At 43.4% G+C, this 72089-nt stretch overlaps 1 long non-coding RNA gene across 8 annotated transcripts; it reads left to right on the top strand.

Moving 5' to 3' along the window:
• The first annotated feature begins 36888 nt into the window (after positions 1-36888).
• On the top strand, positions 36889-64289 carry LOC149124825 (uncharacterized). Of its 8 annotated transcripts, XR_016211569.1 has the most exons (5): positions 36894-37971; positions 42710-42825; positions 62415-62577; positions 63348-63417; positions 64123-64284. It is a non-coding gene; the product is annotated as an uncharacterized LOC149124825 (long non-coding RNA). The 8 variants fall into 8 exon arrangements; XR_016211564.1 differs by having other exon boundaries at positions 36890-37971; positions 62415-63417; XR_016211567.1 differs by having other exon boundaries at positions 36896-37971; positions 63348-64287.
• The last annotated feature ends 7800 nt before the right edge of the window (positions 64290-72089 follow it).

The raw sequence follows: 72089 nt of genomic DNA, 5'->3' as shown, positions 1-72089 counted from the left end.
AAATATCCTGGTATGTACATCACCCATTTAAAAAAACTTGCAGTTTTTCTCACACCCACAATGCTGATTCTGCGCTCACTGTTTCTGCAAAAGGCCACATTCCTGGACATGCTCAGCTGTCCCTGTCCAGGCTGTTACACAGCTCCCCTCCTGCCTGGGACCCTCCTGCACATTTCCACAAATGTGCGTTCTACCTGCCCCTACCTCTTCAGATCAAATTCCACTTCCCCACAGCGCCTCTTCTTGACCTCTGATCTAAACCAGGCCCTGAGTGCGGGTTTGCTTTCCTCACAATTATTATCTGCTGCATTTTGTTCGTTTGTGTGTCTGTCTTTGCCCATGAAATTTTTGTGGCTTACCTCTATCTGCCGGGCTTAGAAAAATGGCTGGTTGTAGTAATTTTTTCTATCAGTACCCATTGAATGGGTATACATGAAAAACGGGTGGATAGAAACAGCATATAAACAAGCAAGTTGATACAAAAGTCTACATTTCATGGCCATGGTAAAAAAAAAATCTGAATTGAAAGCAATATCAGAAATTTTGGTGTCATCACATACCCTGTTACTTGACAAAATCCCACCCAGAGGATGAGCAGGCTGCTTTGAAAACCATCATAGGGTTTCCATAAAATGACCAGCCTGGTTGGGGTTGGTGGTTTTCCCTCCCATTTGGCCCTACGTGTTGGAGAGATCTCTTCTCCTCTGGGGCTTTGTTTTCCTCCCTCGTGGTTGTCTGCTGTGCTTGCTACCCTCTTATTACCATTCATTTGTTCCGCTGTGCCCTCCTTGAGCTTTTAGGATGGCTTGGGGACTGTGTGGAACATGCTCTTGTTGTAAAATTTCCTAATGCAAATGCTGTGTGCACCCAGGGCCAGAAGGACTTGGTAAAAATGATTGCCTTCATCCAAAGACAGAGCTGCCACAGTCAAAATAAAGGGCTCATTCAGAGTAAGGAAATAAACTTTCCTGGCACCTGTGGCGTTTTGAATTCTTACAGTCTGCGACAGTGAAAACCATGAGCTGAAGACGAATTCAGTGAGCTAAGCAGTCTCCCTCCCTCTCGCTCCTGTTTTCAGAGGCCTTGGGGGAAAGTCTAAAAGCCATGCTATCTGCAGATAACTCTGATGGTTATGAAGGTTCAGGCTCCAGCCACTACCCACTGTGTGTGCCGTATCTCTTGCCTGCTGGGTTGACCTGCCCTTTTTTTCTGGGACCAAACATCTCGCTCTCCTTCAAGAACAAGACCTACCTCCTGCGTGAAGTGACCGGTGACCTCGTTTAAACGCTCGGAAACCAGTGGCCCTTCCTTCTGCTGTGTCTGCAGTAGGAGCGTAGCTGGTTGTATGTAAGTTTCCGTCACAGTGTGAACATCAGATACAAAACAAGGCTTTGAATTATAATCTGCAAATGATAACACTCAGCCTCTGCCCCTGAGTCATCTGTTCTTCCTCCAGGCTCATTCAGGCAGAAAAAAGAAAGGTTTTCTTGTTTTTTTCCTTGTTACCAAGTGCTTGGAGTGTTGCATTTGCTAAAGAATAAACCTTTATTTCTTCCAGTTCACATTTTAACTGGTGACATGTTTTCTTGACTGATTTTTCTCTCTCTTTATTTTGGACCCCCTGTCATGTTGTTGTCTTCTGTTTCTTGGGCAACTCCATTTGTCCAGCCTTTTTCTCTTTCTTTCTTTTCTTTTCTTTTTTTTTTTTTTTTTTTTTTTTTTTTGGACAGGCAGAGTTAGACAGTGAGAGAAAGAGAGAAAGGTCTTCCTTTTCCATTGGTTCACCTTCCAAATGGCCGCCACGGCTGGCTCGCTGTGGCCGGCGTGCTGCGCCGATCCATCCAAAGCCAGGAGCCAGGTGCTTCCTCCTGGTCTCCCATGCGGGTGCAGTGCCAAGGACTTGGGCCATCCTCTACTGCCTTCCTGGGCCACAGCAGAGAGTTGGACTAGAAGAGGAGCAACTGGGACAGAATCTGGCGCCCCGACTGGGACTAGAACCTGGGGTGCCAGCGCCGCAGGTGGAGGATTAGTCAAGTGAGCTGCGACGCCAGCCAAGCCTTTTTCTCTTCTATATCTGGTTAAAAAAACCATCTCCTTCCTAGGAATTTTCTTCTAAATTTCAAGATTAGAAAGAAAATCCAAAATCACCTTTGGGGCAAATACCATGCAGTTAGTGAATTCTCCCTAAATTATGTTGGCCAAATAAATGCCCAGCCTAGGCTTGAACTCCTGTAGAGACTGGGAACTCACGATCATTTGAAAAAACCAATTTAGAGCTGCCCCTTAGAAAATTTTTCTTTGGATAGGCTGAAATCCTGCTCTTCACCACCATTGTCCCCAGTGCACAACTAGCGAGTTCTTACGATGAGGCTCTTGAAGACAGCAACCCTATCATGTCACCCGAGCCTCCTGTTCTTCATCGGAACAAGCATTCCTCCTGTGATGCAGTTCTGGGTCCTGTCTCCCTGTGTTCCAGATCCTTCTAAAGTGGAGAAGCCGCTGCAGACAGCGTTTCAGATCAAGCTGACTGGGTTCCAGGAGGACAGTAGCAATACCCATTGCATTCTAGTCATCTTATTCTGCCAGAGGTCTAGCTGCCAGTCAAGTCAGATTAAATATATAACGTGTGTGTGTGTTATCTATTGTCTGCAATCTTCTTCACTTGTATTATTGCCACTTTGCTAAATCATAGTTATTATATTTCATGTTTTTACAACTGGTGACTTAATTCTTAATATTTATACACAGTTATCGTCCTACATATTAAAATTCTTTTGGCTTTATGTCACCTACAAGTTTTCTTTTTTTAATTTATTTTTATTTCTTTGAGAAACAGATCAGCCTACTTCCCAAATGCTCATGACAGCCAGAGCTTGGCTGAGACTGCAGCTGGGAGCCAAAAACTCAATCCAGGTCTCCCACATAGGCAGCAAGAAGCCAGGCACCTGAGCTAGTACTGCTGCCTCCCTGGGTCTGCATTAGCAGGAAGCTGGAGTCGGGATCCGTAGGCTTGTATCCAGTTTAGGCACAGACAGGGGACGTGGTATCCCAGCTGGCACCCAGCTTCTACCCCAAACACCCAGCCCACCAAAGTTTTCTATCTTTCTTTTTTTTTTTTAAAAAGATTTATTTATTTGAACATCAGAGTTACACAGAGAGAGAGGAGGCAGAGAGAGAGAGAGAGAGAGAGAGATCTTCCATCCTCTGGTTCACTCTCTAATTGGCCACAACGATTGGAGCTGTGCCAATCCGAAGCCAGGAACCAGGAGCTTCTTCTAGGTCTCCCACGTGGGTGCAGGGGCCCAAGCACTTGGGCCACCTTCTACTGCTTTCCCAGGACACAGCAGAGAGCTGGATCAGAATGGAGCAGCCGGGTCTTGAACAAGCGCCCATATGGGATGCTGACGCTTCAGGCCAGGGCCTTAACCCACTGTGCCACAGCGCCGGCTCCCAGTTTTCTTTCTTTTCTTCCTAGCTTTATGAAGGTATCATTGTCAAATAAAAATCATATGTTTTTAACATGCATATAACTTAGTGCTTCCCTATTCAAGGGAATGAGCAGATTTTCTCTGCCTTCTTTTAAATACATGGTGAAAACATTTCCTGGAACAAAGTTAACTGTTCCATACTAATAGCTAAATAAATGGAATTTAATTCATTTAAGTGTTTAGGAGACACTTTTGGGGACTTTGGGAAGGATCATATGAAATAAGTACCTTGAACTGTGCCTGACATCTGGTGGGTGTTCAGTAAAGTCATTGAGCTGCATCCATGTTTTGTACCTACCAGAAGTTCTTAAGTTGAATTCTCCTTTGCAGATTTATTCTTAGAAAAGGTAATCCTGGGGTGGGTGTTTGGTCCAGTAGCTATGACGCAGGTTGGAGTACCCACGTGCGCTACGGTGGTGCTCGACTTTCAGTCCTGGTTCTTGTTCTGAGTTCCAGCTTTCTGTTGATGCACACTTGGGGAGCAGCCGCTGATGGTTCAGGTGACTGGGTCCTTGCCATCCAAGCTGGAGACCTGGACTGTGTTCTTTGTCCCTGACTTCCGTCTAGCCCAGCTCCTGCTATTGTGAACATGTGGAGTGAACCAGAAAATGGGAGCTCACTCTCCATCTCTGCTTCTCAAATAAAAAAAAATTGCTTTATTTCTAATCTGAGTCTCTATTTGGTTCACCTTTTTTTTTTAACTTTTATTTAATGAATATAAATTTCCAAAGTACGACTTATGGATTACAATGGCTTCCCCCCAATACCGTCCCTCCCACCCACAACCCTCCCCTTTCCCACTCCCTCTCCCCTTCCATTCACATCAAGATTCATTTTCGATTATCTTAATATCCAGAAGATCAGCTTAGTATACATTAAGTAAGGATTTCAACAGTTTGCTCCCACACAGAAACATAAAGTGAAAAATAATAGATGATTTTCTTTAAATGATGATGAAATCAGATCAGACCTATTGTCATGTTTAATCCCAGTGAGAGTCAAGTTGGGAATTGATAATTTCTTCTTTTTTTTACAGAAGATCAGTTTAGTATGCATTAAGTAAAGATTTCAACAGTTCGCACCTCCATAGAAACACAAAGTGAAATATATTGTTTGAGTACTCGTTATAGCATTAAATCTCAATGCACAGCACATTAAGGACAGAGATCCTACATGAGGAGTAAGTGCCCAGTGACTCCTGTTGTTGACTTTACCAATTGACACTCCTGTCTATGGCGTCAGCAATCTCCCTATGCTCCAGTCATGAGTTTCCAAGGCTATGGAAGCCCTCTGAGTTCTCCGACTCTTATCTTGTTTAGACAAGGTCATAGTCAAAGTGGAGGTTCTCTCCTCCCTTCAGAGAAAGGTACCTCCTTCTTTGATGACCTGTTCTTTCCACTGGGATCTCACTCACAGAGATCTTTTGCCAGAGTGTCTTGGCTTTCCATGCCTGAAATACTCTCATGGGCTTTTCAGCCAGATCTGAATGCCTTTAGGGCTGATTCTGAGGCCAGAGTGCTATTTAGGACATCTGCCATTCTATGAGTCTGCTGAGTATCTCACTTCCCATGTTGGATCACTCTCCCCTTTATTTATTCTATCAGTTAGTGTTAGCAGATACTAGACTTGTTTATGTGCTCCCTTTGACTCTTAGTCCTTTCATTATGATCAATTGTGAACTGAAATTGATCACTTGGAATAGTGAGATGGCATTGGTACATGCCACCTTGATGGGATTGAATTGGAATCCCCCGGTATGTTTCTAACTCTACCATTTGGGGCAAGTCAGCTTGAGCATGTCCCAAATTATACATCTCTTCCCTCTCTTATTCCCACTCTTATGTTTAACAGGGATCACATTTCAGTTAATTTTCAACACTTAAGAATAACTGTGTGATAATTACAGAATTAAACCAGTCATATTAAGTAGAACAGACAAAAAAAATACTAAGAGGGATAATATATTAAGTTGTTCATTAACAGTCAGGGCTATTGGTTCACCTTTAAAAAGTCTCATGTTTTAGTTACATAATTACTTTAAAAGAGTCTATTCTGATCCCTACTGGTATACTTACTGGTTTTACACTTATTTAACATCACTTCTGGGATTTCTAAAAGGTAATTTAAAACTAATATTTATTAATTTCCTGTAATTATAAAGATATAGGATTTGTTGGAGAATTTTGGAAAATAAAAAACAGGAAAAAATTAAATCATGGACAATAAAGTTGTGGGTTTTCTTTTTTTGATATTCTGTTACGGACTGAACAGGATTTGGCTCCTCAACTCATGCAGGTTTTTTAACCTCTAAGTCTTTTGTTAATAGTTGGTGGAGGGGCTGGTGCTATGGAATAGTGGGTAAAGCCACTGCCTGCAGTGCCAGCATTCCATATAGGCACAGGTTCGAGTCCCAGCTGATCCACTTCTGATCCAGCTAGGTGCTATGGCCTGAGAAAGCAGTAAAAGATGGCCCAAGTCCTTTGATCCCTCTTCCCATGTGGGAGACCTGGAAGAAGCTCCCGGCTCCTGGCTTTGGATTGGCTCAACTCTAGCCGTTGCAGCCAACTGGGGAGTGAACCAGTGGATGGACAACCTTGCTCTCTCTCTGCCTCTGTCTCTCTGTAACTCTGCCTTTCAAATAAATAAATAAATAAATCTTTAAAAAAATAGTTAATGGATTAATGCCAATGGTTAGTGGGTTAGAGTTTGGCCTCTGGTAGATGGGCTTGGTGGGAGGTCCTCAGGTCACTAGGGTCTTGGCGTCTCATGAGGTGCTTGCCATGAGAAGGTTGGTTATGTAAGCCGAGCTTGCTCCCTGCCTGACTCAGCTTTCTGGCTCACTGTGTGAGTGTTGCTCCACACCTGCTCTGCCACTGCCAGACTCCGCCAGATATCAGACTAATGGGGCCAGCTGATCTGCAACTAGGAACCTCCAAACCGTAAGCCAGAATGAAGTGTTTTTCTTCCCAAGAAGTTCCTATCACATATTTTAGTTACAGTAATGAAAAACTGATTAATACATATTCCCATATGATTGTAAACAATCAAAGGCAGTGGGCATTTATACAATTGAAAGAAACATTACCAAATTTGTAGTTTTCTAAGATGTAGAAGGCTTCATGTTTTCCTTCTTTCCTCATAAGATTAGATACACTCTAACTCAAGTTCATGGTATGAAAATTAACCTTCATTTACTTCTTCACTCCTTTTGTCTCCAGCTAAATATCCATCCCCTAAGCAAAACAATCAGTTCTTTTGTCACTGAATTATAATAGATTTCTAAAACCTCTCAAAGTCAGAATCATTTGAACTCTATTTTTGCCCAAGGACACTGTGAATGCAGGTAGCTTTAGATTTTCCCCTTTGCATGCTCTTCAAAGTGTTTCATTCTTTCAAGCTGGCTAGAGTCACATAAACCCGTCCACAAGGATGGCCCTGATGCCCTTCAACCTGATAGGCTGTGGATGAGCTGTGTGCTAATGTTAGCAAAGGTTTTAATCTTGTTTCATGTCAGTATTGTGGGCTTTGGTTAGGTGTGGTTGAGTATTTCAGTCATTTTGATTAAATCTGACGTTTGTGCAATCCTCTTGGTGGAACTGGGTATTTGTTAAAATAGAATAAGACTGCATTTCTAGTATTTTGACCTAAGGTTAATGTCTCTTTATTTCCAGTCTTTGGGGATCCCTAAAACTTTGCAGAGACTATCCTGTTTTTGCTCAAGCTTATTATCCTTTTGGTATTTCTAGTTACCTCCTAGTTATAGCTTTTCACCACAAAATTTCTACATAAAGTCGTAAACAGTTTCTTATTTCATGATCACTAGGTCTCATGGGGTGTGCTCTGTGTCAGTGCTGGGGGTGTAGTGTGGAGTGGGGTGGCTTTCTGGCAAGTTCTTTTCCCTGCCTGTTGACACTGGTTGAGTTGGCCAGGGCTCCAAAGTGGGAGTCAAAAAAAAAAAAAAAAAAGCACAAAATACCTTGTTGAATTGAGTCTTAAATTCAGGGTGCAGGTTACCTGTTGCATTCTAGGCATAACAGTGAGGGTGGGTCTCTGGGATTCTAGACAGCAGAACATTATTGACCCAACTTTATGCAGCTACTGGCTTATAAGCAACTGGGATTTGACCACGGCTTCTTTTGTTGCGTGATTAAATGCTGTGATTTATAGATGGCTACATTGCCAAGGGCAGAAGTTGTGTCTACCTTTGTAACATTACAAGATAAGCCCTTCTAAAGTTCAAAAGTACTTTATAATTTTTTATGGCATTGATTATGGCTTTGAGATAGAGTTAAGATGATTATGTGGAGAATAGAAATCAATTCAAGAGAACTTCTGTTTCTTACCCAAAACTCTTGAAGTGAAATTGTTGCTTTATTTGCATGGGTGGGAAAACTTTTTTCTGCTAGCGGCCACTTGGATATTTGTAACATCATTCATGGGCCTCGCAAAATTATCAGCTTAGGAATTAGCCTGCTATATGCTTATTGAACTTCAGGTCTTGCCTGTGGCTGCCTTGGCAGGCTCTGAACCTGGGATGAAGCAAATGAAGGAGAGAGAAAACAAGATAATAGCAGGCCTCCTAACAGGACGTGGTAGGCATGGTCACTTTCACTCTGAGTGCAGTGGGGGTCTGGTGAGATGATTTTGTGGGCTTTTTGTGGCTCACAAGCTGGGTGTTCCCCACCTCTGCTTTATAGTAACAGTAGTTACAAAAATATTTCTCTAACAAAGTTCTACTTTGTCATGAAGCTCAATCACCAGTAAATTCTGTAGTTTTTTTTAAAATGAGAGTTGACACTGAAATACTATATTTGAAACTATAGTAAGCCACAAAACAAGTTGGAAAATAACCAAAGAACTTAACTTTTTGGCTTAGGACGGCAATAGAAAATGTATCATAGATGGTGCAATTACGTTTTGGGAAACGCCTAGTAATATTTCTAGACTGCAGAGAATTTAGGAACTGTCACAACGACTTCACGTTCCTTTGGATTTCCATGCAGTGTTTCCAAACCTCACGTGTTTCAAACTGAATACCTGCTCCCTCTCACCCCGTAGGCCTCCCCTTCTCGTATGAACTGCCCCATGCTTCCACTTGCTCATCTCTGAGGTCATCTTGCTTGGCTCCCCTTTTTCTTTTACAATCCTTATCCTTTTCCATCAAGAAATCTTGTTAACTTTATGTTTGACATATTCATAATTGCACCACTTCCATGGCAAACACCTTGGTTTGAGGCACCATTGTCTTTCCACAAAGTTTAAGGAAACAGCCTGATCTCTTAGCTTCTCACTTTACTCCTCTCAAAGTCTACTCTTATGACAGCATTTTTAAAGTGTAAGTTATACCCCATCACTGACCGGACCCCCACAGCACTCAGAGCGAAAGTGAGCATGCCTACCGTGTCCTGTTAGAAGGCCTGCTATTATCTTGTTTTTTCTCTCCTTCATTTGCTTCATTTTGGCTTCAGAGCCTGCCAACTTTCGCTTTTTCATCCCAGGTACACTTCTTCCTTAGGGCCTTATATCAGCGGTTTTCTTTGTGTGGAACGTTCTTCCCCAGATAGCTGAATGTCTTTCCCTACTTCCTCCTTCAGGTCTTTGCTCAGATGTGTTACATTTGCAGTGTGGTCTACTCTTACCACCCTGTGTAAAGCTGACCTTCTTCCCCAGTGTCTGTCTTTTTTTTTTTCTTTCTTTTTTTTTTTTATGACAGGCAGAGTGGACAGTGAGAGACAGAGAGAAAGGTCTTCCTTTTGCCCTTGGTTCACCCTCCAATGGCCGCTGCGGCCGGCGCACCGCGCTGATCTGAAGGCAGGAGCCAGGTGCTTCTCCTGGTCTCCCATGGGGTGCAGGGCCCAAGCACTTGGGCCATCCTCCACTGCACTCCCTGGCCACAGCAGAGAGCTGGCCTGGAAGAGGGGCAACCGGGACAGAATCTGGCACCCCGACCGGGACTAGAACCCGGTGTGCCGGCACCGCAAGGTGGAGGATTAGCCTAGTGAGCCGCGGCGCCGGCCTTCCTCAGTTTCTTAATTCTGCTTTGTTATGTTTCTACTCAGCATCACCTTCTAATCATTTGCATCTACTATTTAGCGTAATAGTTAAATGTTAAGTTTACAGAGGTAAAGATTTTGACTTGTATTGTTTGCTGAACCTAGAACAGTACCTGGCATAGTACCTGGCCTATAGGAGGTGTTCAGTTAATATTTATAAATATTATCAAACAAATGAATTAAGGCGAGCTGATGGATTGGATATGGATTTGGTTTTTGGAATAATTCCTCACAAGTGGGTTTGTCTGTGATCAAGAGACTGTGAAAACAATTTGATAGTTGGTTACCTGGAAAGAGTTTACCTGTTAGAGTCATATTTGACTCTAGGCCTTTCCACTTACTGATACAGTTTCTGCATTCTGGCATAGGATTAATATCTACCCTATAGAGTTGTTGTGAAGATTAAGTGAGTTAACATATATGATAAGCCTGTTTTAGTAACTGAAACACTGTAGGATATCATAAAATGGTAGCTATTTTTAGTAATCTGCTCTTCCACTGAAGATTTTGATGAGCTCTCCCAAGATGAATGCGTTCTATCAAACATTTAAGGAAGAAATGTAATATGAATTTTACATAAAGTCTTTTAGAAAATAACTCCCAGTCATTTTATAAGATATGCCTTAATTATATTACTAAAATCTAATAGATATTAAAAAAAAAAAGAAAATTTTAACTAGTTTTCCTAATGAACATAAAACAAAAACTCTAACAATATAACAGCAAATATAATCCAGTGACATTTATAATAGGGTAGTATCATGAGAAAGTAGGGTCTGTCTCAGATTATACCAAGATTAGTTTAACGTTAGACACTCAACCAGTGTAATATCCTATATTAATGGAGTGGAAGAGAAAAGTCATATAATGTTTCAATAGATACAGAAAAAGAACCTGACAAAATACAAAGTCATCTGGGGAAGCTCTGCAAGGCATTGGCATAGGCAAAGTCTTCTTGGAAAAGACAGCAGAAGCACAGACAATCAAAGCCAAAATAGGCATCGGGATTACATCAAACTGAGAAGTTTCTGCACTACAAAGGAAACACTCAGCAAGGTGAAGCATGGGAGAAAATATTTGCAAACTATGCCACTGATAAAGGATTAATATCCATGATATATAAAGAGCTCAAGAAACTCAACAATCCAGTTAGAAATGGGCAAAGGAAATGAACAGGCATTTTTCAAAGAATGAAATACAAATGGCCAAAAGGCATGAAAAAATGCTTAGAATCATAACTGTTGGGAAATTGCAGATAAAAACCACAATGAGGTTTCATTAATTCTAGTTAGAATGACTATCATCCAAAAAATCAAAAAATAACAAATGCTGGCGAGGATGTAGGGAAAAGGTACTCTCATACACTGTGGGTAGGAATGTAAAGTAGTACAACCATTTTGGAAGACAGTATGGATATTCCTTAGAAGTCTGAAAATGGATCTACATATGACCCAGCCATCTCACTCCTAGGAATTTATCCAAATAAATGAAATCAGCATATGAGAGTTATCTGTACCCCTGTGTCTGTTGCAGCTCAATGTGCAACAGCTAAGAAATGTAATCATCCAGATGTCTACCAACTGATGACTGGATAAAGAAAATATGCTATATATACACTATGGAATACTATTCAGCCATAAAAAAGAATGAAATCATTTCTTTTGCAACAAAATGGATGCAAATGGAAACCATTTTGATTAGTGAAATAAGCCAGTCCCAAAAAGACAAATATCATATGTTTTCTCTGATAGATAATAGCTAATATAGACTATAAGAAATTGTATAGAAATGAAACAGACATCTTGTTATTTAATTGTTGTTTTTAGCCCTTCTTTACACTCCTGTGGAACTGAGATTTTCTACTTTTTACTTGTTGAATATGATAGTTAGTAGTTCATTAAGCCTGTGATTATAGAGTGGACTGAAATTATGTTTTTGCAAAAATTACAGAAAATAAGAGCGTAAGGAAGGAGGGTGATTGAAGGAAAGGAAGGAATTATGGTTGTCTTCTTAGAATTATAACTATGAAATACATGAATTCTGTTTTCTTTATATTAATACATATTTAAAAAAGAAAAAAATAAACCCTCAATCTCATAAAGATCGTCTAAGAAAATCCTAAGCAAATGTCATACTTAGAGGTGAAATATTGAATGTTTTGTCCCTATGCAGTAAAATCTACTTCAACTGCTTTTATCCATCCTTATACATGCTAGACAGATGATAGACAGTCAAGTAATAGCAGAAATAAAAATGAGAAGCCTTAAGCTTGCGGCAGGTGTTTGGTGCAGCAGTTGCCACTTGGTATGCCTGCATTATCAGAAGTCCAGGCGCCACCTCAGACTCCAGCTTCCTGCTATGCACACCCTGGGAGGTGGCGGTGGTGGCTCAAGTACTGGGGTCCTTGCGACCCACATGGGAGACCCAGAAGGAGTTCCAGGCCCCAGGTATCAGCCTGGCTCCACCCTGTGTGTTGCAGTTGTTTGTGGAGTGAACAGTGAAAGATTGCTGGTTGTCTTTTTCTATCTCTCTGCTTTTCAATCAAGATGAAAATAAATTTTAAAAGTGTATTTGTTTAAATTGAATGAAAAAGTTTGAAGATCAAAAAGAAGAAAAAACTATATTTTTGGGTGGCATTATTGGGTAGATGATCCTAGGTATTCTACAAGGCAAGTACTAGAATTTCACAATATCTCAGCATCCAAGGTTAGTATCTGAACGTCAGTTGTGTTTCTACATTATTACCTTAAAATTATGTTAAATGTCATTTCAGATAAAGTTTAAAAACTTAGGAATTAGCTAACTAAACACATATAAAATCATTGTATTTAACTACAGAAACTACAAAACATCTGAGAGAAATAAACTAAGATGTAAATAAGCTGAGAGATATGCCGTGTTTATGCATAGGAAGATGCAATATCATTAACTCTATTCCTAAATTAACCGACAAATTCCAGGCAGTAATAGTAGTAAACTTACCACACTCTTTTGTAGAAATTAACAAGCTGATCCTAAACTTTCTATGGAAATCCAAGGGAGATAGCATACCCAAACACATTTGAGGAAAAAACAGTTGGAGAAATCATGACTTCAAGACTTACTGAAAAGCGATAGTAACTAAAGTCCTGTGATATTTTCACAAGCAGACACAGATAGACTAATGGAACTAAACACAGGGCCTCAAATCAATACCTACACCTTTATGGTCATTTAACCTCCTACCAGAACTCCAAAACAATCCTGTGCGGGAAAGGAAAACGTGTTTTCAAAGAATATGGTGGTGAAACAGCTATGTATTTTCTTCTATATGAACCTCCACTTCTGCTTCACCCAATGCGCAAAAAAATGGATCCAACATGGTCTTAGAACTGAATGTAAGAGCAAAACCAAGACTTAGAGAAAAAAAAAAAAAAAGAAGAGGATTTTTTTTTTTGGGCAAACTGGGGATTAAGAGACTGTTTTAAGTAGGACACAAAAATTAATAACCTTTCAAAAATTGGTAATTAGACTTATCAAAATTGAAAAGAAGTGCTCTTCAAAATGCACCATTAGGGGCCTGTGTTTTGGCCCAACAGGTTAAGCTGCTGCCTGCAATCCCAAGATCCCGTTTTGAGTGCTGTCAAGTCTTGGCTCTTCCGATCCTGATCCAGATTCTTGCTGTTGCAGCTGGGAAGGCAGCAGAAGATGGCCTAGATACTTGAGCTTCTGCCACCCACATGGGAGAACTGGATGTGCTCCTGGCTCCTGACTTCAGCCTGGGCCCAGACCCATCTGTTGTTCACATTTGAGGAGTGAACCAGTGAATGGAAGATTTCTCCCTCTCCCTCTTCTTCCCTCCTCCTTTCTCCATCCCTCTCTCCCTCAACTGTTGCTCTTCCTTTCGAGTAAATAAGTTAATAAATCATTTTAAAAATACACCATTAATAAAATGAATGGGCGAATCTCAGACTGGGAGAGAATATTTGTAAGATATATCTTTGACAAGGACTCATAGTCACAGTATATACTTACAAAAGCTCCTACAACTCAGTAATAAAAATATAAACAATCCAACTTTTAACAAAATGGGCTGAATATTTGAATAGCAAATCACTAAAGAAGATGCATAAATGACCAATAACCCCTTATAGCATTAGTCATCAGTCAGGCTAATGTTAAAAAAAAAAAACAAAAAACCATAAGGGGAGAGTATTAGTTAAGTTAAATCTCCCAAATCATCAAGGCTTTGGAGTAGAGGGAGTTAGCATGCAATTTTACTGAGGGTATTAAGTGATAGATTTACTTTGGGTAATGTTCTGGCAGCGTCTTACATAGCTAAGTGTATAACTGCAGTATGACCTAGCAAGTCTACTCCTAAGTGTTTACACGAGAGATGAAATACGTATGTATAGACAAAGACTTGTGTAAGAATATTCATAGCAGGCTTATTGGTAATAGTCAGGCACTTGATAGAGTCAGGTGTGCATCCACAAGAGAGCGAATACACAAACTGTGGTACATTTGAATAATAGAATACTACTCAACAATCAAAAGACATGACTTCCTCTTAATTGCAACAGCACGAATGGATCCAGCATTCTGCATGTATGCCTGCTTTACAAAGAAGCAGAGCATTGGCTGGGGGAGCAGGCATGGCCTGGGCTAGAGAATGAAGAAGCTTTCTGGATCTGGAATGATAGTGGTGTTTACCTCTGTGGGGATTTGGATCACAGAGATGTGTGTGTTTATCAAGCCCATCAGACAGTGGAATAAAGGTTTGTGTATTTCACTGGATATGAATTTTGTTTCAAGGAAAGAGTTAAGCTAATATGAACTCTGGTTAGTGATAATACTTTACTAAATGTTTAGGGATACAAATTACTGTGGTCTACACCTTTAAAATACATCATAGGAATAAACAAGATGAATCGGTGAGTGGATAGATGAGTGGATATTAGGCAGAAGAAGAAAAAGCCAATATAACAATATGCTTATTGTAGTATCTACCCGGTAGGTATTTTGGCATTCATGGTATTATTATTCCAATTTTTCTCTATGATTGGACAATTTTCATAATAAAGTGTTGGAAGCAAAAAACCTCGCAACTGAAGTTCTACATAAAACGACTTGGTTAAACTTCCAGATATAGAAACAGGACTTGTACTTGTGTGCCTGTGTGTGTTTGTATAAATGTATTGTAAGTATTGCATTGCAAAGTTGCAAAGAGTTTTTTTAAATTATGGATGATACAGTTGCTGCTTTCTGTCCTGAAAGAGGGGAGCTCTGTGAAGCTGGCTGGATTTTCTGTCCTTGTCACCCGTCGTAAGAGGCAACTCAGAAATGTCAGTGTGATTCGCTTTGGATTTTTGTTACCTCAAATTCCTGGGTTGAATATTCAGAAAAAATAATTATGCTGGCCACTGATTATCCTAATCTTGTTACAGACGGGCTTTTGAAATAATCAGGAGAAAATGTTATGTATCTAATTTTAGGCCTAACTTTTAAACAAATAAATCGTTAACTATGTCCCTCAGAAATATTTTCTTAGAAATGATTTCTTGCCATCACCAAAATGTGGCGCCATATATGAGAAAATAGAACTGAGTTCTCTCATTTAGCTTCATTTTCTTTGTTCTGCCTATGAATTAAATGAAGATATGCCTCACTTGGGAAGGAGAAATAAGGCAAATCACACATAGCAAAGGAGAAAAAACACCCTCTGAGGGGGAGTTATTCTACACAGTAGACATGTTTTCCTCTCCGTATTTAGACACAGCTGTTTACAGTTAAAAATATTTTTACAGTTAAAAATACATCCAGGAAAGAGTAACAGTGGAATTTCATATCTTTGGCAGTGAAATAGTATATTGCTAGTACATATAAGCTAATAAAAAAGAAGAATTTTATTTTGAGGCAAATAAAATATGGGGATTTTGTAAAAACTTACCAGAAGCATTCCTGTCTCTTGAGAGTGCCTAGGAAGCAACCAGTCGGCTCCATCCAAACAGAGTCTTCAGTGTCCTGCCATCAGCCCTGGACGGGCTGCGTCTGTTAATAAACATATTCACTGAACTCTACCCGGCTCTGCGAACCTAGGCACTTCCTGATGCCACTTCATTAATCAAAGCTTACTAATCTCCTAGCTGAAGTTCTAATCAGGGTCTGTTCAGGGGAATCTACCTCTCAAGGAAAAATGAGAAAATCATTCGCCTGTGAGGAATCAAGAAGGAAACAGGAAACTGAGTGGGTGAAGTTCAATTATTTGCTTTTTCTGTCACACACCTATCTGTAAATACTCCTTATATATACAGCTCCCAGTAAGCAAAGACTACCTTGGCTCATGCACACATACTGTTCAACAGGTGGTTTATAGGAGTGACGTGTCTGAACTCAGGTCAATTTCTGTAACATTCTTTACCTTCTTTTATGAGAGCAGCCAGGCTGGACAGATGAGAGTTCAGTAAACAATTAACTTTCCAACCACAGTTTATCTTGGGATTTGATAAGTAGACGCCAACTTTTGCTTTGGTTTTTATTGTTGTCCTCTAAGTGGACTTTCTTTTTTTTTTTTTTAAAGATATTTTGAAATTTATTTGAGGGCAGAGCTACAGAGAGGCAGAGGCCGAGGGAGGCCCTTCATCCACTGGTTCACTCCCCAGATGGCTGCAATGGCTGGAGCTGTGCCAATCCAAAGCCAGGAGCCAGGAGCTTCCTCTGGGACTCCCGCATGAATGCAGGGGCCCAAGGACTTGAGCCACCTTCTACTGCTTTCCCCGGGCCATATTAGAGAGCTGGATTGGAAGTGCAGCAGCCAGGACTCGAACTGGTGCACATATGGGATGCCGGCGCTGCAGTCCACGGCTTTACCCGCTACGCCCAGTGCGGAACCCTAAGTGGACCCTTTGCAACTTAACTCTACAATGAGGAGCTTGCATTTGCTTACTTTCTTCTTTTTATTTTAATTATTTATTGAGCCAGTCATTTAAATTTTATTTTTACTTCTTTAAGAGGCAGAGACAAAGAGGGAGAGCCCCGTCTATGGGTTCTCTCCTCCAACGCCTGCAACTTCCAGGCCTGGGTCAGGCTGAAGCTGGGAGCTGCTAACTCAGTCCAGGTCTCCCATGTGTATGGGAGACTCAGCTACTTCAACAATCGAAGAGCACTTAAAAATGCATCTTAGGGTCTGCCTTGTCAGGAAGTCGGAATTGAGAGCCAGAGCTGGGAATCAAACCCGAGGCAGCCTGATACAGGACACAGTGTCTTCACTGTCAGGTCAAACGCCTTCCTCTTTCTTCTGATTCATTTTTTAAGATTGAAAGTGTTAATTAATTAATTATGGATTTAGAGCAACATTCTGGAAAGACTTTAGCAATATGTAAATGTTTCCAAACCAAGGTCTTTGAGTGGAGGTTGTCATAAAAATTGCAAAATTCCTGTGTGCACCGTGTATTCTCTATACTTTGAACATGTGTTTTCCAGTCATCTAAATATATGATGCTGTAGTGGTTAATTAGTTCTTATGGTTAGTGCTTGGGGCAACATGCTCTGGTGACATATTTTGGCAAATCATGTTTTTTTTTTTTGACAGGCAGAGTGGACAGTGAGAGAGAGAGACAGAGAGAAAGGTCTTCCTTTGCCGTTGGTTCACCCTCCAATGGCTGCCACGGCCGGCGCTCTGCGGCCGGTGCACCACACTGATCCGATGGCAGGAGCCAGGTGCTTCTCCTGGTCTCCCATGGGGTGCAGGGCCCAAGGACTTGGGCCATCCTCCACTGCACTCCCGGGCCACAGCAGAGAGCTGGCCTGGAAGAGGGGCAACCGGGACAGAATCCGGCGTCCTGACCGGGACTAGAACCTGGGGTGCCGGCGCTGCTAGGTGGAGGATTAGCCTAGTGAGCTGCGGCGCCGGCTGGCAAATCATGTTTAAAATTCCTTCTCTCTGTTCCTAGCTGCATCAGTTCAAGTAATGATGGTCCAAGTCTCCATATCCAATGCCGAATACTTCTTTGCATTTTAGTTCTCTTAAAAAAGATTTATTTATTTATTTGAAAGGCAGAGTGACACAGAATGGGGGGGAGTAGATGGAGGTGGAGAGAGAGAGTGGAAGAGAGAGAGGGAGAGAGAGAGGAAGAAAGAGAGAAAAGAGAAAAGAAAATCTTCTGTCCTCTGGTTCACTCACCCAAATGACTGTAATGACTGGATTTGGGCTAGACTGAAGCCAGGAACTGAAGCCAGGACCCTGGAGCTTGATCTTCATCAGAGTCTCCCACACGGGTGGCAGGGGCCTAGTTACTTGGGCCATCCTCCTCTGCCTTCTGAGGTGCAATAGCCGGGAGCTGGATTGGAAGTGGTACACCCGGGACTCCAAGCTGCACTGATACGGGATGCTGGCATCTAAGGCTGTGGCTTAACCCACTGCACCACAGTGCTCACCCCTGCATTTTATATCTATTTGTCCAGTAATTTCCTTTTAAGTTTTACGTAGATATCTTGTTGGCTTCTTACATGCACTGTGTTTAAAGCACACCATTTTCTCTCAAATTCAATCTTTCTGTCCAATTCAATATAATAGATACAAGTCACACATGTCTATTGCATCTTGAATTATGGTGAGTCAAAAGTGAGTATGAGAGGGGGTGTTTAACAGAGTGCTTAGCACACCACCTGAGATGCCTGAATCCGTATCAAAGTGCCTGAGTTTGAGTCGCAGCTCTGTGCCTGACTCCAGCTTCCTGCTAATGGATACCCTGGGAGGCAGCGATGATGACTTAAGTACTGGGTCACTGCCACCTGCTATGGGACTCTCAGATTTATTCCTGGACCCTGGCTTTGGCTTGGCCCTGCTCCAGCTTTTGCAGAAATTTGGAGAGTAAACAGGTAGATGGAAGATTTCTGTCTGTATGTCCATATCTCTCTGGCATAAAAAATTATTTTAACAAAATGAGTATTAAACATACAATAGATTTGTGCATTAAGATAATAATATTTTAAATGTATTGAATTAAATATATTAAAATTAATTTTACTGAGGGAGCTGTTTGTCACAGCAGCTTAGTTGCCATTTGGGATGCCTGTATGTCTTTTCCAAGTGCCTGGTTCAAATCCCACCTCTGCTTCAGATCCTGCTTTGTGACAGTGCACATCCGGGGAGGTAGCAGATGATGGCTCAGCTATGCGGATCCCTGCCCTCCACATGAGGACCCAGATCAATTTCTGTGCTCCTGGCTTTGGGCTAGCCCTGGCTGTGGGGGTATTGAGGAGTAAATCAGCAGATGAAAGATCTCTCTCTGTCTTCTCTGTTTCCTTGCCTTTCACATAAAATGAAAATAAATTTTAAAATAATTTGATCTGTTTCTGTTTGCTTTTTAAATGTGACTGCCAGAACACCTATAATTAAGTGTATACCTCTCATAGTTTTATTAACTCTGCTTTAGACTTCCTTGCATATCTCATCCAGGATCAAAACTTGGTACCCTTTGGGATTCTTTTCAGTTGCTTCAAACCCAGTACTTCACTTATGATTTCTCTCAGGTTAAACTTACCCTTTCATTACATGACCAGTACTTAGCACTGCAATTGCTAAGTTGGATATTTTGTCTCCTGATTGTCATTCTTGCCCTTAATATATCTTTTTTCTTTTTCTTTTTCTTTTTAGACTGTAACAGCCAGAGCTGATCGAGTCCAAAGCCAGGAGGCAGGAGTTGCAGGCGGAGGATTAGCCTAGTGAGCCGCGGCGCCGGCCTAGGTGACAAATTCTTAACAATTTCTATTTATTATGAAAAGTCTTTATTTCACCTTCATTCATAAATGACAGCTTTGCAGGGAACAATAATCTGGGTTGATAAATTTTTTCTCTTGAGACTTTGACAATATCTTGACATTGTCTTCTAGCTTCTAGGGTTTCTGATGAGAAGTCAGCTGTGAATCTAATTGGAGATCCTCTGGCATTTCTCTCGTGTGCATTTTAGAACCTCTTTTTATGCTTTACTCTGAAGAGTTTGATTACTATGTGTCATGGTGATGACCCTTAATGGTCATATCTGTTAGTAGTTCTATGTTCTTCCTATACTTGAACCTTCCTTTCTTTGTCCAAGTTAGGGAGGTTTTCTGGTATTATTTCATTAAGTAGGCCTTCTATTCCCTTCTTTTTTTCCACTCCTTTAGGCACTCCTAAGACCCATAAGTTGGCTTGTTTTATAGTATCCCATATATCTCCAACACTGTTTTTAAGTTTTCTAATTTCTTCTTATTTTTGGTCTGACTGTAAAATTTCCAGAGATTTTTCTTCTAGCTTGGATATTCTTTCTTTGGCATCACCAAATGTGTTGTTAGGCATTGCACTACATTTTTTATTTGATCTATTGAATTCTTCATTTCTAGTACTTCATTTTGATTTATCTTTAAAATCTCAATTTCATGGTAAAATTTTTCATTGATATCATATATAGCTCTCTTTGTCTAATGGATTTTTTTCTGACTACTTTCAAGTAATCTTTTGATTGGTTTTTTGAATTCCATTTCTGACATTTCCTCAATCTCTTCATCTTCACATTATAATATCAAAATGTTTTGCACTCCTTTAAATAAGTCATAGTGTCTTCCTTATTCTTATTTCTTGAATTTCTACATTCATTTCTAGGCATTTGTAGAATGCTGCTTTTTTTTTTTCTTCTGATGGCTTTTATCTTTGAGCTATGCTTCTGTGGCTTAGTGGAATGTCTGCGCTTTCAGTGAATACCAAAAGCTGTGTGGTAGGTGTGGCCAGGGAGTTCTGGTCCATGCTCCAGGATAAGGCGCATTTCTGGGGAAACACCCATGTTGGGTGTGGCAGCTTTCCTCTGGTTAACCGAATGGAAAAGAATGATCATCTCTGTTGGTACAACTACGCCTTCTCTTCCTAGCTGAGGAGTGGCCAGGTGTTAGCCCAGTGTGTTCAGCACTCATCTGCACTGCTGTATGAACCACCCATGTAATCTGCACAGCCCTTCCTGTGAGCACTGTTCCTTATGCTCTAGGCAGCCAGGGAACTCTGAGAGTGCAGCAGCACCCTGTGATTGCCCAGAGCCCAGCCACACCCTGCCTCCTCTCACACAGTCACAGTGTTTTCCCAGTCTCAGCACCCAGGGCTCTCAGGGACAAGGAGTGCAAGTGGGGCCACTCCACTCCCCCAGCCCGTCCTGACCGCAGGTGGCCTAAGCGTGTGTTCCAGCCCTCTGGATTGAGTCCTGTCCTCCCAATGAGGTTGGATGCCAGTGGGGTATGTGGGTTTTTCTCTCTGGTAAGGTCTCTGGATCACAGGCATCCACAATACCCATCAGCTGCAGCCTGCTCACTTCACAGTTGTGTTGTGCACTTGGGAGAGTCCTGTGGGCGGCACTTCCCTTCCATAGGGATGGTGCCTCCTCCCCTCTCATTGTTGGGTGGCTGCAGCTGGCACAGTGGAGACCGTCTCCGTCAGTTGTTCTTGCACTGCTGTGGGTGTTCCCACCAACTTGGTGGAGGGAGACTCCAAAAATTACTGGGTGCACTCACACAAGGTGAGCAGGCCACTATGTGCCTAAGTCCAAAAATGGTGCCAGCCCTCCCACCGCTCCCTGCAGGCCACTGTTGTAGGAGGGAGGAGGGGAAAGAGAGACTCACAATCCCCGCCCCCCACCCCCAAGTGAACAGTCACCCCACTGTCTTGAGGGATCCTGGCTGGACTGAAAAAGGTGCAGTTCACTAAGCTCTTCCTCTCGCTGTATTAGCATTCACTAAGCTCTTCCTCTAGGTGTATCAGCATCGGTGCAGGCCCGTGGAGTCGGATCTCACCTGGTGTGCCCGGGTGACCGCCTTCTTCCCCAGATATGAGCTGCTGGGACTTCTGTTGTCTTGCTGCTTCTTGCTGCGTGTCTGTGGCTTCCACACAGGTCCGGGCCCTTTATGCTTCTTTCTCAGGACCCCACTGCAGTTTCCCCCGCAGCTTTACCCTGAGAGCGTACTTCCTCCACTTAGTTTTATATTAATTTTGCCCAGCCTAAATCACACTGCCCTGTCACTCTTCTGCCATCTTCGAACCTCTCAAGCCAGCTATTAACCTTCTTATGGACATCATCGTCCACTTTGACTTGATTTAATTATACATCCTGGGCCCATTGTGGCCCAGTGAATTAAGCCACTGCTTATAACACCATCATTCCATAGTGGAGCACCATTTTGAGTCCTGGGTGCCTCTCTTCTGATCCAGCATCCTGCTACTGTGCTTGGGAAGGCAGCTAAGGATGGTCCAAATATCTGGTTCCAGGCTCCTGGCTTGGACCTGGCCAGACCTGTCTGTGGCAGTAATTTGGAGAATGACCCAGCGAATACAAGATTCTCTCTCTCTTCCTCTTTCTCTTCCCCTCCACCATCTCTCCTGCTCTGCCTTTCAGATAAATAAATAAACAGATCTTTTGAAAAAATTACACATGGTTTTGAGGACACACTATCAAGGACTTGTTGGCATCCAGTTACACTGCTTTGTTAAGTATCCCAGGTTACCTCTAGAAAATCGGGTTGGTCCAACACTAGTTATTATTCATGACGCACTGTGGTTTTAGCTATCACAGCTTTGTATTCTTGGGGTTTTTACCTGTTCCTTTTTTTTGTTTTTGACAGGCAGAGTGGACAGTGAGAGAACAGAGAGACAGAGAGAAAGGTCTTTCTTCCGTTGGTTCACTCCACAAATGGTCACTACAGCCAGTGCTGCGCTGATCCGAAGCCAGGAGCCAGGTGCTTCTCCTGGTCTCCCATGGAGTGCAGGGCCCAAGCACTTGGGCCATCCTCCACTGCCTTCCCAGGTCACAGCAGAGAGCTGGCCTGGAAGAGGAGCAACCGGGACAGAATCTGGTGCCCCGACCGGGACTAGAACCCGGTGTGCCGGCGCCACAGGCAGAGGATTAGCCAAGTGAGCCGCGGTGCCGGCCCACCTGTTCCTTTGAATAGGGAGCCCTCTCTTGGGATGAGGTATCTCAATTAGGGAATCTGGGATTCTCAGGCCTCTTTAACCTGTGATGAAGATGTAGGATAGGCAGCAATTTCTTTTTTGCAGAGTAGAGACCTTTCTATAGTTTTTTTTTTTTAAGATTTTATTTACTTATTTGAAAGATAGAGTTGCAGATAAAGAGAAGGAGAGGCAGAGAGAAAGATAAGATCGTTCATCTGCTGGCTCACTCCCCAAATGGCCACAACTGCCAGAGCTGGGCCAATCCAAGGCCAGGAGCCAGGAGCTTCTTCTGGGTCTCCTATGAAGGTGGAGGGGCCCAAGCACTTGGGCCATCTTCTACTGCTTTCTCAGGCCATAGCAGAGAGCTGGATGGGAAGAGGAGCAGCTGGGATACGATGGGATGCTGGTGTCACAGGCGGAAGCTTAGCCTACATGCCACAGTGCTGGTTCCCTATAGTTTGTTTGTTGAAAATGGTGTTTACTTTAAGACCATTCCCGAGACCTGGACTCTAAAGAGATAATTTGGTTCTGTTTCCATCTGAGTTTTATTTTCAGGAAAATCCCATGCTAAGATCAGGTGCTAATAAGACCTACAAAGCAGGGAAGAGGGTCTGGGGTTGTGGTGTAGCAGGTAAAGCTGCCTGCTCCCAGCTGCTCTGCTTCCAATCCAGCTCCCCTCTAATGGCCTGGGAAAAGTGGTAGAGACGGCTCAAGTGTTTGGGCCCCTGCCACTCCTGGCTCCTGGCTTTGGCCATTGTGGCCATCTGGGGAGTGAAGCAGCAGGTGTAAGATCTCTCTCTTTCTTTCTCTTTCTGTAATTCTGACTTTCAAATTAAATAAATAAAACTTAAAAAAAAAAGGTATGGAAGAGCATATGACATCAGGATCTGAAAGAAGCATGAGCAAATTTTACTTCATATGAATTTGTTTTAATTTACATGTTATGTTAAAAAGGTTCAACATTCGAAAGCCTCAAAGAGTACTCCTTCCTATTTTTCAGCCATCTGTTTATTCTCACTAAAGACAACGAGTGTCACTGGACGTGGAGTGTGTGTGTTTGTGTGTGTACTTCCAGACATATGCTGTGCATATATAAGCAAATCTGTAAGATGATCTGCCGTATTTTTGGCACAAATAGATTTTCACAATGTATTTCTATATTTTGAATTTCTATTTAAAGTATTTTAGAATTATTCTAAGACACCAATGCTTAGTCATAGTTATGAAGGCTTGTCCTTTTGAATTCCATATTAAAAATATTTTTTCATATCTTGTTATTGCTTGCTTTTAATACTAACATATTACTAAATTCATGTTATATATATTTAAAAATATCAAACAATATTTTAAAAATTAAGTCAACACTAGCCACTAGATGGTGCTGTCATCACAAAGAAATGAAACATTTAAAAAATAATTTGCACCCTAGAGAAAAACAACTACAATAAGACTGTAAGGTATAAAGCAGAATGTAAAACCTTAGCTTCTAAGTCGTATTCCCCCAAGGTTACAGAACATCAGCTGAGAGCTCTTTTTTCTTTGGCTCAGTAACTGCTGGAAACAGAGACCCTCCGAGCTGCACTGGGCAGTCCCCATTCACAGAGGAGGTGCGTAAGTGGTGAAGACAGACGGTAGGTGCATGTCGTGTGCCCCTTTCAGCATGGCTCCTCGCTGTGGCACTGGGCTCGAGGTCTTTATGGTTCAGACTTCCCAGGAAGTCGCCTCTGGTCTTTACTGTCACTGGGGAGAAGCAGTTTCCTGTGTTGGAGGAAGAGTTTCTGGGAGTCAAAATGTTGTCTTTTTAGTGACTTTCAACAGATTCTTCAGATTGCAGCTTCAATGACTGCAGAATGTGCTTGTCTTATCCTGAAGTCCTTACAGGGATGCTAAGTTCTTACAGGTGCATCTTGACTTTATATCTTTCTTAAAATTTTTTAAAAAGGATTTGTTTATTTATTTGAAAGAGTTTCAGAGAGTGAGAGAGTGAGAGACAGAGAACTTCCACTTCCTGGTTCACTCCCCAGATGACCGCAAAGGCCAGGGCTGGGCTGGCAGGGGTCCAAACACCAGAATCATCCTCTGTTGCCTTTCCCAAGCGACTAGCGGGGAGCTGGATTGGAAGTGGAGCAGCCAGGACAGGAACGGGCGCCCACATGGGATGCTGGCATCACAGGTGATGGCTTTACCTGCTGCACCACAGTGCTGGCCCCGTGACTTTCTCTCTAATGCCTGTCGTTATCCCTCCAGGGCAGCTCACAACGCACCACAGCACAGTCCTGGCTCAGGACATTTGGACTTACACCCTCTTCCATCAGACATCCAAACAGTTAGCTCCCTCCATTCCTTCAGTCATCGCTTAGTTGGGACTTTCTCACTAACACCTTTCCAGATCACCATATTTTAAAAGGGACCCCCACACCCATATTTCTCTCCATTCTTTGATTTTTTTCCCCATAGCCTTTATTCCCAAATAATGTGTGATAATCACACATATATATACATATATACATATGTATATATTAGAATATAAACTTCCTATAAGAAGATAGTCACCATGAGAACAGGCATTTTTACCTTATTTCACACTGTTTCTCCAGTGAATGGTACTTGGCAAATAGAATGATTTGAGTACTCTACATTTCCACTTCTAGTCATGTTATGCCAAACACTTTAGTAACATAATGAATGTTTTCACTTTGCTGTAACTTTTTTTTTTTTTTGACAGGCAGAGTGGACAGTGAGAGAGAGAGAGACAGAGAGAAAGGTCTTCCTTTTGCTGTTGGTTCACCCTCCAATGGCCACTGCGGCCGGCGTGCTGTGGCTGGCGCACCACGCTGATCCGATGGCAGGAGCCAGGTGCTTCTCCTGGTCTCCCATGGGGTGCAGGGCCCAAGCACTTGGGCCATCCTCCACTGTACTCCCTGGCTACAGCAGAGAGCTGGCCTGGAAGAGGGGCAACTGGGACAGAATCTGGCGCCCCGACCGGGACTAGGACCCGGTGTGCCAGCGCCGCAAGGTGGAGGATTAGCCTAGTGAGCTGTGGTGCTGGCTACTTTGCTGTAACTTTGTAACTATACTTGCTAGTGGCTACAACATGTGCCATTAAACTGCCATGGCTTGATTTGCTCATACATTCCCCTAATGCTGAGTATTCTAATGACCAGTTGTTTGTTCCTATTCCTTTACTGTTATATTCACTACCATCGATTCATGAATAAGTCTTTTGTATTCAATTCTAAATTGTTTGCCCCGAGACAGAGTTCCAGAGTTGATGTTATTGAGTCAAAGGTTATTTATCATTTTTAGGATTTGTCAAAGAGAAGTTTTGCCAGGCGCTTGTTAAAAATGGTAAGATAGATATTATTCAAGTTGTTGTAATAAGGAAGGAGAATTTAATATAAATCTGACCTGGACTCTGAATGTAGCAAATGTAGCTGGGGACCGTGGCAGGGTGAGGGAACAAGTGAGTGGACAGTTCCTGCAGAGTTTGATGAGATGTCAAAGGGGGGGCGGGAAGAGAACCTGATTAGATATCGAGGGGAGGGTGATGAGGAATTTCGGTAGTTATCAATGGTAGGGAGAGTCTCTCTCAGCTGTCTTGGCAGGCCTTTTACTAAAACTGGGCTCAGTAGGCCAAGGCCATACAGGCCCAGGGTGAGGCAGAGTCAAGCTGAGAGCTCAGAGAGGAGCTTACTGTTTGGCAAGGAGGGAACCCGTGCCAGACTCCTGGTGCACATCGCTAAATTCCACCGTAGAACTATAGTGTAGATATAGAAGGCCATTTCATCAGTATCATATTAATGAATTACAAAAAATAATTTATTGTATAAAAATGGTGCCACCCAAAATACTAATATCTGGTTGTGATACACGCTAGAACGCAGATGAACCTTGAAAACATTTGCTAAATAAATCAAGTCTGCCACAAAAACCACACACTATAGGATTCTGTTTACATGAAATTTCAAGAATTGACAAGTCTGTAGAGGTGGAAATCAGATTAGTAGTGCCTGTGACTGAGTGTTTTGATGGGAAATACTGGGTTTCTTTTTGGGGTGAGGAAAATATTCTGAAATTGACAGGTGATGGTTGTACAACTTCATGAATGTCATAAAATCTATGGAATTATATCTATAATTTAAATAATGAATTCTGTGGGCTGTGAGGTATATCTAAACAAAACTTACATAAAAATAGTGCCACCTTCTTGAGTATTTTTGGATTTATATTAATAATAAGGCTAAAATGTTTTCATCATTGCTTTCTACATGTAGTTCCTCTATGTAATTTTGAACTAATTTAAATAATGTTAATTAAAAATTTTGGTTTACAAATTTTTTTCTTTTAAAGATTTATTTATTTATTTGAAAGTCAGAGTTACACAGAGAAAGGAGAGGCAGAGAGAGAGGTTTTCTATCTGATGGTTCACTCCCCAGTTGGCTGCAACGGCTGGAGCTGTGCTGATCAGTTGGCAGCAACAGCCGGAGCTGTGCCGATCTGAACCAGGAGCCGGGAGCTTTTTCTGGGTCTCCCACATGGGTGCAGGGATCCGCCACAGTGCCGGCCCCTACAAATTGTTAAAATAAGCTGTTTAGCAGACTCATAGAATGGCAGATGTCCTAAATAGCACTCTGGCCTCAGAATCAGCCCTTAAGGCATTCGGATCTGGCTGAAAAGCCCATGAGAGTATTTTAGGCATGGAAAGACAAGACACCCTGGAAAAAAAAAAGAGGACCTAAATTAAAGATCTCTGCAAGTGAGATCCCAGTGGAAAGAATGGGGCCATCAAAGAAGGAGGTACCTTTCTCTGAAGGGAGGAGAGAACTTCCACTTTGACTAAGACTGTCGGAATAAGATCGAAGTCGGCAAACCCAAAAGACTTCCATAGCCTTGGCAACTCATGACTAGAGCCTAGGGAGCTTACTGACGCCATAAACAAGAGTGTCAAATTGTTAAGTCAACAACAGGAGTCACTGTGTACTTACTTCTCATGTGGTATCAGTCCTTAATGTGTTGTCCAATGTGAAGTAATGCTATAACTAGTACTGAAACAGTATTTTTACACTTTGTGCTTCTGTGTGGGTGCAAACTGATGAAATCTTTACTTAATATATACTGAATTGATCTTCTGCATATAAAGATAATTGAAAATGAATCTTGATGTGAATGGAATGGGAGAGGGAGCGGGAGATGGGAGGGGTGTGAGTGGGAGGGAAATTATGGAGGGGGGGGAAGCCATTGTAATCCATAAACTGTACTTTGGAAATTTATATTTATTAAATAAATAAAAAAAGAAAACAATCAAAAAAAGAAATTAGTTTGGGAAAAAAAAGCTGTTTATTGCAACCAATGCAAATGTTGGAGATGAGCCATTTTAACAGAAAAAATGCTATTGAAAAAGGAAGCACTCATTTCAAACACTGAATCTGAGCACGTTAGTTATCATGTAATGTTGAGGCTGGTTTTTTTTGAAAAAATACACCAGATTAAAGAGGCAACATCTAATAAGCCAGTTCAATAACAGTTATATCCGGGGCCAGTGCTGTGGCTCACTTGGTTAATCCTCCGCCTGCGGCACTGGCATCCCATATGGGCACCAGGTTCAAGTCCCGGTTGCTCCCCTTCCAACCCAGCTCTCTGCTGTGGCCTGGGAGGGCAGTGGAGGATGGCCCAAGTGCTTGGGCCCCTGCACCTGCATGGGAGACCAGGAGGAAGCACCTGGCTCCTGGCTTTAGATTGGCGCAATGTGCTGACTGTAGCTGCCATTTTTGGAGTGAACCAACGGAAGGTAGACCTTTCTCTCTGTCTCTCTCTCTCGCTGTCTAACTCTAGCTGTCAAATAAATAAATAAAAAAGAATTAAAAAAATAACAGTTATATCCAATTACAAAATGCCTTAACTTTGCGATGTTCTGATCCTTGAAGATCGTATTTTTAATTGAATCAATATTTTACAATGATATTTAATGTTAATTTTAACCTTTGAAATCTAAGGGGTAGCTTTTTTAAGAGGATTCTACAAAGTATTTATCAATTTTATACATGTGTGTGTTTAGAATATTAGTAGTGAATAAATATTACAAAAGATCAGACTCTGAGGATTATGGAGGGAAGGCCTTCATGGAGTGCAAGCTTAATCTCAGAGCAGCCTGAAGGAACCTAAAACGAAAGTATTTCTTTCGCCTACTTTGCGGGCTTGTTTTTTAATTTATTCATTAACAGTGTCATTAGAGGACTTTGAGGGATGACGTCTATCCAGTAATCAGCTGTTAACTTTCTTTGAGGTTCCCTTGGAAGTATGTGACAAACAACTCAATCTCCCGCTTTATTAGCCCACAGCCCTAGGTGACAACAAATCTCGGGCAAATCTCTTTCCATCCTTCTAGGGAATTTAAGACTTCATTTAGCTCAGAGAAATCAATGAAATAGGGATGGATACTTGCTTAACACGGGAATTCGACATTTTATTAGTGGTTTACCCAGGCAAATAAGCCTTAAGCAATTTGTGATTGTGTTATAATCCCAAGAGATAGTCACCATTCTCTGCCTGCCACACCCTGCCCCAGAAAGTTCAGAATGGTGGCTGTAACAAAGAATTCTAAGACAGCTCCCCCAAATTTCCCACCCCATTGGTGTACACGTGCTGAGGAATCCCAAGGACTGTGAACATGATGGATTCACTCCCATGTCAAGATTGTGTTGTTGAGGATGAAGAGTCTAGATTATCACCAGGGGGCTGACACAGGTGCCTGGTGTGCTTGCTTCCCCAAGAAGAGACCGAGACTGGGGAAGAGCAGCAGCTGTCTCACTGGAGAGCATCAGAGTCCAGTGGAGATTTGGCAGAGATAAAGCGCATGGAGAGCCGGCGCCGCGGCTCACTAGGCTAATCCTCCGCCTTGCGGCACCGGGTTCTAGTCCCGGTCGGGGCACCGGATTCTGTCCCGGTTGCCCCTCTTCCAGGCCAGCTCTCTGCTGTGGCCCGGGAGTGCAGTGGAGGATGGCCCAGGTGCTTGGGCCCTGCACCCCATGGGAGACCAGGAGAAGCACCTGGCTCCTGCCATGGGATCAGCGCGGTGCGCTGGCCGCGGCGGCCATTGGAGGGTGAACCAACGGCAAAGGAAGACCTTTCTCTCTGTCTCTCTCTCTTACTGTCCACTCTGCCTGAAAAAAAAAAAAAAAGCATGGAGATATTCAGTAGCCTGGTGAAAAAGGAGTAAGCACACATCATCTGTCATTTTGTGTCTCAAGATCAACCCTGAATCAAGAGGGACTTTGTTTGATAGAGAAAGGGTAAGCAGAAGGCCCCTGTCAATCCCTACTCTTAGCACAGACACCCGAGCCATTTGTTGCTGGAGAATGCAATGGCCCTTGCCGATCCTGAGCCCAGTTTGGGAAGCTGCCAGGTTACCATACCACTGCATTGCCCTGGAAAAAGCCCAGCCTATACTGTGCCCTGTCCCCAACCAGGCTCTTCCTGCCCTGACCCACCTTGAGACTCCACCCACCAGGGTTCTGTGAACCCTGCTCCCAGTGGCTCCACGGACCCTGTCCTGTTAAACAGAGGAGGCCCTACCCAGCCTCTCTCAGCTCTGACACTCACCCTGACAGACTCAGCCTGCAGAGGTCCCAGCGGAAGTTCTGTGGGACCGCCTACCCTCCTGCTGCCCAAGGAGTTGCTAGACAGCCTCAGCCCTGTTCCCATATCCTTGACCTCAGGGAGCAGCTAGATGGCACTGGCCACCCTCATCCTGCCCTAGAAGCAGCTGGATGGTCCACACACACTCCTTTGCCTGCAGGAGTAACTGGGTAACTAGTCCTGAGCAGATCAACCCACTGAAGCTCCTGGGAAGTAGCCTGTGTCACCATCAACTTTGCTGTCACAGGAAGCCACCAAGTGGCATTGACCACTCACTTTCAGCCCTAGAATGTCTGTAGCCAGGCAGCCTGTGATGAATGGCTTGACCTACAGAGGCACAGGGGAACAGATGAGCGCCCTAACTCCCTCCTCAACCCTGGAAAGCAGCCGTAAAGCCTGTCCTAAGTGGCTTATTCCACTGTAGCTCCCAGGAAGCAACTTGGCATTCTTGCCCATACTTCCAAGGCCCCCAAGAAGCAGTTGAACAGCTTGATGTCAGAAGCATGGCCCACTGTGTCCATGAAAAGCACACCTTGCCCTGCTCATCCGCCCTTAGCCTCAGGAAGCAGCTGAGCAAACCTCCCCTAGGAGGTAAGTGCACAGAGTCTCCAAAAAGTTACTCATGCATCCCTTAGTCTCTGACATGTGCCCCATCTGGGCTGACTGGTGTAGTCCAGCTCTGTGTAGCACTCGGACATAGGCTTAAGCTCCACCACATGCTACCAGGCAGGCTGTACTGCAGCCACATTGGCCCACTGAGTAGTGTGCCCTCATGTGATCCATGGAAACTGGCAGGAGCCCCATATCCTCAGCCAAGTGCACTGTACCTAGGTCGAGCTGCTGGCAAACCTATACCACCTAAAGGAGCTGTAATCCAGCTGTAAGCGCAGTCCCCTAACTCCTGCAGCCTGATGTGTGGCGATAACCTGTGATACTGGCACCTGTAGATTACAGGCAGCTGGGGAAGCCGCGTGAACACCACACTAAATATCCACCTGGAGTCAAAGCCAACACAGCATTTCCACCCAGCATCTTAGGTCGCCTCACCAACAGAAAGTCTTACAATGAAAGATAAAATTGGTAAAGGCAACTGACTCATATGGTGCACAAATACCAACATAGGAACAGAGGCAGCATGAAAAGATTAGGTAACATGATGCCTACAAAGGAACACAATAATTCTTTAGCAATGAACTCCAAAGAAAAAGAAATTGACAAGCAAATAAATGAAATAAGAAGGGAACACAAATAATCAAGTGAAATTAGAAGAGAGTGCATGACATGAGTGAGAAATTCTGTAGAGATAGATCTCATAAAACAAGAATCCATTGGAAGTCATGGAACTGAAGAGCTCAGTAAGTGAAGTGGAATAAATATATTTGAGAGTCCCGGCAGCATGATTTATCAGAATAAAGAATTTCTGAGCTGGAAAACGAGTATTTTGAAAAATTACAGCCAGATTTAAAAAGAAAATTAAAAAAGAAGACCTTTGTGAGTTATTGGACATTAAGAGCAAATATTTGCATTATGGGTGTTCTAGTAGGAGAAGAGATGGGAAGTCATAGAAAATGTATTTAATGAAATAATAGGTGAAAACTCCAAATCTTGGGAATGTTAAGAACGTCTAGGTGCAGGAAGCTCAAAGAACCTTAATAGATTGGACATCCTGCCCCCCACACCAAAAAAAAAAAAATTCCTCTCCAAAGATACTGTAGAAAAATGTCAAAAGTACATTTTAAGAGATAGTTCTAAAAAAGTGAGACATTATGAAGAGATTTCATTTTATGGTCCATTTTACTGAAACATGATTGTGTAGAATTTCATATTCTTAGAAAAAAATTAAGCACAGCAAAAGGACAGTGTCAACTCACTTCTAAGGGAATCCCTGTTGGACCTAAAAGAGGTTTATTGGTAAAAACTTTAGAACCCCGAAGAAAATGGGATGATAAGATGGTATTTCAAAAAGCTCATAGAAAAGTGGAATTAAACGTTAAGTTTATTTTGGTGCAAAAACAAATTTATGTCCATGAAGTTTTTTTTTTTTTTTCTTTTCCTTTTTTTGACAGGCAGAGTGGACAGTGAGAGAGAGAGACAGAGAGAAAGGTCTTCCTTTTCTCCCCCAATGGCTGTTGTGGCTGGCGCACTGCGGCCGGCGCTCTGCGCTGATCTAAAGCCAGGAGCCAGGTGCTTCTCCTGGTCTCCCATGCAGGTGCAGGGCCAAGCACCTGGGCCATCCTCCACTGCACTCCCGGGCCACAGCAGAGAGCTGGCCTGGAAGAGGAGCAACTGGGACAGAATTCGGAGCCCCAACAGGGACTAGAATTTGGTGTGCCAGCGCTGCTAGGCGGAGGATTAGCCTATTGAGCTGTGGCGCCGGCCTGAAGTTTTTTTGTAATACATATTTACATGAACTTCTTGAAGCCCCTTTGTATGAATGGATTCCATTTTTTTTTGTACTAAAACAAACTTATCTTTTAATATCATTTCCATGAACATTTTGAAGTGTCCAAAAGTCCTGAAAGAAAAAAAAATTCCAACCACGGGTACTATGTACATTCTAGTTCTCCTTCAGAAAGCAAGGAGAAATCCTTACCATGACAAGCGAACAAGGGACTTCACTGTCAGCAGACTTGCCTACAAGATTTGGGTGAGAAGTCCTATGCTGGAAGCTTGCAGGCGCTCCTGCCCTCATCGGTGACTTAAATGCTTGCAGGTTTAGCACACTTGTGTTTTCAGATTCGGTGGAGCAGGTATCATTTGTCCTCAGCAATGGCTCAGCCATTGGGTCTTCACTCTAGAAGTGTGACTATGAAGCTTTTGGACAGTTTTCAAGGATTTCTCAGGTGCTAGCAACATGCATTTAGGGATGCTTAAACTTTATAATTAGGTGTCATTCCCGAAAAATCAGTGAAAATATTTATGTGAAAGTGATTTTTTAAACCAAAGCAGCTATAGCAACCTAAAGTTGATATTTTTTGAGGGTATCACCAGTGGTTGAATTTCACATGAACAGATTTCTAATAAGGTGCTCTCATTCACTGATGAGTGCCGATGTTTAAAGGGACATTATTTTTAAGGCAAATATGCTGCTCCTGTTGCCTAATGCTGCTCTTAGTATTTGGAAGAGAAACAACTATACATGTATTCTAGGTGTTCTTGTAATATTCACTTGATTATTGCAAACCATTTCTGCTCCTTTCACTGATTTACTATCCTTCATTGATTCTCCTTTATTCATGACCTATTTTTTGTTTTTACCTAGGATGATATAAGGGTGATTCAGAAAGTTCATGGAAAACAGAATTTATTATCATGTGCAGTTTCCATGAACTCTTTGGAGACCACCTTTACTAGTTTGTGAGATCTTGGGATTTGGAGCAGAGCCCAATCTTTAATAGCAAACACTGCACTACAGAATAACAGGCATTTTCTATCACGTCTGCATTTATACATGGCCCTTCATCTATGTTTTGGCCGGTAAGATGAGCTTGGTGTATGCTTGGGGCTTATGAGAAGAAACCTAAGAGGGTTGACTCAGTTGTGAAATTCCTTTATTTTTGCCTTTTTCCTCCCCTTGTCAGTGCACAGGGAATGTGATGGCTGGAGCTCCAGAACTCCTAGATGCTAACTTAGATTTGGAGTCATAAGCTTGGATGCTGCAAGAGAAGGTGGGACCCTGGTTCTTAAAAGACCACAGCACCGCACTGACAGCCCTGCACTACCCCTCGCTGAATGTATTACGTAAGACAGAAACACTTTGTTCATCTTAAGAAGGCTCACATTTGGGTCTGTTAGATGTACTTATAGAGTGGAACTGGGATTATGCTTGAAAATGGAACATCCCATATTCCTTCTACTTTACCTGGAGACCTTCTACTCATACTTCACATCTGAGTGAAGTGTTCTTTCTTTTTATTTTTTAAAATACTATATGGTGAACAAATTTCATGTATTTCATAAACACGGGTTTAGGAGCATAGTGGTGCTTCCCACCATACCTCCCCCCCGCCCATGCTTCTACCTCCCCTCCTCCTTCCTTTCTTATTCTTTCTTTTAATTTATACAATGACATACACTCAGTTTATTTTATCATCACAAGATTAACTTTCCACTACGTAAAGAATTCCACACATAGTAAGAAGAAAGAAACCCTGTTCCTCAACACTAGGGACAGTGGCTGTAAACAATAATCAACTCTCAAAATGTCAATTTCACTCCCAAAATTACATTTTTGGTACTCTATTAGTTATTACAGATCAGGGAAAACATATGGTATTTGTCCCTTTAGGACTGGCATATTTCACCAAATATAATGGTTTTCAGTTGCATCCATTTTGTTGCAAAAGAAAGGATTTCATTCTTTTTTGTGGCTGAGTAGTATTCCATATTTTGTATATACAACATTTTCTTAATCCAGGTATGGGTTGTCGGACATCTGGGTTGATTCCATATTTTAGCTATTGTGAATTGAGCTGCAGCAAACATGGGGGTACAGATAACTCATATGCTGATTTCATTTCCTTTGGGTGAATTCCCAGGAGTGGGATGGCTGGGTCGTGTGGTAGGTCTACTTTCAGATTCCTGAGGAATTCCCATACTGTCTTCCATGGGGCTGTACTACTTTACATTCCCATCAAGTGGATCAGGGTACCTTTCCCCCAACATCCTCACCAGCATTTATTGTTTTTATTTCTTTATCTGAGCCATTCTAACTGGGCTGAGGTGAAACCTCATTGTGATTTATCTTTGCATTTACCTGATGTCTAGTGATCCTGAGCATTTTTTCAGGTGTTTGTTGGCCATTTGAATTTCATGCTTTGAAAAATGCCTATTCAAGTCCTTTACCCATTTCTTAAGTGGGATGTTTGTTTTGTTGTTGTTGAGTTTCTTGAGCTCTTTAAAGATTCTGGTTATTAATCCTTCTACCAGTTGCATAGTTTGCAAGTATTTTCTCCCATTTTGTTGTTTGCCTCTTCACTTTGCTGAGTGTTTCCTTTGCTGTACAAATGCTTCCTACATTGATTTAATCCCACTTGTCTATTTTTGCTTTGATTTCCCATGCTTCCGGGGTCTTTTCCAAGAAGTCTTTGCCTAAGCTAATTGCTTGCAGAGTTTCCCCAATATTTTCCTCTAGTAATTTCATGGTACCAGGTTGTAGATTTAGGTCCTTGATCCATTTTGAATTGATTTTTGTATAAGGTGTAAGGAAGGGTCTTGCTTCATACTTCTGCATGCAGAGATCCAGTTTCCCCAGCACCATTTGTTGAAGAGACCGTCCTTGCTCCAGGGATTGGTTTTAGCTCCTTTGTCAAAGATGAGTTGGTTGTAGATGCATGGATTGATTTCTGAGGTTTCTATTCTGTTCTGTTGGTCTACATGTCTGTTTGTGTGCCAATAGCAGGCTGTTTTGATTATAACCGCTCTCTAATATATCTTGAGATCTGGTATTGTGATGCCTCCAGCTTTGTTTTTGTTGTATAGGATTGCTTTAGCTATTCATGGTATCTTGTGTTTCTGTTTGAATTTTAGCATTGTTTTTTCCAGATATGCAAAGAATGTTTTTGGTATTTTGATTGGGATCACATTGCATCTATAAATGGCTTTCTTGTAGTATGGATATTTTGATGCTATTAATTTTTCAATCTAGGAACATGGAAGATGTTCCTGTTTTGAGTCTTGTATTTATTTAGTCTTTTGTAATTTTCATTGCAGAGATCTTTCACCTCCTTGGTTAAATTTATTCCAAGGGATTTAGATTTTTTTGTAGCTATTGTGTATTGGACTGATATTACAAGTTCTATTCTAGCCATGGCATTGTCTGTGTATACAAAGACTATTGATTTTTGTATGTTAACTTTATATCCTGCAACTTTACCAAACTCTTGTGAGTTCTAACAGTCTCTTAGTGGAGTCTTTTGGATCCCCTATGTATAGAATCATGACATCTGCAAACAGGGATAATTTGACTGCCTCCTTTCCAATTTGTATCCCTTTGATTTCTTTTTCTTTCCAGACTATATGGAGTAGCAATAGTGAGTGTGGGCATCCCTGCCTGGTTCTGCATTTTCGGGGAAATGCTTCTAATTTTTCCCCATTCAATATGACGTGCCTGAGGGTTTGTCGTATTTCTACCAACTGGGTGAACCTGCTTCCTCAGTGGTTGAAGTGCTTCCAGGCTACCTGTAACTGTCAAAATCGACACAGTGCACTGGGGTTCTTGACCATTACTCTTCAGAGGGTGAAGCTTTATAACTATGAAAATATACATACATTCATCCACTTATATATTTAATTTGTAATGCTTAAATAGTAACAGGCATCAGAGGTTTAGTGTATTCTACTTTCATCACTAAGTTCCTTGAACTTCATTTTTCTCTCAAATGAAGTGGGAAGTTAGTATTTGATCAATATGATGGATCTATTTTTAAAAGTTTATGTAGGGTATTGTTTTTCATTTAGTGAAGAAGTATTGAGTTCCTGTAATTTTCTTTAAAAAGTAGAGATGGGATGTTCATATATATATGTGTGTGTGTATATATATGTTATATTTATTAAATTCAAAAGAAACTCAAGTGGAAATATAATTTAAAAAAATTCCATTACCTGGCAACAAATTTCTGCTATGGTCAAGGCTACAAAGAAAACTGCAGGAATACTGTAAAAGGCAATGACATATACGTTGTTGGCTAAGAGGACTGTGGTCAGTGAGTACCACATTTGAGGGCTTTTTTACATATACCAAAGAGCAGCAGAACTGATCCACCTGAAATTAGCGCTGAGAATGTCCTGTGGGCACAGATCCCATGGTTCACCTGTGAGGTGACCTGGCAGAACAGCCTAGCAAGGGGGCGCCCTTGCAACTCCTATGACCGGGCGGCCGCACAAACTTCACTTGCAGACTCTCAGCCTCGGAAGAGCAGGCTTCTCAGGAAAGAAAACGGAAAACTTGAGATGTGAAGTCAGCGCCTCGGAAAGCCAAAAGGTGACGCTCTGAAAGGTCAGATCCATGCAAAAGCACTTTTCTTTGCAACGTTTTCTTATCAAGTCCTGTGGAAAGCTTCCGTTTTCCCCCTGAGCCCACCCATCAGTGCAGAGCGAATACGCGAGGAGGATGCTGATGAAAGCTGGCCTGAGCCTGGGGCGTCTTCAGCATGAACTCTTTGTTGTTGGTATCTCCATGAAATAGCTGCAGCTAACACGCATAAACATGCTACTTGGTTTATAAAGTGCTTGACATATGAACTCCCAGAGTTCTGAGGGGACTTCACCCTTACTTCATACAAACGCTTTTAAAGGTTAATCAGCAAATCCAAACACTGACAGCAAATTCCTGGGAGAATTCCAACCTGAACCCAAGCACAGCGAGTTCTTGTTGGATTTTGTTAAATGGAGTTCTTCTGTGCTTCATCTTCACGAAAGGTGTGTTTCATTCTTCAATCTAAGGAGGTTTCAGACTTCTGTGACGTGGTCTCTGCCCCACCCAGAAGTGGCATTTCTTACAGGTTCACAAGTAGTAGGCATGACCCAATATCAGCCTGCTGTTAGTACTTTCCTACTTACACAAGGTTCCTCACTGATATCATCGGAAGGGAACATCAAGGCATTGGATTTGATGACACATTACTTACTGCCAACTTACAAATGTGAAAGTAGTTCCCTGTGGGTTGGAAGCAAGCGATGAATGGAGGCTGAGGCATGATCTTCAGGCTGCCGTGTCCTTCTGGGAGAACCATCTGTGGCTGATTTTCAGAGCAAAGAATCTCAAAGCTGGAGTCTCCTGTGAGTAACTCAGGTTCTCTTTTGAAACTGTCGGAGGTCGCCATGTCAAATGCCGTAAGGAGCTAAGCAGGTAACGCAATGATGATGTGGGATAAGCGTAGGAATTTTTTTCCTCGAATCAGTCAATCCTCTTAGCAGCTGGAATTTCCTCACTTTCAATGGAGATGGCAGCGTAAGAAGGTTTGAGCTGTCCTTTCAGCTCTGCCCAGGGTCAAGCACGCAAATAGCATGACAACTGTCCCTGGACCCCTGGGCATGGAGAAGACAGTCCGGAATGAGCGTTCTGTGGAGATCTGGAGAGAACACTCCCACCTCCAGGGGGAGCCGCATGTCCTCTCAGCTGCTCCTTGTTTGCTACCTGGAGGGAATGTCAGTTTAGGAGATCTTTAACTTTTTATTTTGTTCTTTTTAAAAAGATTTATGTATTTATTTTATTTTTAAAGATTTATTTATTTATTTACGTTATACAGAGCGAGAAGGAGAGGCAGAGAGAGAAAGAGAGAGAGAGAGAGGTCTGCCATCAGCTGGTTCACTCCCTAGTTGGCCGCAACAGCCAGAGCTATGCGGATCTGAAGTCAAGAGCCAGGAGCTTCTTCTGGGTCTCCCACATGGGTGCAGGGGCCCAAGGACTTGTACCATCTTCCACTGCTTTCCCAGGCCATAGCAGAGAGCTAGATTGGAAGAGGAGCAGCTGGGACTTGAATCAGCGCCCCTATGGGATGCCGGCCCTGCAGGTGGCAGCTTTACTCACTTGCCATAGTGCCGGCCCCTATTTATTTTAAAGGAAGAGTAACAGAGAAGAGGCGGAAAGAGATGGAGATAGAGAGTGAGTGAGCACAAGAGAGGTCTTCCATCTGCTGGTTTACTCACCAAATGACTGCAATGACCGGAGCTGGGCCCATCTGAAGCCGGGAGCCAGGAGCTTCCTCCAGATACCCCTTGTGGGTGCAGGAGCCCAGGTGCTTGGGCCATCTTCCTCTGATTTGCCAGGCCATAGTAGAAAGCGGGATTGGAAAAGGCGCAGCCAGGACTCAAACTGGCACCCATATGGGATGCCTGCACTGCAGGTGGCGGCTTCACCTGCTATGCTACAGCGCTGGATCTGATCTTTAACTTTTTAAAAGGAAGCTGAAAATCGTAATTTTTATGTGAAGTCTTCTTACTTTCAAAAGCTTTCAGCTGCTGCAAAAATGTTAAGAGTGCTGTGCTGGCTCAACGAGCCTGCGGGCAGGGTTTGGCCGGGGGGTTGCCAGTTTACAATCACTGAACTGAAGCTTAATTTCTCTCTCCTGAGCTCCTGACACGGGCAATCAGTTCTACTAGACATGTCTGTTGGGATCAAAGTTCTCAGAAGTTCAACGTGTATAAAAATCCCTAGCCACCCTCCTCTTCTGCTGTTACTGCATTTAATCAACATTTCCACCACTCACTGCATAGTTCCAGCTCCAAACTGGCAGGTGCTGTAACTCTTTCCTAATTTGCCACCCACACCCAACATCAGTCACCGTTTTACCCATTTTTCCTTACAAAGCTTGGTTAGATACGCCCGCATTTCTCCAACCCAACTGCCATTGCCCTGTTCTTCTGTTCTAGACATGAGCAGTGGTTTCCCAACCTTCCACCATTCTATTTCGCTTTTCCTTGTATTGCCACTGGATGGCCTTCCTAATGGAAGTCTGATCCTGTAAGTGTCTGGCCTAAGAGCTTTTTAATGACTTCTGATTAATATTAGGATGGAACCCAAAGTATAACCGGATTTTTAGGGCCTCCAAGATCTGCCCTCATTTAATCATTCACTTGGCCAATATTTATTGTGTACCTGGAAGACTCAGTTTAAGCTCTATTTTTTTTTCTTTTTCATTTTTTGAATATTTATTCAAAATGCAGTGTGATAGAGAGAGAGAGAGAGAGAGAGAGAGATCTTCCATCTGCTAGTTTACTCTCTAAAGGCCCACAACAGCCAGGGCAGAGCCAGGCAGAAATCAGGAGCCAGGAACTCCGTTTGAGATTTGCAGTGACCAGACAAGCCATATCTGCCTTTAGTTCCTTGCTTAGGATGCCCATATTCCATATCAGAGTGCCTGGGTTTGAGTTCCCACCTCCACTTCCCGTGCAGTTTCCTGCTAATGCCCCTGGGAGGTAGCAGATAATGGTTCATGTACTTGGGCCCTGCTACCCATGTGGGAGACCCAGATGCAGTTCCTGGCTCTTGGTTTCAAGCTGGCCCTGCTCTAGTTGTTGTAGGCATTTGGGGGAGTGAAGCAGTGGATGGAAAATCTCTGTCCTCTTTCTCTGTCTCTCCCTCCCTCTCTGTTCTACTTTTCAAACAAAGAAATAAAGCATAGCTTATTTTGCGGGTGCACTTACCTACTGATTTTTTAAAATCAGGTATTCTACTTGCACTTCCGACCTGTCATGTCGCAGGTGGTTGTCCAGGTGCTGTGGAAACAGAAAAATAAGACACACCCCTGTGGCTTTTGTCCCCAGGACTGCCATTCATACCTGGGGAAGAAAAAGGGACCTTTCCATGAGCACCAATCCCACCATCATCAATGGCTCAGTCTTTTGATTTTTTTTCTGTTTCCTTAGTAATGTTGGAAAATCCAAGTGTTTGGATTTTTTTTTTATTTTTATTTTTTATTTTTTGACAGGCAGAGTGGACAGTGAGAGAGAGAGACAGAGAGAAAGGTCTTCCTTTGCCGTTGGTTCACCCTCCAATGGCCGCCGCGGCCAGCGCGCTGCGGCCGGTGCACCGCGCTGATCCGATGGCAGGAGCCAGGAGCCAGGTGCTTTTCCTGGTCTCCCATGGGGTGCAGGGCCCAAGCACCTGGGCCATCCTCCACTGCACTCCCTGGCCACAGCAGAGAGCTGGCCTGGAAGAGGGGCAACCGGGACAGAATCCGGCGCCCCAACCGGGACTAGAACCCGGTGTGCCAGCGCCGCTAGGCGGAGGATTAGCCCAGTGAGCCGCGGTGCCGGCCTTGGATTTTATTTTGGTTTTAGAAGTATGGTTTTCTAAAGCAAAAGAATAAAGAAAATACTGTTCAGACTTTGCAAAATGGCTTCGGCTTGCTAAAGGATATTGGTTGACTAATTGAAGTGAAGAAATGTGAAATCTGTGGGTGCTGTCCGAGCGGAGAAGCCTTGGAGCATTATTGTGCTACAGTCGTGGGCGTTTGGCTTATTCCAGGGCATTTGTCAAACTTCTTCACCTCCATAATTTATTTTTAGCTCCGCCATCCACACAGAAACTCCAGGCCTCACCTTGCCACTCATCCTGTTTCTTTTGTTCTAATGTGAGCTTATTTAGCACTTCATTCCGTGTGCATAGTATAGAAAGACAGGGATGGGAGCCTGGTGTTCAGGGTGATGATGAACATTTGGTGTAGACAGGGAGGTAGACAGAGAAAAGAAGTACAAAGTACAAAGAAAAGAAGTACAAAGGACAAAAGCAAAGTGATTAGGACCATTTGTGGAGACTGAAACCTGTGTATTTGAATTGGTCCTTAAAAGAGTTAAAGGATTTCCATAGGCATAAAAATATTATCATGTTGCTGGAAAATAATATTAGAGTAATAATTGGAAACCCAGGACAACTGAAGATACATTCTTCATTCAGAGGACAACAGTGTCTGGAGAGGCTCTTACATAGGCCAGTGAGGAATGGAGGAGGGGGGAGAAGCAATGCTGAACATAAACCATCTTATGAAAAGAGTGGAAAAGGAGGCCCTAACTAGGAGAAAGAGCAAAAGGTATATATTTTTTAGTTCCCAGGCTGATAAACCCAAGTAATTGAGTGTATCTGTTGCATGTCTGCAGGACCGGTATCTCCAACAACTGTGCCCAGCCTGCTGTTCTACATGAAATTTTTCTTTGTGAGCTACAGCGTTGTGCCAAGTATAGATAGAAAGAACAGGTGCCTGGAATCCTAGGGCCATTCCCACACGTGCTCCATGTGGAGTGTCCTATTGGTCTGACTGGTCGGAAGACTAGGCAGAGAAAGAAGGAGAAAAAAAAAGTGAATTTGCTCTTAGAGGATTCTAGGAGCATATGATTTGGCAGATTTTAAACAGTTTTACAATTTATAGCTTTAATAAAACTGATACAGTCTTTCCACCTTTTATGCAGTGAAATACGGTTTGATATTCACTGGAGATAAAGGAGAAAATAGCTTTGCTTGGGCTTCTGCTGGAAACTGCAATGGTTTTGTCTGCAGTGAATCCAAGGAATCATCTTTGGATTAGGATATGCGTGCGTTTCAGCAGATGACGAGTGGATTGAGGGTTCAAGCATGAAGTGGACAAATAGGAAGCAATTTAAGTCAGATGGTTACAGATGTTTTTCAGGTGCCATCGTGTAGCTTGGAGGAGCCTTGATTGTCTCACTGCCGCAACTGAGGCTACGCTGAGTCCCCCAGTACCTGACCCTGATTCTAATACGGCTCCGTGTTCATTTAGTTAAAACAGGGTATAAAACAGTGTACAATTTCATCTTCCTTTTCATCTCTCCAAGACCCAGTGAGAAGCAAATTTGCACATAATGACAGATCACAGGCATCTGGTCCCGAATGGAGTGTCTGGTTGTGATCCATCATCATGACAGTTCAGCTTCAGCAAACGTGGCTGATCACAGGGGCACACAGCACAGAAGTGAAATTGGAGGGAGCCCGTTTGCAGGGACCATACATCAACAGGCACAGGGATGAGGGAGGGCACTGCTGGGGTGCACCCTCCCCAGGGAGCAGCAGCACGGCTCTCACCTCCAGCTCAGTCGCGATTCCTTTCCATTGTCCTTTTTTTCCCTTTTAGAATGAACATCCAAGGATTATATGTCTTTGTCACTTGGGACTGCAGGAAGACTCTTAACATCAGATGAAATCTAAGTGTGTGGATGTTTCTCCAGACTGCTAAATCCCCCTTGGAAGGTAAATCAGAGATAAGGACATAGAGACTTTAATTTTGATTGGTTGGCTATAAAATCAAATGGAATTTCATTTTTTTTTATGTGTGAAGCTTTGGATTGGATTTGGATTGGATTTGGATTATCACTGAATCAAATTTGGAGAGAGAGTGCTGTCAGAAGAGGGTACTTCAAAGAGGTTTTGGTGTAAAACATTTTGGAATCTGTGTCCAGTTTTTCAGTGTGTTTTCCGTGAACTTTTTCAAGGCCTTTCCTATATCCTGGTTACCTTTTCAGGCAATCAGTCAAAATAGAATCATGACAGAAATTTACCAGTTAAGAAAAAGTGAAAGAAATTAAGGATTAGATAGGCCATCTGCAAGATGTTTATTCGAATAGTTTTAAAATAAATGCATACATATTAGATAATTGGCTTGATGGTTTAAAATTAGAAACAAATTAGAGGTTTTGAAGATCTGAGCGTAGAAAGTGCTTGGTGAAAGAACTTAAGGTAAGATATTGACTTTATTTGGGGCTGTGTTTAGCTTATTAGCTGAACCTACGGATGTGTAATTATTTGGGTCTGTAACACCCCAAGTTGCTCAGGTCATGGCTGCAGCCATGAGGAAGCTTGCCACTGCACTAGGGAGACAGCTGAGTTGGAATGCAGTACTGGTGGGTGTTTCTCCCCTAGGGTAAAGACCTGTGGAGACACATCGTTCAGTGTACTTGTCAGTGTGTGCGAGACAAGTCTGACATTCAGCGGAGGGATGATCACTCCAGTTTTTCTGGACACGTGCTGATGGGTTGTTCTTTCCAGGAGCTCAGCCAATAAGCGTATGCAGCCTCTCATTTCAGAAGGCAGGAAGGAGGTACACCTTAGCATCTTCCTCTTCTCGCAGCCTTCTCTCTGCTTTCTTTCCCACTGAGAATTTCCTACAGCAGCGGAATGGTCCTGTTTTTGCCTTGGATATTAGACGCTAATCAGGCCATGTTATCCTGATTATGACTTGAGAGGCAGCCATCTGGGACACGTTGGGAGCGTGACCCCCAGCCCACGCTCCTGTTCCCTGTACATGCTGCACAGTAGCTTCAGTGGCTCCTGTGATGTTTGACATACTCCGGGTATTTAAGCGTAAGCAAAGCCTCCGGAGTCCTTGCATGATGTTAATTAGTCTTAGAAAATGATGGGGTGTGGCGTGTGCTCCCAAGGACTGACAGAACGGGGGGAGATGCTTCCTGAGCTCCTTACGTTTCTGTTTCTGGTGCTTATGGTGGTGCGTTCCCCTCTCAAGGCAGGTTTTAATGCCTTTATATCCTTCAGTGAGATTTATATTTAGATTTGTGTTGCTTCACAGAGGCTGATTGTAATGAGTAATTCTTATTTTCTGAGAACCTCTGGCCCTCTCTTTTAAAAATAGATTGTCCTGAAGACATTATCTTAAAGTGAAATAAGCCAGACACCAGAGTATGAATACGGTGTGATTTGCTCATCGCAGGAATCTGGAATAGTCTCATGGAGACGGAAGGCGGAATGCTGGTTGTCAGGGCCGAAGTGCAGGAGGGAGTAGAGAGTTCAGTGGCACAGAGCTTCGGACTGGGATGAAGGGAACCTTCTGGATATTGGCAGAATGATGGTATAACAACATGAATCAGGCTGACGCTGCGGCTCACTAGGCTAATCCTCCGCCTTGCGGCACCGGGTTCTAGTCCCGGTCGGGGCACCGGATTCTGTCCCGGTTGCCCCTCCTCCAGGCCAGCTCTCTGCTGTGGCCAGGGAGTGCAGTGGAGGATGGCCCAGGTGCTTGGTCCCTGCACCCCATGGGAGACCAGGAGGAAGCACCTGGCTCCTGCCATCGGATCAGCGCAGTGTGCCGGCCGCGGCGGCCATTGCAGGGTGGACCAACGGCAAAGGAAGACTTTCTCTCTGTCTCTCTCTCTCTCACTGTCCACTCTGCCTGTAAAAACAAAAACAAAAACAAAAACATGAATCTAGTTAATGCCAGAGAATGGCACACTTGAAAATGGTCGCAATGGTAACTTTTATGTTACGTATACATGTTTTACCACAGCTAGAAAAAAAGGGCTGTCCTAACTCAGGCCACCTCCCCCTTGCAGGGATGATTCCTTGCTGGTCTGGTTTGAGGAATTTTCACTAGTGATTCCATATTGCATGAAATTCCTTTTTATTTAAAAATTTTAAATAATTAAAATCTAGTGTTCATTTTTATTTAAAATGGAGAGCGAGCGAGCGAGAGAGAGAGAGAATCTTTCATCTGCTGGTTCAATCCCCAGATGCCCACAATAGCCAAAGCTGGGCCAGGCCAAAGCCAGGAACCCAGAATTCCATTCTGGTCTCCCACACAGGTGGCAGGGGCCCAGGTACTTGAGCCACCGCCTGCTGCCTCCGAGAATGCGCAGTGGAGGGAAGCTGGAATCGGCAGCAGAGCTGAGACTGAAACCCAGGCTCCACATGGGATGTGGGTGTCCTAAACGGCGCCTTGACTGCTGTGCCAGCTGACTGCCCCCTTTAAAACTCTTTTAAATGAGCAATCTACAAACATTTATGAAACATGAATCACGCCGCATTGCTCCCTTTCATCCAGGTTAATTATTGATCCTTTTAGCCTAGAGTAGCATTTTCCAAACCACATTCCCCTGAAAATGAGATCTTCAAAGTGTTCAAGATGTCCTGGGAAAAATAAATAATTGAAAGAACTACACAGCTCGAGAAGCTGTGAATCGAAAAGACTAAAATGTTACTCTACCACTGGACTTCTCAGAAATTTTAGCTTCTTTAGAAATTTTCTAATGGGCATAAGACTTTTTCAACAGTGGAGCAGAGTACAACATTGCCCTTAGACTTCTGACCATAAAACTGCTCAGTCACAGATAATCCCTTGGGGCTAGATTTTGTGTTCTTGTTAATGGTTCACAAGTCTTTCTTGTCCACTAAATGTTAGGTTTCATGAGTGCAAGGCACAAGGTACTACATCTTGTTCATCTTTTCATTTTGCATAGCCTGCTATTCATTTCAAATAGGTGCTGAATATTTGTGTATTTATGAACTTGAACTTAATTACCAAGGAGCACCTATGATGTCTAGAGCTCTGAGCCAGGTTTAATTGGTAGCATTAAAAATATTAGTCACAGTTTCTGCTTGCTAAAAAATAGGAAAGCCAACATATGCAGACCTGTAGTAATTTTAGAAAAATTATAAAGTGGAGTAGCTGGTGCCAAAGGTGGGACAGAAATAGAATATGTGAATGCCGAAGCAATGAACAACTGAAAATAGACCTAATTTGGTTGAGTTGGGGACATCATTTGAAGTGACTTGCAAAGGAAATGGTGGGGTCAGGCATTCAGTGTCGTGGTTAAGATGCTGTCTGTGTTGCCTACATCCCATAATAGACTGCCTGTGTTCCAATCCTGCCACTCTGAGTTCCAGGTTCCTGCTACTGCAGGGAGTCAGCAGTCGATGGCTCAGGTCGCTGAGTCCCTGCCAGGCACGTGGGAGACCCAGAGTGAGTCCTCAGCTTCTGGCTTTGTCCTGACCAGCTGCAGCAGATTTGGGCATCGGAGGAGGACACAAGTGAATGAGATTCTCTCTCTCTTTCTCTGTGTCTGTCCCAGCGTCTCTGCCTTTTAAATAAAGAAAAATAAGTTTTAGAAGAAGTGTGGAACAGTGATGGACACGGCATACTGAAGAGAGTAGAGCTGCTGTTGGATGTGCTGTCGCCCTTCTTTATGCTGCCTTCATCTCTGCCAGTGTCAGCCACCACTCCAGTCATACTCCTTTATCAAAGATCCGCCCATGAATTGTGACATCTGTTAAGCTTTAGCCAACCACCTAGGATGACTGGGTTTTCCAGAGCTCAGCATTACGATACCTGTACAAGTGCTATACTTGAGCACCTGATTCGTGGTGCTATTTTCTTCTTCCATACTGGAAAGGGTAAAGAAATGACAAAGCAAAAATAATGAGGGCTTTTTATCTTCTAGTAATTTATAGTCTATCATCCACATGATATTCATGATGCAAACTATTGTTCATGAATCCTTAGCTTGACTTCAAGCTTAATGCCATGTTGATGTGGAATTCTGCTGGCAAAAATAGATACATTCATGAGTATTGGACTGTTAGCTATTTATATATTTACAGATTTCTAATTTTTAAGACCCCAAGAAAGCTTTGCTTTCTTGGAAACTAGCCCTGCTTTATGGAAACCCACCAAGGGCGTACGCCTGGATGACTGTAGACCCTCGCTTGCTTGCGCATCCACTACTTGGCCTTTGCAGGCACAGGCTGTTCCTGCCACTGCTGGCAAACAGGAGGGGACAGGTAATGCTATTTGGTGTGCCACAGGCTGTCAGTAGCAGGGGCAATGTCACTGGTGAACCTCAAAAGGGAAAATTGTTGAAAACAATTAAGGTGCCCAGTTGGCTAAATCGCATCACAAACATGACAGCATGATAAGGACATTTGGGCCAGGTCATCTTTTACCTCTTGGTGCTCTGAGAGATAGGACTGCATGTTGAGGACTGGCTGCCACATTTTACAAACCTGACACTGCCACCTCCCCCAGCCAAGCATGTGGCTCACCTGTTAAGTGGAAGGCCAGGCATGTCTGCTCCCATGACAGTCACTAAAGGAGAAGACTGGTTTTCCTTAACAAGCACAAACCACTAACACTTATTTCATTCAAATATTTCTATTGAATGAGACATTGGGACATTGCATTCCATCATATACTGCATGGGAAGGTGCTTTATAAGCAGTAAAGTAACTCCCAACAGCAGGGAATAGTATCTTACACTTTATGACATTCTTCCAACACTCAATTATGTGTGTGAGTGCTCTCATTTTCATGGTTTGAGGCAAAGCCTTGCATTAGAATTTAGATTTTCCCTGTGTTTAGTTTACAAAGTAGATCTGCTGTTGTCATTTGATACAGACGTGAGGCGCATCGGGCAGTGATGGTGGTTTTCTGTGGGGATGCGAGTGGAGAGGAGGACATGATGCCATTACTTATGTTTTTAATTTTGTTTATTTGAAATACAAAAAGAGGTAGAGAGACAGACTCAGGGAGACCTTCCATCTGCTGATTCATTCCTCAGATGCCCCCAAGAAGCTCCTGGCCATGCTGAGCCAGGAGCTGGGGACTCAGTGCCAGTCTGCCACAGGGTGGAAGGGAAGTCACCTGCTGCCTCCCAGGGTGTGCATTAGCAGGAAGTGGATCAGAAGCAGAGGGACGCCCAGAACCCCAGCACTTGATGTGAGTCGTGGGCATCCTAAGCAGAGTCTTAGCCACTGTGCCGAACACCATCCCCAGTATTGTAATTCAGTTGCTATGGTTTCTGTTAATACAGAGGAAATGGCAAAGCCTTAATGTCAGAACATCTTCGCACTGCACAAGTATGCAAAATGACAGAAAAGAGAAAAAGGGGATGGCAACATGCAAAATGAATGCAACTGATGAAATTGAGTGAATTGGCACTTTTTGTTTCAGAAGTAACTCTGCCTTCACTTACATACATGTCAACCTATTCTGTATACTTCTGGGCTTAGATTGTAGTGTGAGATATTATTTGTTGAGCCTTATTTTTTTTTCCCACCCAACTTATTTCCCACGGTCAATCAGAGCCTTCTAATTTGCTTCAAGGAGAAGAGGGAATATTATAAGTGGAATAAAAAGGACAAGGGACTAGCGTTAGTTTCCTTGATTTCTGAAACAAGTTTTTGAAATTGAAAAGGCAGGAACTGAAGTATGTAGGGAATAAACAGAATTTACACCATGCTAACAGCTCAAAGAAATGAGAGGAACTAGGCTGTGCTCGAGTAAGCTTGCCTCTATACTGCCTCCTGGTGGGAAGTTAGCTGAATGAGCAGCGTGAGTCTCCGGAGACTTAAAGCCTTAGCTAATGCTGGAAACCAAGACAATGTCCCATAGGCCACTAACTGCCTGCTGTAGAGTGTTGCAGCCTGTGGGGATAGGAAGTTGTGGTTTGTCTCGTCTTGGAGGTTGCCCTCAAGAACAGCTGTATGCATGAGGCTTATCTGTAATTTTGCAGAATAATATCAGACTGTACCTTAACTGCCCCATGTGGACACCATCCCATCCTCCTTCCAGTGGCCTATTACAAACTCCAAAGTTGAGTGATTTGTCTAAGGGGATACAGCCAGTAATTCATTTGCTAGGTTTCACTCCCAAAATACAGCTAAGATTCAAGCCCATTTAGGCTTATCTAGATCTAGAGCTATCTGTGAACCCATAAAAATATAGAAAACTAAGGAACTAAACCGTGAGAACTATCATGGCTCAGTGAATACAGAAACTGGAACAGTCTGCTTACAAAGGATCATTTCTATTAGGATTTCGTGAAAAATAAAAAAGGCTCCATATTTGGAGTGACTCCCTTTATATGTGTTGGCACTAACAAGCTCATGCCTTACTCATACTCTGACTTAAAAAATTATCACCAGCCTTCCATTTTTCAACCTTCTTCGAGGCTTGGGTTTTTTGCCTGGGAAATTAGAATGAAACACCCATCCTATAGGGTTACAAGGACTATGTTAGGTGACATTTCAGATACCAGAGCACTGAGGCCAGTGCCTGACACATGCAACAGTTATCTTCTCAGAAAAAAAAGAGGGGATGTTTCTAGGGCTACTTAGCATGGATTAACCACATAAAATGTCAGGCATCAGCATCAAGTATACATCATTCGTATTTAATGGCCACACTTCTCTATTTCCCTTAAAGACCTGCCCAAAGGCACTTGTTCTTAAGCCCGGATTCTGGGCCGGTCCTGAGGAGGGGCATCGGTTGTCTCATAGAAGGGACCGAGGGAGGTGGCAGGAGAGCCTGTTCACAGGATCCCGAGAGGCCTCTCACTCGATGAGTTAGAGTGCATGCGGGCAAGTGTGCCACTCAGCCCTTGAGTCTCTGCCTGATACTGCCCTGCTCATCCTTTAGCATTCAACCCATGCCCATCTTAGAGGGAATTGTATTTTGAGGTAAGGACTGACTGCCAAGCCCATGTTATCTGATTCCTTTAAAACTGATATACCTCTACAAAATCTTACTTTTTGAGAAACAATTTCTTTTTGATATATTTATTTATTTGAAAGGCAGAGTTACAGAGAAAGAGAGAGAGAGGGAGTAACAGAGCCAGATCTCCCATCTGCTGGTTCACTTCCCAGATGGCCGCAATGACTAAGCCTGGGCCAGGCCGAAGCTAGGAGCCAGGAGCTAGGATCCAAGAGCTTGTTCTGGGTCTCCCATGTGGGTGCAGGGGCCTAAGCACTTGGGCCATCTTCCACTGCTTTTCCCCGGTGCATCAGCAGGGAGATGAATTGGAAGTGGAGCAACTAAGCCGCAAACTGACACCCATAGGGATGCCAGTGTTGCAGAAGGAGGCTTTACCCACTGTGTTACAACCTTGGCCCCAAGAGTCAACGTCTTATCATTAGGAAATTTCATCGTCATTTTTATTTTCTTTGGTTGCAGCATTGAGGAGGCTAATGGGGGAGGGACCCTTAACTGGTGTTATATAAGGGATCATGTGGCTGTTGTTCCTTGAAAGGTGATGTGGAAATCCCATAGACAGACTTTGATGCCACCCATGCAGGCATTTTAGCGGTGAAGGGGAGGACCGTTGTGTGCATTTCTGTCTTTTTCTGTCTTTGTGCTTAGCTAGGATAATCACTTCTCATCACCTGCTGCTTAATTCAACTTTTCTAAGATTCAAGGACCGTATTAATCTCATTGAACACAATAGCTACATTCATTAGAAAACATTCCTTGATGAGTTCTTTGTAATTGTCATGCTACAGATAGTGTGGTAGAGATGATTTTGTTATGAAGCCCAGTCCTGTAGTCCTATCCTTTTTGTTGTTGTGATTGGGGATGGCAATATACTGCTGTTAAATTCTAATGTTCTCAAAGATCACTAAAATGACTGGATGTCTCTTATTTTGAGCTCTTTCTCCCTAGGGCACCAATTTGAGTGCAAAGTTTCTGGGAGCTAAATTTTGCTTGATGTCTTACTCTGTTTTGTGCTGCTGTAACAGAATTCTTGAGCCTGGGTCATTTATAAAGAGAAAGAAAGTGATTTCTTTACTGTTATGGAGGCTGAGAAAGATTGACGGGCAAAATTTGGTGAGGGCCTTCTTAATATGTTACCCCAGGCAGAAGATATCACATGGCCAGGGCCTGGGGTGAGGAGGAGGCTGAAACCATTGCTTTAAAAGGAAACCACTTCTGTGACAATGGCATTAATCCATGTCCTAAGGACCTATTCACTTCTTTCACTTATTTTTTTTTTAAGATTTATTTATTCATGTTGAAAGAGTTACAGATAGAGCGGGAGAAACAGAGAAAGACGGTTTACTCCGCAGATGGCTGTAATAGCCAGGAGCCAGGAGCTTCATCTGATCTCCCACATGGGTGGAAAGGGCCCAAGCACTTGGGCTATCTTCGGCTTATTTCCCCAGGCCATCAGCAGGGAGCAGTCAGGACATGAAATAGCACCAATATGGGATGCCGGTGTCATAGGCGGTGACTTTACCCACTGTGCCACAACGCCGGTCTCTACCTTGTCACCTCTTAACAGTCCCACCCCCAACATGATGGGGATCACATTGCCAACACATGAATTTTGGGAGAAACATTCAAACCATAGCATTTGATTATCTGTGATTGTTGAACCAAAACTATTTAAATGTTAATACAACTTTTTTCTTCCTGGAAGTGAATTTCCGAAGTTTGCCTTCTGTCCCCCACCTCCCCGGTCTGTCCTGGTTCAGGCACCTGTAAGATCCTGGTGAGGGAAACTGGAATCTTTTTAAAGATTTATTTTATTTATTTGAAAGACAGACTTACAGAGAGAGGTAGACACACAGACACACACACACACACACACACACACACACACAGAGAAAGAGGTCTTCCACCTGCCTGTTCACTCCCCAAATGGCTGCAACGGCTGGAGCTGGGCTGATTTGAAGCCAGGAGCCTGGAGCTTCTTCCAAGTGAGTCTCCCATGTAGGTGCAGGGGCCCAAGGGCTTGAGCCATCCTCCACTGCTTTCCCAGGCTATAGCAGAGAGCTAGATCAGAAGTGGAGCAGCTGGGACTTGAACTAGTGCCCATATGGGATGCTGACGCTGTAGGCCAGGGCTTTAACCTGCTGCACCATGGCCCTGGCCTACAAACTGGAATCTTTACTGGAATGGGAAGAGGTAAGCCTTGGAGAGGGTAAAGTCCTGGCGTTGATGTTGTTTTCCTTGTCTTTTGCCTTCCATGCTTTCCTTTCCAGAAAAACAGAATTCCAGCCTTTAGGAATATGTGATGCATGATACCAGTGCAGGGTTGGGGAGAGTCTGTCTTCTTTCTCTGCTGGCACAGACTTACTTACCAGAAAAATGTTGGTTTAGGAAATATGAACTTTAGGGCAACTGGTCTACCCATTCCCGAATCTTATCAGTCAGTATATTTCCTTTGTCTTTGCATTTTGAAGAAGCTATAAATTATATTTTATTTTATTCTAGAACGTCTCAAAAATGAAAGAGTTCATCTCCCTAAAGCCTAGCCACATCTTTCTTCCTGGAGGCAAGTTTATAATGTGGAGGGATTCGTAATGTTTCAGAAAACACGTGCAGGCATTGTTCTTTGAGTGGCGGAGGGGAAGCAGGGGGATCAGGGCACAGAAATGAACAGGAAACTGTGATTCTCCTTCCAAACACTGAATGTGTCCACAGACCTCCACAGGCCCGGCATTCCAGCTGCTTGTCGCTTGCCTATCTTCTGCACTGTTGTCAAGGAGCTGAGGTTTTGCTCATGCACATGAGTAAGCAGAGAAAACTGCTCCCAGAGGCCGGCAGGTGGGAATTAGCTTAGGTCTCCACATCTTCTCAGTTTGAACTTTACTAGGTGGGCAGTGAGGACCTTGGTGCCTATTAATTCACTGACCCCACATTAAACCATAAAAATTATTTAAGGAAATTTATATTTGACAATTTGAGGATGGTATATGACTCTCAATAGCAAGTTTTGCCATTTTTCTTCTTCTTAGCATTTATGCTTTCTTGCAGTTTTTAACTTTTCATCAGTCAGCAAACTGTTCACGAAGTTTCCTTTGTAGGTAGGGAAGGTCTTGGATTTACAGGTAACTAAGGCAATAAAGGTGCATGAAACATGGTTCTTTCTTGGAAGAGACTTTTTTTGGAGGTGAGGGGAAGTCAGGCCGCTACTGCAGAATATTAGTCATTCAGTCACTGCTTTTTTTTTTTTTTTTTGCCAGGCAGAGTGGACAGTGAGAGAGAGAGACAGAGAGAAAGGTCTTCCTTTGCCATTGGTTCACCCTCCAATGGCTGCCGCGGCCAGCACCGCGCCAATCCGAAGGCAGGAGCCAGGTGCTTCTCCTGGTCTCCCATGGGGTGCAGGGCCCAAGCACTTGGGCCATCCTCCACTGCACTTCCGGGCCACAGCAGAGAGCTGGCCTGGAAGAGGGGCAACCGGGACAGAATCCAGTGCCCCGACCGGGACTAGAACCCGATGTGCCGGCGCCTCAAGGCGGAGGATTAGCCTAGTGAGCCGCGGCGCCGGCCTAGGCATGGACTTCAAATTTTTCATATGGAATGTATCTTTTCTATCTTCCATGAAGTTTTTGAAGTTTCCTCACACATTCCTTTAATCAAAAAATCTTTTTCAATATCACAAAGTACAGTTTTTACTATGAAACTGGAGTAATGTAGGCAAGCAAAGGGAGGTTAGAGCCTCAGGCCACCTTCAGTGTGTACATGGCATCTGGTTTTGTTTAGCCACTCATCTGATGTCATCTGATTTCTCTCAGGAGTTTTTTAAATTTTTTTCACTTTTATTTAATAAATATAAATTTCCAGAGTACAGCTTTTGGATTACAATGGCCCCCCGCCCCCTCATAACTTCCCTCCCATCCCCAACCCTTCCATCTCCCACTCCCTCTCCCATTCCATTCACATCAAGATTCATTTTCAATTCTCTTTATATACAGAAGATCAATTTAGTATGTATTAAGTAAAGATTTCATCAGTTTGCACCCACACAGAACATAAAGTGTAAAATACTGTTTCAGTACTAGTTATAACATTAATTCACATTGAACAACACATTAAGGACAGAGATCCTACATGAGGAATAAGTGCACAGTGACTCCTGCTGTTGACTTGACAAATTGACACTCTTGTTTATGGCATCAGTAATCTTCCTAGGCTCTTGTCATGAGTTGCCAAGGCTATGAAGGCCCTTTGCTGACTGTCTTTCCTAATCCCCTCTACTCCTCCACCTCCAGCCCCAGCATCAGATAACCACCATTTACTTTTGTTATTGTTAATTTAAATGTGCATATATGTGGGGTACAGAATGATACTTTGAAACATGTATTCAAAATGTGAAGATCAAATAAGGATAGTTAGTATTTCCATCACCTTGAACATTTAAATATTTTATTAACATACATATTTATGGGGCACAGTATAATATTTCAGTAAATGCATACTGTGGGTACTGATGAAATCAGGGTAGCACTTCCCTCTGCTTTTCGTTACTTTTCTGCCTGGAGATTTTGAACTCTTTTCTCCTAATCATTCATAAAGCGTCTAGAAGGCTATTGTGAACTGCAGTCACTGAATGTGCTATACGATACTAGACTTCTTATTCCCAGAGGACTATGTTTTGGTGCCCATTGTACAACCTCTCTCAACCATCCCCGGCCCCAAGTTTCCCCAGTCTCTAGTAATCTACCTATGTAAGAGAACCTGTGGTCTTCATCTTTGTGCATCTGATTTGTTTCACTTAATAAGATGCCCTCCAGTTGCACCCATTGCACTATGAATTGTGGTGTATGTCTCTTGCTAGGGCTGACTACTGTCCACTGTGTGTACACGTAGACCACATTGTTTCAGCTGTTCACGTGCTGATTGCCATCTAGATTGATCCCATGTCCTGCCATTGTGATCACTGCAGCAGTAAACATGGCAGTGCAAGTACCTCTTTGATCTGCTCCCTTAATCTTTTTTAAAAGATGTATTTATTTATTTGAAGGTCAGAGTTACACAGAGAAAGAAGGAGAGACGAGAGAGAGGTCTGCCATCTCCTGGTTCACTCCCCAAATTTGCTGCAACAGCCGGAGCTGCGCCAGTCTGAAGTCAGGAGCCAGGAGCTTCTTCAAGGTCTCCTACATGGGTGCAGGGGCCCAGGGACTTGGGCCACCTGCTACTGCTTTCCCAGGCCATAGCAGAGAGCTGGATGGGAAGTGGAGCAGCCAGGACTCCAACTGGCGCCCATATGGGATGCCGGCACTGCAGGCGGCAGCTTCACCCGCTACACCACAGCACTGGCCCCACTCAATCTTCTTTGGAGGTATACTTAGTAATGGCATTGCTGGGTCATATGTACAGTTATTTGTAGTTTATGGAGGAACCTCCATACTGTTTATCATAATAACTGTATTAATTTACATTCCTGCCAACAGCACATAAGAGTCCCTTTCTGCAAATCTTCACCAACATTTGTTATATTTTGTCTTTTAGTAATAAACATTCTTTTTTTTTTTAAAGCATAGTTACAGGGGCCAGCACTGTGGCATAGTAGATTAAGCCTCTGCCTGCAGCACTGGCATCCCCATGTGGGTGCCAGTTCAAGTCCTGGCTACTGCACTTCTGATCCAGCTCCCTGCTGATAGCCTGGGGAAGCAGTGGAAGGTGACCCAAGTGCTTGTGCCCCTGCACCCATGTAGGAGACCCAGAAGAAGCTCCTGGCTTCTGGCTTCGGATTGGTCTAGATGTGGCCATTGTGGCCATTTGGGGAGTGAACCAGCAGATGGAAGACCTCTCTCTGTTTCTTCCTCTGTCTGAACTCTGCCTCACAAATAAATAAATAAATCTGAAAAATAGGCAAAGTTAGAGAGAGAGAGAGAGAGAGAGAGAGAAATAGCCACTCTGATGGGAATGGGATGATATCTCATTGTATTTTTGATTTGTTTTTCCCTGATGGTAATGATATTGACCAATTTTTCTTTTATTTGTTGGCCATTTGTATTTTTTTTCTCTTGAAAAATATCTATTCAGATCATTTGCTCATTTTAAAAATGGGACTTTTGTTGTCGTGGAATTTTTTGGATTCCTTATGTATTCTGGATTTTAGTCCTTTGCCAGGTGAATGATTTGCAAATATTTCCCCCCAGTCTGTCAAGTGTGTGCTCACTCTGATAGTTACTTACTTTGCTGTGTAGAAGATTCGTAGTTCTGTTTTTGTTCCCTGTGACTTTGGGGTCTTATTCCTAAAGCCATTTCCTATGCCGATGTCTGTGGGAGTGCCACTGGGTTCCTCTGTACTTGTGTGTGTGTGGCCTCCTGCACTTCTCCCCACAGTCACAGGAAGTGCTTCCTGTTCACCCTTCTTTCTCCCGCTCTATCTGTCCATCTCACTGCTTTCGGTAGCATCTCCCTAAATGTGACCTGGAATATGTTACCGGGACATCCACAGTCCAGCCACAGTCTCTTAGTGCCTCCAGCAGAGTTCAGTTCCTTCACATCTCACACAAGCACGCACCTTCTCCCGTCACCTTCCACTCTTCCATTTATATGCTGAGCTGTGCTCCTATCAAGCTACTCCATGTGTTGGAGACTTCGCCTCCCTCGGGCCCCTGTGCCCTGCCTCTGAAGCAGGTGCCATTCCTGAACAACTCCTGCTCAGCCTTCAAGGCTCAGCTCACCCCACCCCTTCCTTTCCCCATTGTAAGAACTACGATTATGTCTGTCTCAATATCTGTCGTGCCATATGTTGCAGTACAATTTTTGAAAGCATAAAGGTGGCTGCAAAATTCTCAAATAATATTGAAGTGTAAAGATAATCCTCCTTCCCAATTTCCCCAGCCCTACTCTTCCCCTAGAGGTAACTCCGAGTGAAGAGTCAAGTGCAGCTTCTAGACCAGTTTGTCTGCCTTTACAAGTGTACAGAAAGGTTGTCGGTGCCGCGGCTCACTAGGCTAATCCTCCACCTGCGGCGCCGGCACCCCGGGTTCTAGTCCTGGTCGGGGCGCCGGATTCTGTCCCAGTTGCCCCTCTTCCAGGCCAGCTCTCTGCTGTGGCCAGGGAGTGCAGTGGAGGGTGGCCCAAGTGCTTGGGCCCTGCACCCCATGGGAGACCAGGATAAGTACCTGGCTTCTGCCATCGGATCAGCGCAGTGCGCCGGCCACGGTGGCCATTGGAGGGTGAACCAACGCCAAAAGGAAGACCTTTCTCTCTGTCTCTCTCTCTCACTGTCCACTCTACCTGTCAAAAAAATAAAAAAAAAAAAAAACAAGAAAAACAAGTGTACAGAAAGGGATAAATAATGGAATCTGTCTGAGAATATGGCTCAGCCTCTTGCATTTTTGCCTTTTTCCTGTCTCCTGGGCATCTGTGCATGTCAAAGCTTAAAATCTACCACATTCTCTTCTTGGGAGTTGCCCTATCTTTAAGGAGAGATCAAGAAAAGGGACTGGCTTTTATGTCTCCAGGGTTTTTAGAAATAAGTTAGAGAATCTTCATTTAGTGCAGCAGCTTGACTTATTTCACCCCATTCTGTGTCATTGAATCCTGTGTCTCAGCTGTTTTTCAGGAGTAATTTCAAGCAAAATCTTACTGGCATTTCTGAATTGTCTGTATTCATTTACTCATCAATCTCATTTCTATCCCATCTTAATGCATACTTTTTTGTCCTGCTGGTCCCATGCCACCCAAATCTACAACCTGTTCCTCAGTTTGTTATATTTTAATGACACATTATCATCTTGCAGCAGTATTATTAAATTTGATTTTCACAGTGCCTCTGTGAGCTAAGAAGAAGAGCTATGAATACTAACTGATAGAATTAAAAAGAAGAGAATGATCCAGCATGGGAAGTGGGATACACAACAGACTCATAGAATGGCAGATGTCCTAAACAGCACTCTGTCCTCAGAATGAGCCCTTAAGCCATTCGGATCTGGCTGAAGAGCCCATGAGAGTATTTTAGGCATAGAAAGCCAAGACACTCTAGCAAAAAGTGACCTAAATGAAAGATCTCTGTGAGTGAGATCCCAGTGGAAAGAATGGGCCTTCAAAGAAGGAGGTACCTTTTTCTGAAGGGAGGAGAGAACTTCCACTTTGACTATGACCTTGTCTAAATAAGATTGAAGTCGGCGAACTCAAAAGGCTTCCATAGCCTTGGCAGCTCATGACAAGAGCCTAGGAAGATTACTGACGCCATAAACAAGGGTGTCAATTGTTAAGTCAACAACAGGAGTCACTGTGCACTTACTCCTCATGTAGGATCTCTGTCCTTAATGTGTTGTACATTGTGATTTAATGCTATAACTAGTACTGAAACAGTACTTTACACTTTGTGTTTCTGTGTGGGTTCAAACTGTTGAAATCTTTACTTAATATATACTGAATTGATCTTTTGTATATAAAGAGAATTGAAAATGAATCTTGATGTGAATGGGATGGGAGAGGGAGCAGGAAATGGGAGTGTTGTGGGTAGGATGGTGGTTATGGGGGGGGGGGATCCACTGTAATCCAAAAGCTGTACTTTGGAAATTTATATTTATTAAATAAAAGTTAAAGAAAGAAGAAGAGCTATGTTCCTGTCGTACAAAGGAGAAAGTCGAGGCTTACAGAAAGTTGCCTAGAGGCCGGCGCCACGGCTCACTAGGCTAATCCTCCGCCTTGCGGCACCGGCACACCAGGTTCTAGTCCCGGTCAGGGCGCTGGATTCTGTCCCGGTTGCCCCTCTTCCAGGCCAGCTCTCTGCTGTGGCCCGGGAGTGCAGTGGAGGATGGCCCAAGTGCTTGGGCCCTGCACCCCATGGGAGACCAGGAGAAGCACCTGGCTCCTGCCATCGGATCAGCGCGATGTTCTGGCCGCGGTGCGCCGGCCACGGTGGCCATTGGAGGGTGAACCAATGGCAAAGGAAGATCTTTCTCTCTGTCTCTCTCTCTCACTATCTACTCTGCCTGTCAAAAAAAAAAAAAAAAAAAGTTGCCTAGAGACACACTGAGTGTTCTGTGACATGACACCGACTGTGCCCCTGCCCATATCTTTCTGCTGTCCCCTGCCTGCTGAGGGCTCGCTATTCTGACATCCCATCTGATAAGCCCTGACTCCTTCTCCCTCAACCTTTGGCATGAAGGAAACCTAGTGCGCTTAGTTTTCCTTGGGTGAATTAGTTGGTATTAATATCGTCACACAAATAGTGATGTATTGTGTTATTTCTCCCACTTATTATTATAGGAATTGGTGAATTGATTGAAATAAATAGTAATCATGAAGGAAATTTTTGGAGACAATAATTTTAATGGGAAAAGGCTTTGATGTATGCTAAACAATCTTATAATGTCTCACATTGGGTCCTACCTACTGCCTGTGTGTGAGGAAGACACGATTAGCTCAACCATAGATACATATTTCCATTTTTTACATGTTCTTGGGTTTATTTTTTCATATTTTCCCTCTAATCCATCCCAGTTTTTCAAATAACCCTGAAAATAAATTCATATTTGCCTAGATTCTCTGAAAGCTTTTCTTCAGAATTGTTTAAAAAGTTTTTGAACTGTTGATATTTATCTTTCAAAATAACCCTTCATGAAAATAACCAAGATATTTTCATGGAGTGTACCAGTGGGACTTCCACTGTGCAATTGCTACCGGCCTCTGGAGATCTTGTTTTAATTCAGTGAATCTCAGATTTTTATTGCTAAAATGCAAATTGAAAAAAAAAATTAATAGCAATTTCCTCAGAGGTCTTTGAGTTTCTTAGGGGCCATTTCTTGTTTGTCTAAGATACTCTCCTCCTAGTTTGTGCGCGTTATTGTTTAGGGATCAATGAGGACCCAAAGAGAAATAAGCCTGCCCTTCGTAAAGAGTTTGCCTTTTTTCCTTGTAACTGTCTGGAAATAAGTCTTTTTTTCCCCAAGAAGGGTATCAGCACTGAAATCTCTAATCTTTATTCAGAAAGATGACTTTTTTGGAACAAAGAATTCAGCTGCATTTTTATCAGCCTCACTTTTTTCATCCCCATGGTGTCTTTAATACATATAGAGAGATGGCCAGTGACTCTGGGGAGAAGACTGTGTATTCTCGCGTGAAAGAAGGTCAGTACCACCTGCCCTGCGAATAGGAGAGAGGCTGCAAGCAGGAGAGGGCCTGGTTGAACTGATTAGCACATCTGCGAGCACCAGAAACCAGCGACTTCGAGTTTGCTGTAAATGAGATTTGATGAATTTCAGAACATAAACAAGAGAGAATCTCAGAATTCCTTAGAAATAAGTCTTTAGTTTCTCCTGTAATCTCAGTTTTGAAGCAATACCTCTTTACATTATTTGTGTTACAGTGTTATTTCTGTTAATAATAGTGTAGAGAGTCATCGACAGCATAGCTACCAGGAGCCATGCTGTGTGCTACACTTTGTTCAGCGCTCGCAGAGCCTTTGAGGTAGGCACCATGACGCTCACTCTACAGATGTGAACGCTGACTCTCCAAGTGTTAACAGCCTGCCAAGGAAGGAGAGCTAGTGAGCGCGGGCGTGGGAGTCACGCCAGGAGAGTCTGGCCCCGACGGTCCTCTTAACTGCGTGTGCTGGTTGACTTTTCCAAGCCTGTGGGCACAGCTGCCGCGTTAGGAAAAGGCGATGAGAGGAACGAAAAGCTGGAGCTACACATGAGGACCCGGCCAGGCTGCTGTGGCTGAACACTCTTTTCAGGATAAACAGCACTAACAACGAAGTGAATACGCCCGGGGCGACTGTGTGATGTTTGAATGTGCTCTTTGTCCTAAATTTAGTCAGCTAACTGTCATGGACACTCATTTTGTGAAACTGGCTTGACTGTTGTGGGCAGTTGCAAGGAAAATAGAGGATTTTTTCCTTACATGTTTTATTTATTTATATGGGAATGGAGAGTGAGAATGAGAGGGAGAGAGAGAGAGAGAGAGAGAGAGAGAGAGAGAGAGAGAACACCTGCAGTGGCTGTGGTGGTGGGTTAGGGCCAATATCAGTTGGAAACACGATCCCCTGTGGGTGACAGGACACCAGTGATTTGAGCCATTAAAACAGCCTGAGCCAGCCGGAAGCTGGAGTCAGGAACTGGAACCAGGTATTGAACCCAGGCACTCTGATATGAGACAACGGATCTCAACCATTCAGTCAGATGCCCACCACAGGCAGTGCAGGATACTTGATTGACCTTTGGAAAGTTGTACTGAGATGATGACCCTAGGGGATGCCAGGAGGGTAGAAGCACATAAGAAGGTAGGATTGCATTCATCTTCACATCTGGGTTGTTGATGATTTGAGTACTCTAGAATCAACATTGTATACCTCCGCCTTGTGGAGCCGGCACACCAGGTTCTAGTCCCGGTCGGGGCGCCGGATCCTGTCCCGGTTGCCCCTCTTTCAGGCCAGCTCTCTGCTGTGGCCAGGGAGTGCAGTGGAGGATGGCCCAGGTGCTTGGGCCCTGCACCCCATGGGAGACCAGGAGAAGCACCTGGCTCCTGCCATTGGATCAGCGTGGTGCGCCGGCCGCGGCGGCCATTGGAGGGTGAACCAACGGCAAAGGAAGACCTTTCTCTCTGTCTCTCTCTCTCACTGTCCACTCTGCCTGTCAAAAAAAAAAAAAAAAAAAAAAAAAGAATCAACATTGTATAAAGCAAAGCAAACAATTATCCAGTCGATTTCACCTCCATAAGGACATTCACTCAGACTTCAGATCACAAAGGTTACTTTGCAGTCGTTAAAATTGTTTGTGGTTCTCTAATCATTTTCCTTTCCACACACTCCCCAGTCCACCTCTCTGTTACCTTCCCTGCTCTCTGCATTTAGTTGCCCTAGTGGGAAAAATGCTGAACAGGAAGCAAGGAGTTGTGGAGTGTGGTCCCAGTGCCACCACTCTGTGACTTCAGGAAAAACACTCCAGGGCTGGGATGCAGTGAAGAGATGGCCACAGGTGCACCATCACCACCATCACCTGCACTGTGTGGTGGCCCCCTGCCTACAGACTTCATCACATTTGATGAAGTAGAGACGTGAAGTGCTCTCGCCCCCTTGGCTTGCCCCTCGGCTGCTCTGGGAGCGCTGTGACTCAGGTAAAGCAACCTTGTTGCCTGTCATCTTGGCCGGGCATCTGAGCAAAGCCATCCTTGGTCCCTCAAACTGCTGGCTGCCTCACCAGCGAGGCCGGCTGAACCTGCCCAGTTCATTCGCAGAATTGGAGCTAAATAAATGGTTGTTTCTGTAAGTCACTAGGTTTGGGGGTGGGTTGTTCACCGCCAAAGATAACTGATAGAAAGTCTAATTTAAAAATGATCAGTCACAATTTATGCACTGCCTTGGCATTGTTGGAAAGAGCATGTGAGATGAGGAAGTGACTGTGCCAGTGCAGGGCAAGGATCCTCGAAGAGCCTTACGTCTGATCAGCAGCCCAGTGTTGTGCACTGAACAAGTGAGTGGATAGTAAACTGTACAAGTGTTAAGTGCACAGTAGCTGCGGCAATGGACTAGCCAAGTGTTGGAAATCCCCCATGTGAGATGTTTCATTTTTCTCTTTCATTAAAGATTTTAACGTATCAGCTGGGTCACAGAGAATGGAAAAGAACAAGACGGCACCCTTGGTCACCTGGGCTGACGCTGACAGCTGGGTGACAGGACCAGCAGTTTCTGTGTAGCTCTCATCCCAGCCCACACCATCGCCTGGACTGGTCTCACTGCTACCAGGAAGGTACGGCCTGTAGCCCTGTAGCTTCCTTCCCCTTTGACGTTAACCTTTTCTCTGTTGTTCGACTCCCCACACCCCCCTCTTTTTTTGAACTCAGGGTATCTGCATTCTGTCTGAATATCACTTCCCGTAGGAATGGTGTTAGAGCCCATAATGAAACATTTCTGGGAGCTAGGAGACCCGGGAGAAGATTTCTGCTGTGGGACCATGAAGGCCTGCAAGGTCAAGGTCGTTCACAGGGAGCTATTAAAAGCAGCAGCAGTTTTCAGCTGAAAACACACTTGGCTCACATGGATGTACAGTTATGTATTTTGACTCATTTCTCTGGTAGACAATTTTTTAAAAAGTTGATGTTAATGTGAAGTCTAGCACACATAGAGAAGAGGGCATGAAGTGTAAAGTTACTGTTTATTGAGAACTATGAAGCAGACACCCAAGTAACCACTGCCCAGCTCAGACACAGACCACTGCCTGTGTACCAGAGGCTGCTTCCCGTTCACACCCTCTCCTCTCACACCTAATATTGACCACAACTGGGAACTTTATTTGCTTAACTTTATAGTTTTGCTACCCCTGCAGAGTGGAACCACCTATGTGTATATTCCTAAGTTTTAAAGTTTAATTTTACCTGCTTTTGAATTTTATATAAATGAAGTCATTTTGTATATATGCTTTCTATCTTGCTGCTCCTGGTTAAAGCTATTACGTCTTTGCATAACTGTAGTTTATTCATTTCCATCGATAAGTAGATAGTTTGTGTGACTATATTATAGATGCAATTTACTGTTGATGGACATAGGAGTGGAAACACGTTTCTACAAAGTGTCCCTTTGGCATTGTAAGGTAAGCATATCTTCAAATTAAGTTGAGGAAGTCAAACCAGTTTCTTATGTTTTAGGGCCATTTCATCCTGCACAAACAATATTTAAGTGTTCCCAGTGCTGTGTATCTTTGCCAGCACCAGTCATTCCCAGACTTCTAGTTTTTTTGGCAACCTGGTAGGTGTGCAGTAGAATCTTCTAATGATTCTGTTTTCCATTTTCTGGTTATTAACGAGGGAAAACACTTTTTCCATAGACTTTGTAGTCATCGGATTTCTTTTTAAAAATTGTTTTTACTTACCATATTTGAGTCAAAGATTCATGGTGGTGAGGAGGGATCTCGCATCTTCTGGTCCACTCCTCAAATGCTGGCTCACAGGGTACACACCAGCAGGAGGCTGGAATTGGAAGCAGAGCCAGGACTCCAGCCCAGCGTTCCAATATTGGATTTCTGGTGTCCCAAACACTGTTATACCACTGTGCCAAATTTCTCCAGATTTCTCTTTATTAAGAAAATTTTTTTTTATAATATTCAAGTCTTCTGTCCATTTTAAAAAATATGTCTTTTCTTACTACTTTGAACATCAATGGTTAGCTGACTTTTTGAGTTGCAATAGATTTTTCCACTTTGGGTTCCAGTTGTTTTTACTCTATTAATATGTACATTTTGATTAATTGTGTCATTAATTTTAGTATGTCACAGTATGTCCAATTTCTCCTTTTCTAGTTGCATTTCATAATTTGCTTAAGAAGACTTTTCCTACCTGGAAACCATGTAAATAGCCCCTAAGTCACCTTCCCCAGAACTTTCCAGATTTGCCTTTTACATTAGCCATAGAACACACCATGCACTGTTTCTTTTTTATTTAATAAATGTAAATTTACAAAGTGCAACTTTTGCATTGTTGTGGCTTTTCCCCCCATAACCTCCCTCCCACTTGCAGCCATCCCATCTTCCACTCCCTCTCCCATCCTACTCTTCATCAAGATTCATTTTCAATTATCTTTATATACAGAAGATCAACTTAGTATATACTAAGCAAAGATTTCATGGACTGCACCCACACAACCGCACAAGGTATAGAGTACTGTTCGACTAGTAGTGTTATCGTTAACACATTAAGGACAGAGATCCTATGTGGGGAGCAGGTGCCCAGTGACACCAGTTGTTGATTTAGCAATTTACACTCTTACTTATGATGTCAATAATCACCTGAGGTTCTTGCAATGAGCTGTCAAGACTATGGAAGCCTCTTGAGTTCACCAACTCTGACCTTATTTAGTCAAGGCCATATCACAGTGGAGGTTCCTTCCTCCCTTCAGAGAAAGGTGCCTCCTTCTTTGATGGCCTGTTCTTTCTGCGGGGATCTTGTTCACCGAGATCTTTCATTCAGGTTGTTTTTGCCACCGTGTCTTGGCTTTCCATGCCTGCGAGAGTCTCATGGGCCTTTTAGCCAGATCCGAATGCCCCAAGGGTTGATTCTGAGGCAGGAGTGCTGTTTAGGGCATTTGCCATTCTATGAGTCTGCTGTGTGTCCTGCTTCCCCCGCAGGATCATTCTCTCCCTTTTAATTCTATCCTTCATTATTTGCAGACACTGGTCTTATTTGTGACATCTCTTTGACACTTAACCTATCTTTTGTATCAGTTATGTACTTAAACTTATCGCTTTACTAAGTGCGCTGGCATTGGCACCTGCCTCCCTGATAAGATTGAGTTGAAATCCCCTGGCACATTTCCAGCTCTACCATTGGAGGTAAGTCCGAGTTAGCATGTGCCAACCTGTATATCTCCTCCCTCTCTTATTCCCACTCTTATATTTAACAGAGATCACTTTTCAGTTAAATTTAAACACCTAAGAATAATTGTGTATTAATTAAAGAGTTCAACCAATGGTATTAAGTAGAACAAAAAAAATACTAGAAGGAATAAAATAGTAAGTTGTTCCTCGACAGTCAGAACAAGGGCTGGTCAAATCATTGTTTCTCGTAGTGTCCATTTCACTTCAACAGGTTTCCCCCTAGGTGCTCGGTTAGTTGTCAGCGATCAGGGAGAACATATGATATTTGTCCCTTTGGGACTGGCTTAATTCACTCAGCATGATATTTTCCAGATTCCTCCATTTTGTTGCAAATGACCAGATTTCATTTTTTTAAATTTCTGTATAGTATTCTATAGAGTACGCATCCCATAATTTCTTTATCCAGTCATCTGTTGATGGGCATTTAGGTTGATTCCATGTCTTAGCTATTGTGAATTGAGCTGCAATAAACATTGAGGTGCAAACAGCTCTTTTTTTCCAGTTTAATTCTCTTTGGGTAAATTCCAAGGAGTGGAATGGCTGGCTCATGTGGTAGTGGTATATTCAGGTTTCTGAGGACTCTCCAAACTGTCTTCCACAGTGGCTGTACCAGTTCATGCACTGTTTCTTTAATGTGTATGCAGTAAAGATGCAAACTCATTATTTTCTGTATGAATACATACTTGTTCCAGAAGTGCTAATTGAGAAGAGCATCATTTCTCCACCACCCAGAAGTATCATCGGTGATAAAACCAAGTATTCAAAAATGTCTACACATGCATGGGCTTTGTTTGGTCTCCTTATTCAGCTCCATTGGTTTACTTGTCTATCCTTGCATTAATGCCACATTCTCTTAACTATCATGGCCCTACACTAAGTCTTCATATTTTTTAGAACAAGTCCTTCCGTATGGCTCTTTCTCCATACACTCTTCGCCCTTTCTGTTTTTTCATGCCACAGGAATCTTAGAGTGAGCCTTTGAGTTTCTGCATACACATAGGAATTCTTTGTTGCTGGCAAATATAGAAAATCAATATAAAATGTACAAAATCAGTTTAAAATGAATTCAAATAAATTGATTTTCTATATTTTAACAGGGAATTGGCATGATCATATGTGTTTTACTCTACGAACTTTAGAGGTAGCAGGGAGAGTAGACAGGAGGGAAGCAGAGAGGCAAGGTTGGAATCCATTGGAGTTGTTCAGGCAGGAGATGGTGAGATCCTGTCTCAGGTTCATGACCATGGCAGTAACGGAGGAGGAGATGGATCAGCAGCAGTGCAGGCAACAGCTGGAGAGAATGTCAAGTTTTGGCTTCAAAAGGTAGTGAAGAATAGACTCTGCAGGAGAACTATCACATGGACACACAAAAGGAAGAAACGGAGGGAAACGTCCTTAGAACAGGCTACCCACAGGCAAGCAGAAACTCTGGCAATTGTAAAGTTTCAGGAAGTTAAAAAATCAGAATAAAAATAGGAGATTGCAGTCGATATGAAGCCGTGATTGATGATAAGTATATTAACACAGGAATTATGCATGGCTCCAATTTGTTTAATAATATTTTTCAGTTTCTGACATTCTGAGCAATAAGTTTTTCAATTTCCCCATCTGGTGCCTTTCAGGTAACTTGATTTCGCTTTGTAATATCATAAGTCTTGCTGAAAATGCATTCAAATATTTCTCAGTTGATAGTATCTGCCAGGATGTGACTGAGCCTGTGTTTTCTCACGAATTCTCTTATCATTTTTGCTCCTCTGTTGAATTCTTTTTCTGTTGTGTTCTTTAACAAGTTCAGGAAAAGCAGATCAGACCATAATTCTGCTACTGTGGTTCAAGTTTATATTTGGTCCACTCCTATTAAGAGATTTTAATAAGATACATGTTACTTGGTGATTGCCAGCTGATTGTTAGGGAAATTTCATTTGCTCTGAAATGCATGAATATTTAATGTAATAATTGCACAGATATTTCACACTCAAGATCACACCTACTGACATTTCCGAGTTTTTTACTTTTGAAAGAAATGGGCCCTCTGGAGCATGACAAATTTGAATTAAAGATACATGCAACAGGATGCTATTTCATGTGTCAAAGCTAATGGAGCCCCTACGTTCTCCTGTCTAGTCTGGGACTCATGAGCTTGGGAACTATTGATGTAAATTCTATTCTAGGCATGTGGCATGGAAGATACCACAAAAAGAGGAGAGAAAAAGAAACTTTAAAAAACTCAAATAATTGCTCAAGAAATGTGGATTGAGGAGTCTGCATGGCCTATAATTAAGACATTTTCAAATTTAGTAAATTATAAGGTGGTTTTTGAAAAGCAGTGGTGGCATTTATGAAAGAGAAAAAAATAGGGATGATGGGATGTAGGAATAAATACAACTTAGAACTCAGATGTACCCAAACCTTGTGTGTGTGTGTGTGTGTGTGTGTGTGTGTATTTGGTCATAGAATGAGTGAGGAAGTTGATTCTGACTTTAAAATTCTTTTGAAAAATATATTTGGGAGGGGTGAGAGAGAGAGTGAGAGAGAATCTTCCATCTGCTGGTTTACTTCCCACATGACCACAAGTGTCGGGGCTGGGCCAGGACAAAGCCAAGAGCTAGGGGTTCAATCCAGGTCTCTCACATGGGTGGCAGGACTCCATACAGGCCTTCCTTGTGGGTGGCAGGGACCCAAGTACTTGAGCTATCCCCTGCTGCTTCCCGTGGTGTGCATTCGCTGGGAAGCTAGAATCAGAGCCAGGACTTGAACCCCGGCTTTTTGGTGTGGGATGTGAGGGTCTTAACCATTAGGCCAAAGGCTTGCCCCTCATTAACTTCCTAGCTGATAACTTTTCAGAAAGAAACATCAGGTCTCTGAGGCAGTGGTGGCAGGATGTACAGACAAGATTCCATGACTGTCCCCTAAGAATCTGTGACGTGTTGATAAACATGCTAGTACCAGATGTGAATGGTATCCCAGGCCAGGACAGAGTGAGTTGGAAGCTCTTCCTTGGTTATGTGTCTGAGTCATATTTGCTGTTTCCTGTCTGGGTTTTGCCTCCCACACAACAGGTGCCTCTATAGATAGATCGTTTGTAATTGCTTCTTCAGCACTGGATTGAAGGGAATTCTTTGATCGTCTAAGATCTGTTTGGTTTGAGATGCATCACAGATCTCTGTTGCTCTCTGCCAGTTATCCTGTCTGCTCACTTGTCCGCATCCACAACATGAGTGTTTCCCAACTGGTCGACCAGTTACACATTCACATGAGAACCAGAATCAGGGGTGGAGTCTGGAAGCCAAACTACGTCAAAGAGTGTGTGACAGTTTGGGGCTGATTGGAGAGAGAAACCCCATTAGGTTAAACAGGGGATGTTTAATCTAAAGCTTAAAAATGTAATTTAATTTTTTAAAAAAGATTTATTTGGAATGCAGTTAGAGAAGACACACACACACACATACACACACAGAGGGAGGGAAGGAGGGAGGGAAGGAGGGAGGGGGAGAGAGAGAGAGAGAGGGAGAGAGAGGGAGAATCTTTCATCTACTGGCTCACCCCTCAAATGGCCACAATGGCTGGAGCCGGGCCAGACCAAAACCAGGAACCAGGAGCTTCTTCCTGGTTTCCCATGTGGGTGCAGGGGCCCAAGGATTTGGGCCATCTTCTGCTGCTTTCCCAAGCCATAGCAGGGAGCTGGATCAGAAGTGGAGCAGCTAGGACTCGAACCCATATGGGATGCCAGCACTGCAAACAGCAGCTTAACCCCCTGCACCACAATGCCGTCCCCAATGTAAAAAAAAATTAACTGAAATAGAATAGTAACTGTCAGACACAGGAAATTGTGGATGGCACTGAGGACCGAGGGAGAGTACCTAAGAAAGGGCACATTTGGGAGAGGTTTAGATCTCTTGGATAAGGTGTGCTGTGGCTACCCAGTATCAGCAAAGACTCTGGGGTGGGGTTGTGGGCAAATGCTTAGACAATCTTCCAGGGGTCAGGTGGGGGCAGTGAGGAGCTGGGATGAGCAGGTGCTACAGGTGTGCCATGGGGTCTGGATGCTGTCGAGGGAAGGAGACTTTCACAGGACAGGCGGAAGAACTGGGGAAGAGGGTACTGGGCAAATGCTCCCACGGGGGCTGAGGACAGTCTCGCCAGGCCAGGCTGCAAGGTTGCGGAGGGGTCATGTTCCTGATCCTGTGGCTTGGGCAGGCTCCAGCTTGGCTGCCGCCCTTCTCACCCCTCTACCTGTGCTGGAAATTTCTGGAAGCTTCTGCAGTGACCCTTCAGCTTGCCTGTGCTGAGGAAGGTTAGTGTTATGCCCACAGGAAAGGAGAAGGCCTTAAAGGAACTCGTGGTTTACCATAAAGCCTTATATTGGAGGGTGTGTTTGCACCTGTGAGACTGTAAGTTGATACCCGACACAAGGTCAAGTAGAGGGACACGGGCCAATATCAGCATTCCAGAAACGACGGATGGCTTTTTTACACCTGTGCAAAGAAAGGCTTTAAAAGGGTGCTGGACATAAGCTTTTTTTTTTCTTCCTGATGACAAAAGATTGAAAAACTCTGACAATCTCATCAATGTAGTAGGCATATTAACTTGTGCATTGCTAAATAAAGTACAGCATTTCTTCCGTGTGTATTCAAAAATAATTGAAAAATCTTGCGTGGAGCCACATTCAAATAAGCGTGTCCAAACACACAAAGATCAAGAAAACAGCCAGTCTCTGGAAGCCAATAAAGGAGAGGCACTTCATAAACCCTGGGGCCGGGTTCTCCTCCCTTCTCCCTCCTCTTTTCAAAGCCCCTTCATATTGTTTTAGGGGGGAGCTTTTCATCTCCGTGCCTCTCTGTTTACTCTCTCCTGTTTACTTTCCCTTTTCTTCCTTTGGCTTCCTTCTCTGCTCTTTTGTATTCTTAGGTTCACCTGTTCTCAGCCTATTTTCTTACCAGCGTGGCAAGAGTCCTTGAACCAGCTTGTCAGAGACAGACAGAGGCTGCAGGAGACGTGGGAGGCGCCCCTTCCCTGGGAGCGGAGGCTGGGAACGTGAGCAGATTAGAGGCCCTGTCCCCTTCCCACCTTCTCCTCATCAATCTTGTTGGCTCCTGCAAAAAAGTGTGGAGTATTCAATATTTAAATCTCTTTCTAGGAGCTTCTGGAATTTACAACCTTAAGGACACCTCGTTCTTCCTTCTCTGTGTTGAGCTGTACGTAATTTCTCGCAGTTCTCAGGGAAGGGCAGCCAGGTACAGCAGCAGCGCACACACACACGCACGTTCATTCTCCCTCGGTGCCCTCCGGGACCACTGCTCCTCCTAATTTGCAAGACTGTGCTGCCCAAGTAACCCTGCCCTCAGTTCTTTGTAGGTGTTCTGCTTGGGCAAGCCCGTGCAGGCCTGCCAGGCGGCAGCAGGTAGGTGGGCACAGGGATCCTGTGTGGGCTCAGCCTGGCACCCTGGAGGCACTGGGAAGGCACAGGATTCCTTGCAGAACCACAGAGCAGCTGTATTTACAAACCAGGACGATAAAGCTGCTGCTGTTTAAATACACCTTATCAGTTTATTGTTCTTCTAGGAAAGTGTTAAAGGAGTTTAACAGAAGTTTACCCTGCATACGTGGTGGTCAGTACTACTAAACGTTTCAGCTTCCTTTCTTCTCTGGGCATAGTAAGAGGATGTCTCCTGCAGACCAGGTGATGGGCATTTCGAGCCAGAGCATTGAATTGCTGGTGGAAACTTCCACGTATTCCTTCTGTCTTCTTGCGCGTGGGAGCTGTCTACATTTGAGATGGTGTCTGCTCCACCACTGAGGAAGATGGGAAGCAGAAAGCCAGCTCTCCTGTGGCACGTGGGTGAGAAATAGGCCGTGGTCAGCCGTTTGTTACGCGTGGCCAGCTCATCCTTGCCAACTCCTTCCTTGTGAACACTCCTGCTTGCCCCAGTGTTATGTCTGTTACCTTGGATAAGTATCCTAGTGTCGTATAATTAGCAAGGATTTGTTTTCTTTTAAAAAAATTGTATAGACCGGGGCTGGTGCTATGGCACAGTGGGTAAAGCTGCTCCCTGCAGTGCCAGCATCCCATATGGGTGTCGGTTTGAGTCCCGCCTGCTCCACTTCCGATCCAGCTCCCTGCTATGGCCTGGGAAAGAGTGGAAGATGGCTCAAGTGCTTGGGTCGCTGCATCCATGTGGGAGACCCAGAAGAAGCTCCTGGCTCCAGGCTTCAGCTCAGCTCAGCTCAGCTCTGGCCATTGTGGCCATTTGGGGAGTGAACCAGTGGATGAAAAACCTCTCTCTCTCTCTCTCTGCCTTTGTAACTTCACCTTTCAAATAAAATAAAAAAAAATACTCAAAACAATTGTATTTACCTTCCCATTTTGTGATACTTTTAACTTTGTTTTTGTGAAGAGAGGTGCATAGAATTATGTAAATTATGGGATATTTTGATAGCAAAAGGCCCCCACCATAGCCATCATTCTGAAGTGTTAAAAATCAGCCTGAAGGGCAAGCTTCTTGCTAATGTGTATCTCACCTGAGTTTCTGTTAAGTTCCAGGGGGCTTCCTTTATTTTCTCTGCATTCATGTATTCATTCATTTGTGTTTCTGTTCAGTAAGCTACACTGAGGGCCAGGCATTGGGCGAGGCTGGAGATGGTAGTGACCAAGACATGGTTCCTATATTAGCCTTATGATCAAGTTACTAACCCATTATTTTATTTAGTAGAAAGACTGAGAATAGTTAAAAGAACACAGGTGGTAATTTTCAAATCACATTTAAATAGATGTAATATCTTGTGCTTTCTGAACTAGTTTTGAGCTAAAATTATTTTTTTAAGGGAAAGGGTTTATTGAGGAAAACGAGAAAAGGGGTGAAGAAGGAAAAAGAGGGAGAAGGAGAGCGTAAGAG

This window comes from Oryctolagus cuniculus, chromosome 8, assembly GCF_051225735.1.
Source record: "Oryctolagus cuniculus isolate XC-2025 breed Fujian yellow rabbit chromosome 8, ASM5122573v1, whole genome shotgun sequence".
In the NCBI taxonomy this organism is placed as follows: domain Eukaryota; kingdom Metazoa; phylum Chordata; class Mammalia; order Lagomorpha; family Leporidae; genus Oryctolagus; species Oryctolagus cuniculus.
Note: the sequence above shows the minus strand (reverse complement) of the source record. Positions and strands in the feature narration are given on the sequence as shown.